General features: G+C 44.2%; 1 protein-coding gene across 1 annotated transcript; it reads left to right on the top strand.

The window, feature by feature from the left end:
* Window positions 1-16,806: 16,806 nt before the first annotated feature.
* Window positions 16,807-63,804, top strand: FNDC1 (fibronectin type III domain containing 1). Its single transcript, XM_050894860.1, has 20 exons — window positions 16,807-17,008; window positions 18,727-18,825; window positions 20,685-20,799; window positions 22,610-22,797; window positions 23,455-23,562; window positions 26,820-27,008; window positions 27,811-30,186; window positions 31,588-31,703; window positions 33,348-33,459; window positions 34,430-34,810; window positions 35,819-35,821; window positions 39,533-39,598; window positions 41,559-41,720; window positions 43,737-43,967; window positions 45,388-45,496; window positions 54,030-54,109; window positions 56,843-56,872; window positions 59,132-59,293; window positions 60,363-60,485; window positions 61,988-63,804. Exons 1-20 carry the CDS (start codon window positions 16,807-16,809, stop codon window positions 62,101-62,103), a joined length of 4,968 nt encoding a protein of 1,655 aa, XP_050750817.1. The 3' UTR covers window positions 62,104-63,804.
* Window positions 63,805-71,608: the final 7,804 nt, after the last annotated feature.

Below are 71,608 nucleotides of genomic sequence, written 5' to 3'. Positions count from 1 at the left end.
AAGTGAATAATATGAACTAAGCATATAAAGCTTTGTGATTTATGGATGTGGGTAACCACTGCTTGATGAGGCTGGAGTGAAAGCTGGTGCAGAAAGAGAACCGTGCTGCCTGCTGTGACTTTCCATAAGCCTAGTCCATATCTCCCATCAGGATAATTACACATAATGTTTTCTTCAGCCTTTGAAGGAGCAGGGCCTCGTTCTTCACTTGACTGCCTCTGTAACGTGCCACTGATTTTAATGAGATTGCACTAACGTGAAAGCAGAGCAATGGAGTGAAGATTTAGGTTCATAAGAAGTAATCCAGGTGCACAGGATAAAGATGCTGCCACGGTTTAGTTAGCCTCCTAATGAGCAGTGCAATTTTAGTAGGTGTGTTTTCCTCCCTGGAGATCTATGGCCATACCTGCAGGAAGCAGGACAGAGGTTGGCTCACAGGAGCGCATGCTCTGGCTCTGACTTGTGTCCCCTGCCAACCCACTTCAAAGCTAGCTCAGGCCACTGGGACGCGGGGAGGGGAGCAGTGGTGGAGGGGATGCATGGCAGCCTAGAAACAATACTTTCTCTTTTTTTACTACCTCGCCTACGGGCATCGTTTGAGGCCCACCTAGAGGGGAATAGGCTGGCTCACCTGCAAGCCATCCATATGGGGGTGAGAATAAATGTGGGTAGGCTGCAATGCAGTGACTCCCAGACCCAGGTCCCATGTCCAGACTGGGCAAAGCGGCATCATGCAAGCACCATGCTGGTGTCAGTGCTGGAGAGAAGGGCATCCGTGGGCTTGTGATCCTGCACAGCTGGGTCACCCCTCCTGTCTAGCCATATCTGTGTGGGCATCAGCTGTGGGTGGAGAAATACCAGTTTCATCTTCACCTTAAAGAAAGCTCTGCATATGTTCCCTCATGTGGAAGTCTCTAAAGAAAGCTTTCCCTTGGTGGCAGCTTCACAGAATATGAGAAAGCCACTGAGATTAAGTCAGTCTGAGCAATTTTTTTGTCTTATTCCATGTTTTCATGAAACCATCAGAAATTTCAGATAAATGGAGCAGTGCTAGCAGATGATGTAATTTCTTCCTACTGCCATGGTGGATTTTACCATGTGCATTTGTACCAGGGGTCAATTCTTTCTCAAAGAAACACATGTACAGATTATGGCTCAGAAGTGGCAGCTCTCCATGTGGTAGTCAGTGTATTTTACAAGAGGGCTAATATCCATCCTGGTGCAAGCTTTGTGTTATCTTCATGCCGCCTTCTGCTGTTGTCATGGACAAAATTGCCAGGTTGTTAGAGGAGAATGAGAGTGTTGCTGCTCATCGTGGGTTGTGCAGCCAAAATCCTGCCTGGGCTCCAAGGGGCACTTCCAGTAGCCCCACGCCCCTGACAACTTTTGAACTGTTTGGGGGACAAGCAGCAGACTGGGGCAGCAGAGAGCAAAGGGGAGCCCTGCTTTCCAGGAGCTTGCAGTGGAAGGGCCCATTGAAACCCATGGGTTTGGCCTGGGCACCAGTGACAGATGGATCCTGTCCATGCAGGCAGATACGCTCATGCATGTGTGCCCTTGGGTCTGCCCAGAGGAGCCGTGGAGTCACTCAGGGGGATCCTGCTGCCTCGGGAATCTCTCGGGGGATTGTTTCTTCTCCTGCCTTCCTCTCCTGCACTCCGAGAGAGCAATGTGAAGTGGGCTTAAAGCCACTTTCTCTCCACTGAGGAAAGTGTTACCTCTTGTGATACCAACAAGCTGCTTTAACATCGATTAAACTGTGCATCCAGGGCCAATGCAGTTAAAGGCCCCAGGCTTTGTAGAGGTGGCTGTGAGAAGTCTGTAAGGATGGTGCACGCATGCAGGTGGAAGTCAGGGATGTCCCAGGAGAGACGTGGCTTCCAAGTATTCACCACTGTGTGGTGGATTTCTCTTCTGTGGTGTCTACCTCTTCTCTTCAATGGACAGTGTATTTTCAATGCCTGATTTGACAGCAAAATATGCATAAAAAAGCATATCAGTCAGGTGACTCTGATTTTAAAGAGGAGACTGACCAAAATTGTAGATTTGTTAGCTTTGTGACAATGTTATGTTTGCTCTTGACTTTCCTGACATGGTTTTGAGGTACTGTGTGCTTCATTTTAGACTGTCAGAAACACAGAAATTACCTCACTTTTAGTAAATAAAGAATGCAAATCTGAAAACAAGAACAAATTGGAGGTGAAAATAATGTGGAGACTACAGTCATGAACACAGCATGGAAAGACACAAGCTTTGAAGGGATGTGTTTTGTTACAGACAATGTCTTGCCATGGCATGAGTTGCTTGCTGTGGGTTCACATTCTGATTTTCTCAGGTAGGTTTCCTTCCCCTCACTGAACTTCTGACTAGGACTAGAGAACAGCCTATACAAGGATAATCTAGAGGAAAACAAACTCAGTTAACTTTATCCTGTGCTTTTGTCATGTTTGTGGTTGTAGTCAGGTTAAATTCAGACCATACCACTTAAAGCACCCTTAGGCTCTGATTTATCTCAGAAACAGGGCTTAAGATGTTGTAAGTTGATATTTGTGCTATTTCTGCAATTGAACATCCACTGAAGCCAAGGAATGTGAGTTTCTTGCCCACTGGGAAGGGTCTGAGCGTCACGGGAGCCGCCAGCTGAGACAGCCAGGAGTCCTGCAGGGCAGTGCAGTGTCAGCACTGGGAAACCTCAGGTGCATCTCGAGGGAGAAGCACTAATATTCCCTCCTTCCTGAGGACAAGGGACTGAAGGGATGTGTGTGGAGGAATCGGCTGGGATCAATGGCTTTGTCAGGCCCGTTGACAGCTCATGCTATTCCTCTTTGTTGTATGGATAGTGTAAAAGAAATAGGTTAGGTTTGCTATAAACTTGTTATTCTGTTAAATTAGTGAGTCCCTCTTCTTCCAAACCAGATTTCCAGTGACAGGCATGATAAAGGAGAGGTTCCCACTGAAGCCAGAGAGCTTTGGGTCAGACCTGGAGTACCACAGAGGTACAGTCCCTCCTTACCCTCTGCCATTTTTAAGCCCAGAAAAGGTTAGACTTAAAGTCAGTAAACAAAGATTAAAAGGATACCTGCATATACATTTGAAACTCACTCAAATATTATAGATTTGACATTTATTTGTTATCAAAAGCTTAAAGACTGTAATCCTAATTCTGCTGATGGTGCCACCTAATCCAGCTGCGCTCTCATCCTGTGACGGTTTGCTGGACTGTTGAGGAATAGCCGGAGTCAGAGTTGTGGCTCTGTCCTGCATGGGAAGAAAAATCCTTATGTGGTCAGTTGTTTTGGCAGTACCTCAGGCTGATACAGTTGAGCCATGTCAAAGAGAACAATACACCAGAAGTAAAATTATTTTCACCAGATGAAGAACTTCAAATACTTCAAATGTAAGCAAGCTAATAATATCAGGACCTTGAAAGAGGCATTGAAGAGAATCCCAAAAGAAAATTAGAAAAAGCAGTTCTAGCAAGAAAAACAGAGTAATACCAACGTGAGTTAGTATTAGACAGCCAGGTGGAGGAGATGTATCTAGACAAAGGGATAGTTCGAGTGGCAGGTTTAAAAGCCACTTTCCAATGCTGCTTTTGAAGTAGCTGGTTTTAAAAACACTTCTGAAATGGGTCTGCCAAATGTTCGGCTTTTTCCATTTTTTGCTTATTAGGGAGTGGAGAATAATTAAAGTTTTTATGACATACAAAGTACATTCTTCGCTAAATGTCACTCCATTTTCTCTTAGCAATTGAAGATTTTATTGTAGAAGGGTTACAGCTCTACATACCGTACCTGATTTTAAAGTCTATGCTATATCCATCCATCTCCATCTCACTGCCTTATGCTTGGAAGTTTTCAGGAGGCCTGGTGCTGGAATGGGTTTCATGTTTTATTCTCCCAGAAGTGGCTGCTGAGTCGAACAGTGGGCTGTAGTGTTCCAGGAACTGAAACAGTGGCCTGATGTAAACCATGTGTTTTGGAGCCTGGGCTGTGCACTTTGTGTGGGTGGCAGCAGGGAGCCCCGGGGGCCGGAGCCGTGCAGCCAGGAGAGGTCGCAACCCTCCTGCTCAATTCTTCTGGACTGTTGAGGTGGGTTTTTTGTCATCTCGATGGATCTGAAGGAGCAATAACTTGATGCCTCTCCCCCTCCCTCCAGAGTGGGAGTAGGTTTCAAAATAAGCTGGAGAAAGAAGGTGCTACCAAGGTTTCAGCTGGGAGTGCACCAAAGAGCTTTGGATGAAGTCTTGAATCAAAGAACTCAAATGCATGCGGTGAGGGATATTTTTAAGTCCTCGTGAGACAAATGTCAGTCTCCAAGTGATGGTCATAAGTGAAAAATACATGCTGTAGTGACACAGTTACGTAAAATAAAGCAAAGGGGCTTTTCTTAAAGCATAGCTCTCCACAGCATCTCTTGAGAAGAGTGTGGAAAGGGAAAGATGGAAAATACAAGCTTTCCTTTTTTTACAGTTATAACAGTGGTGAATCTGGAAGCTCTATGACTCAGAACGGATGGCTTTTGCTGTTACTGCTCTGGGCCTAGTTGGAGGAACTGTTTCCACGATTTTTTTGCTGCTTGGTTTATGCATGCAGCAAAGCACAACTTCATAAGTCTCATCTCTCCCCTGCCGACTGTCATGTTTTTACCCCCTTGTCACGCTGACTGTTTGTGGGACATTATCAATGCCTTTTGTAGTTGTCGTTCTGCAGGTAACTGGAGGTGGGCTTTAATCCATCCCTGTGTTTCTGTGCTTGGTACATCGTTGTTTTTGTCTGGGAGTCTTGGCTGGCAAGCCCTTCCCAAGGGATATGCTCCGGATGGCCACACTGATACAAATGAAGCTTTTCCATCTCCTGCGATGACAGTTCAAGCCAACCCGTCAGACCTACAAGGCAGCAGGTTTAGAGGGCAGCTCTGTCCTCATGGCGACTGACAAGAGGAGGACGTCCTACCAAGGAATGTGCAAACCAGATACCTGTCGTCTCTGCCTCGTGTGTGGTTGCAGTGACTGTGCACTTCATTGTTTTGATGCCGGTGTTCTTTGAAGTGCCCGTACCTGCCTGATGAGCAACGTGGTCACTGATTTCTTCTTGCAGTTTAAAGTTTTTGGCTGCATAAATACACTAGCAGAGTTAGATGAGCAGCATCATGATTGGGAGCAAGATACCAAGGGCACAGTCTTCAGGGAGAACAGACAGACAATTAAAACCCAATAAATCAATGGCAAGCAGTGACTTCTCTGTCACTGCCTATAAGTCAGTTTCAGGTCCCTGTAGGGCATAGTATGGAAAAGCAATCTGACACCTTCTGTGCTTGTCCCTTGGGGTCCAGCTTGGTTCTGCTAGCTCAGAGAGGTGCTAGTTGTTAATCATGAGATAATCATGTTCAGCTTGAGATACAGGCCATCTTAGGTAAGCCTGGAAAGCTATAATCTTTAAGCAGGGAATTTCCAGAGGAAAAAGGGCAAATCTCCCAAAAAATTACCAAGGAAAGAAATGAAGAGGCTTAGAGTCACCAATAACAGATATGGTAAAGGGCGTAGCTAAATAATTTGTATTTAACTACCCCTGTACAACACAAAGGAGAGGACCAACTTTGTAAGTGGAAAACTGTATTTTTGGAACCCATAAGAAGACTTAGGATTTTATACAACACATAGGGTATCTGTGGAACTTATTGTCGGTAGATAATATGGAATCAAAACATGAGCAGTTGAAAAGGAAAGGTATTTTTGTAACTTCCTGAATACATTGCATTGCCTAGGGGAGGAATAGGGTGTGTTGTATAGACTAGAAGACTGCTGGTAACTCCTCAGAAAATACGTGGATTCAATAGGAAATGCTCTTTGCAAAGATTTTGCCAGTGCTCCTCGTGGGAACTCCAGCATCTATTTGGTGTTATGTTTTCAGAGACAGCCCATAGTGCCTCAGTCCCTGGGTGCTGTGATGTTTCTCCTTTCTTCTAGCTCTGAGGTCATGTTTTCTAGATCTCTTACTGTGTTTATAACTCTTCTCTTGACTTTCCTCAGTGGGCCTGTATCTTTCTTAAAACGTAGTGACTGGTTATGGGACACAGTTCTTATAGCAGTGTGTTTTCACTGCACAATAGAGTAGAATAATCTCTAACTGATCCAGCCAGAATTATATTGATTTTTTTCGACAACATCACACTGTTATTTTGGTTAATCTGTGAGCAACTACAACCACCAGATCCTTGTCTTTGCATGATATTCTCCATTTGATGCATGATATCCATGCTTTGCATGATATTCTCCATTTGATGTTTACTTCTTTGTGGTGTCTTTTTTTGATTTTTCCAATGTGTGTTGTCTGTTTAAATTTCATCTGTGAGTCATATATCTCTGTTTTATATCCATGTATATATAACTGTAGGGAAATGTTAAGCCTGCAAGCACATGCATATTACTAGAATGTCTTTATTATTATATGTATATCTTATTTTTCACAAATGTTAGTGTTAAAAAGCCTTAAACAATAGAAATTCAGGGAACTCCAAGTTAAAGTTGCAGTCTTGTCCCCACGACGGTGCTGAAGTCTGTCCCAGAGGAGCTGGGAATGTCGAGTCCTCTGCCTGCATTAGAGGGAACAGCCCAGCACCGTTTCTGCAGCAGAGCTCGTGGAAGCCTGTTCATGTGGTCGGTTAGTTAAGTAAAAAGTCAGTTGAGGGTAAATGTTAAATTGTTATTATGATTTATGGACCAGCTACCAGGCTCTTTTTCATGGTCTGGAATAGTATTTGGAATGATTTTTGCTGGTAGATACTATCATAGTAAAAGTACGTACATTTATCAGTTTTGATGTGTCAGGAAAGGCAGGGATGAAGCTGTTGTCTGTACAGACGCTGTGGCATCCCACAGAGCTGTACCGCTCACAGGTCTTCTGCCTTGTCCTCGAAGCTTACTGATGTTGAGCCATTAGGAGAACATCTCGTTTTAGGGCATGTGTTTGACAATGTAGACGTGAAGCTTGCAGAGGAGGACACAGACTAGTTTTGACTTTGAACATGATTGCTCTGCCATGCATGGGATGAATGGAGGTAATGACCAGGGTCAGGGTGTGAGAAGGGGATCTGCGATGGAAAGTATTTTGAACTAAACTGGTTGCGGCCCCTTTGCCCTCCTGCCCCTATAGCAGAAGTGCTTCTTAATCCTCCCCCAGCTCAGCCCAGTGGTGAGGTCAGCCATGGTCAGGGCATCCTTGCACCTTTGCCAGCTGGTTTCGCCTGCTCTGTCCCCACAAGGAGCCCCCAAAGGTGATGTCACTCCAGTACCACCTTTCCTCCAACTCAGTGAAGAGGCAGGTGTTGGACAACACCCCAGATGGACGCTTGCGGACCAGGGCCACAGCTGTGGTGTGCTCTCACAGCCCCTTCGGGGTTGCTGGGGGTTTTTAGCACCATGGTGGTTTGGTCACTGGAGAAGCCCGGATGGGAGGCGTCCAAAGGCAGCGGGTGTGAGAGAGGAGGGTAGCCCAGGCTCAGTGGGCTCCCTTCAAAGGGCTCTGATGCAGAAGGAAACCTGTGCGTGGACGTCAGCGGGACAACGTGAAGCCTTCAATAACTCACTGTCAGTTGTTCTTAAGTCATAATACATGTATTAACTGTGTAGAAATACGTTGTTGAGTTTGGAAAATGCCCTAGTCCTACTGTGCTTAGCATTCAGAGGGCTCTTCAAAGGGAGCACTGGAAACTTCTGTTGATGCTGTCAATTTAAAGAATGTCCTCTGGATGCCAGGTAACTCCTCTACTGATGTATAATGAATCGCTTTGCTTAAATCAGATATTACCGTTGGATACTGGTCCTCTGCCCAAAGCTCCTGGCCAGAGCCCGGTGAATTATGGCACACTTTCCATTGTGCTTTGCAGGAACTAAAGTGTTCCAGTCCCTGCTTTCTGCGCCAAGCAGAAGTGTGTGGAAATGTGCTGAGCGATTATTTTTTTTTCTACGAGAAACAAAGGATTTATGTGTCACTTGCCTCCACTGCTTTGACTGATTGGCTTATTTCCAGGAGGAGATCTGATGCTGAGTGTATAAATCAGTGGCATTAAAAAAGCCGATCAGTCCACAGAGGGACAAGGTTGACAGTGCATTTTAAAATGCAAGGGGACCTACCAACCTGGTAAGCCTGAGGCTGGATTTGTTCTCCCATTTCAGTCCTACTTTCTCTGATCGTATACTTACACTTTTGCACGTGTTAACTGCTGCAATGCTACGAAGATTCCCACTTGACCTACTGCTATGCTCTGTGCCACGGCTGGTCTGAAGTAAATGATTGAGCCCAGAGTCTTCTGGAGTTAGAGCAGTCAGCACATCTCGGTTCAGAGGGCCACATCAGCACTGTTTGAGCTGGCTCACCGACTGCAGGAAATATCTTTGCAGAGTGAACTCTTCTCAGGATGGCCCCAATCCAGCCCTCATTGAAGCTGGTGGAATTGCTCCCATTTTCTCAACGGAGCTTGGATCAAACCATCAACTTAAAAAAAAAAAAAAAAATCCAGTAATACTTTGCCAAAGTGACACAGTGCATTGATTTTTGGGTGGAAAACAAGTATCTTCCTGTGGTATTTTGTCTGTCCTCTTTCTTCTTTACTTTTCTGCTGATGTGGCTTTGGGATAGCTGTATGGAGATAGGTAACAGTGAGAGTATGTGAAGGCGAGGAGCAAAACAGCCACTCCTGTGTGGATTGCTGGATGAGAAAGGTGGGATGTTCTCTTTCCCTTGTGCCTCTCAGTTATGGTAAAATGCCATTTTTCTTTTCCTGTTCATGAATAACAACTGGATTGAAAGCCTTGAGTTGCACAAAGGACTACAGAGCTTTAGATGCCTGGCTCTGCTCGTAAAGCTCTGCTTTCTCCTTTTTCAAATACGCTCTATTTCATAATCTATTTCAAATCAGGTGAAAAAATAAAATGGTGTATTGGAATTGTTCCAACCCTTAAAACCAACGCACAAAGAAGTGATTTACCTGCTGGAAGATGGTAGAGCACCATGTGGAAAACAACGCCCATTGTGGGCATGAAGAAGGGATGGGTGATCATGTTGCAAAGTATTTTTGAAAACAATAAACTTTTTCCTGGCGAAGGGCTGGCCATGATACAGCCCTTGGTACATGAACACTGCCACCTGAGCGTGGGGCTTTCCCTCCCTGCCTTCCCTGATGCCTCCTGTGGGGCTGGCGTCCCTCAGTCTTTCTGCACCCCTGGGCATACCCTGTCTTGGTTTCAGAAATTGCCAAAGAAGGGCAATTGTAGAGATGCCCTAGGATGTGTTTGCCACATGTGCTACGAACTTGAGTGTCACCACTCAAGCAGTTGCATTTAGGAGAGGCCGACGCAATACGTTTTAGGAGTGTGGATGTTTTACAAAGGGTCTTACCTCACAAATGGAATTAATTTTATAGTTGCCAGCTGAAGAATCAAAATATAGTGCCTCTTTTTTTCTGTTCACTTACTCACTATCATTTTTTGCTTCAAGTGCAGCTGATATCTTCATGGTGGTAGGGCTTGGACACTTATGAGAGTGCCTGGTATACAGGAGTGTTGTATCTCAAAGAAATAACTCAGAGATCTAGGAACCACGGCTGAGGTACTTTTCTAGCCCTGGTGGTGATTTTGGGAGGGACGCTGCAGGGTGTTCGTAAACTGAGTTGCTCAGCTCTGAAACTGGATTGCTCTTGCAGATTGGCAGTGGCGCAAGGTTATTACCTCAGAGGACAAATGGTTGTGCTTAGGAAGCAGTTAAGGACTTCTTAAGACAGGGATCTACTCTTTGAGGAGGGTGAATGAACTGAGCAGTTTGACACATTTTATTTAATCTTCCATGCTGTTTTGTCTGGTAGAGCAGCAGTAGTCTCAAATCCAGGGTACAGAGTCAATCAGTCTCATTTGATGCTTAGAACTTAATTTTTAAAATAAAAATAATAATAAAAACCAAAACATCCCCACCCACCCCCCCAAAAAACAAAATAGGCAACAAATCCCACCAGTTTGCTGTTGCAGTGTAGACTGTGATGATTTTTGGTCAAGTTGCGCATGACAGGATTTCATTTGCCAGCTGGCATTTTTGGCCTTTTCTAATGAAGGCAGTTGATCACTTTTTGATGAGTTCGTTATCTCTTAAGCAGCTACAGCTTCTCTCTTCAAGCTGTTACTTTGCCCATGGCTGGATCACTGTGCTTAGACTCCCAAACTTCTGCCTGAAGTGAAAAGAGAGGTTGGTGGATGTTTATAGACTATATGAATGTTGTCTACTGACTGTGCCAAATACATGTCCTCTCTGCAGCAAAACACATTTTATAGGTCCAGTTTTCCAGTCCTGAAGTAATGGCATATAGAAGGAAAATGTAGAAAAGTTTTTGCTGACTAGGGAAGGCAAAAGCAAACATTTTCTACCTAGAGTTGTGGTGGTAAATTGAAGTGCCTGATTTTTTGTGACCTCATATTTCAACTACTTTTTTGCACTTGTATCTTAATAGGTTTGAGTTGCCTGGGATATTTTTCCCCACAGTTATAGATTGATTACTAGGGGTCAGTACTTCCCTTTTCTTCTGGAGCTGTTTTGTGTTTTCCTTTGCTAGATGATTGATGAGGCCCTCTGAAGAATCTGTGTGATTTGGCAAGTGCAAGCTGCCTGCTTGTGTGGTTGTTTAGAGGATGTTCTACCCTCAGCTTAGACCCATGCTCTGGGCTTACATAATTTGTAAAATGTTCTCCCACAGTCCTGACACGCACAGAAACTTTGGCAATACTAGTGGACGTTTCAACTGTGAAAAGTCAATGCTGAGGCTTTAATCAGCCCTGCATTTTTAGGGCCAAGATACTATACACAAATTCCTGCAGCTGTAGGTAATGTTGGATTTCTACACTGAAGAGAGCACAAGGAGTGACTTTTTCTCATTTTCCAGAACATAGAAAAGGATTTGATTTTATTTTAGTTGCAGGTAGCTCTTTAGATGAGGTCTGAAGATGTTTACCAGTTGATTTAGTTTGGCCAGAGCAGAGGTCCAGAAAACTGTTAAATCAGTTTTGGAACCAAAAGTAAAAAAAACCAGTGATATTTACAGGGGCAAATAGTGGGGAGATGGGGAAGAATCAACCTTCAGTTCAATCAAGCACTTGGTAGCTGCTCCCAAAATTTATTAGAAGAAGATAAGGGGTTGGGAGTGAATGCGTCTGAAGACAGCTTTTTCATTGCTACTGATTTGGGACCTCATCCAGAGTTTGCTGAAATCCAGTTGGATTTCAATCCTGGTGTGCCAGAGTAGGTGTTAAATGGGGAATAAACAGCTCCAGTCCTGTACGCTTTCATAAAGGTCATATGTAATGTCTCTGATCGGAGAAACCCCAGGCACTGTAGTAGCTGTCAGCTGTGCAGCTTTCATGCTGATCCAAAATCTTGTCTTGGGACCTGTTACGGCCGTCTTACGCTGAGGATTCATGCAACCTGCCCAAGTTTAGACCATTGTAAAAGGTAGGGAGAGATGCCTGGCAGCCCAGGGAAGCAGTGGAAATGTTCCCCACTGCTCAGGGGCCCTAAAAGTGACCAGTGTCCTGGGCCATTTCTGGATGCCCATTTATCTGGGTTGGACTCAGCTGGCCTGGATGGAGCTGTGGTATTGATGCTGGGAGTGAGCAGCAGTGCAATGTATCCATCCTGTGACGTGGGGATGTGTTATGCCAGGTAGGGAGCAAGATATTGGGGTTTCTGTTTGTGCTTGGTCCTCCTGTTGGTAAATCTACCACTTCCTGCATCACTGGGAGTGTAAACTCCCAGATATAGTCTGATGTGTCTTTTCTCCCTCTGGGAGGATAACGTTTTATTTACAGACTCCGTACCACTGTTGCTGAGATTGGTGTATTTGTATACCTAGTGGATATTTGTGCTTAAGTGAGGCAATTTTTATTGTCACATTAATCTGTTTGGAGGAGGCTGGAGGATTTGTGCAAGGTCCTGTTGAAGGTGGATGAAGCCCAGCATCCAGTGGCTACAGCTCTGTCTAGTCCTTCCCTCATTTCCACCCATGCTACTTCACTCTTAGCCTCTTCTCAGTTTCAGCACCACGTTTCATCCCTGCCTGCATCAGATTTCCACATGTGTTCCTATTTCCGTGTCACCTTTAATATTATTATAGTAGTTCTTTCACTGACCTTGATCTCCCCTGTTTCAACTCCTCCTCTCCACGTCCCTTTTCTTGGACCTATTCTTGTCTCCCTTGGTCTAGGATTGAAATGATGCCTTGATTTTTCAAGAGGTTTTGCTTTCTTTAGCCCAGCATGGCAAAGAAATCCACTGCGTACTCTCGTGAGCAGGTTCAGATCTTGCCATCTCCAGGTTCACATCCAGCACCTAGATGTGCAGTGAATGGGATCCTAGTGATGCAGGAGGGTGATGGGACATGTCCTCATAGTGCTTGACCTGTGGTGACAGCGTCATCTAATTCTTTTCTTGTTATCTGTGAGCTGTTCAAGACTGCTGTTACTGGGGAGTTCAGTGTCCCCACAGGAAGGGGCTACTTTGGGAATTGAATGACTTAAACGATGCATTGGATTTATTTCTTCCTCCTCCCACACCTTCCCTGATGAGTGTAGCTTGTTTAGGACAATGTCTTTGTTCTTTTTTTTTTTTTTTTGAAGATGAATGAGCCTGGCCAGCAGGACCAAACTCTGGTCCTTAGGACACAGCGAGCTTTTCTTGTTGCTCAACCTCCACAGTCCCAGGGCTATCCCCAATAGCCCCTTGGCTATTTCCTGGAGCCAAGATGAGAGGAGGAGACCAGGGCAGGAGAGTGCTCAGGTGCAGGGGCTGTGACAGCAGGAGGCAGTGACTTTCTGTCCCATGGGGGACTTAAGGAGTGGAAATGTCCTGACTGCGGAGCGCTGGCCCTGTGGCGCAGCTGAGCCCAGCGGGACAAGAGCCCTGTAGGTGCTCGTACGAGGTGGCGTGAGCCCCGCTTCACCTTCTTCCTCTGTGTGGCTGAGGTCAGGGCCTTCAGCCTTATCCCAGACCAGGCTGATGGCTCCTGGGCTGTGGGCTACAGTGGGGTGGGCAAGCTCCTTCTGCTGCTCTTTGTTTTTAATGAGAAATCCCTTTCTTGTCAAGCCTGGCACAGACTTCACACAAAAATGCTGGTTTTGGTGGATCAGCAGTTACCAGCAAAGCCATTTAAACCATTCTCTGATAGCTCCATCCTGGATGCCTTCAGATTCCTGCCAGTCAAACTGTGACAAGGAAAGATAAATAGAAACTGGAGCTAACTAGTGAAATGGGAACAGTGGGCAGTAAAGTGTGGTGCTACCATGAGGAAAGTAATCAGAGCCTTAGAAAGCCCTGGTTTTAAAATCTCAGCTGATCCCCTGCATTCAGCATTAGGGTCGATAAACTTCTCTTTGCCTAAAGCCACATTTGTTTCAGATTGAATACTTTCCGTATGGCTCTCTGGCTGTGCTGGTTCCTTTTGTATCCTTTGTCCCTTACAACTCTCTATTTTAATTCCAGTTGGAAGCTGTGGCTTTGACTGGGGGAGCAGAGCTGATGGGCTGCAGCATCCCTCCCGGCCACCCTGGGCCAGCGGGCTCTTGGTGCTCCATGGCATATGGGGCCACTGGGAGGAAACCCGAACGGTGTGCTTGCACTGCAGCCTGGCAAACCACAGGTGCCTGGGAGAGCATGGCTGGTCGAGGGGAGGTGTTACTCCCCTCTGGCCAGGGCTGGGCTGCTCAGGAGAGGTGTTGTGATCTGGGGAGGTGGTGGCTACCTATGGCACGTGGGCTACAAGGAGAGGCTGCGGGAGCAGGACTGGCCCAGCCTGACACACAGGAGGATAGGGCAACGTCCCACAGCAGCCAACTGCTACTTGATTGGGGGCTGCAAGGAAGCCACTTCTTGGTGGTGGCAGGCCACATGTAACGCTGGGCAGCAGCCACAAGTTGCTGTTTGGGAGGTTTGGGTTGGACATTAGGAAAATGTATCAGAAACAGCATGGCCAGCAGGACTAGGGAAGTGATCGTCCCCCTGTACTCAGCACTGGTGAGGCCGCACCTCAAATACTGTGCTCAGTTTTGGGCCCCTCACTACAAGAAAGACATTGAGGTGCTGGAGCGTGTCCAAGGAAGGGCAACGAAGCTGGTGAAGAGTCTAGAGCACAAGTCTTATGAGGAGCGGCTGAGGGAACTGGGGTTGTTTAGCCTGGAGAAAAGGAGGCTGAGGGGAGACCTCATCGCTCTCTACAACTACCTGAAAGGAGGTTGTAGTGAGGTGGGTGTCAGTCTCTTCTCCCAAGTAACAAGCAATAGGACAAGAAGAAACGGCCTCAAGTTGTGCCAGGGGAAGTTTAGATTGGATATTAGGAAAAATTTCTTCACCGAAAGGGTTATCAAGCATTGGAACAGGCTGCCCAGGGAAGTGGTTGAGTCGCCATCCCTGGAGGTATTTAAGACATGTAGATGTGGCACTTAGGGACATGGTTTAGTGGTGGACTTGGCAGTGTTAGGTTTATGATTGGAATCGATGATCTTAAAGATCTTTTCCAACCTAAATGATTCTATGATTCTATGATAAAAGCTTTCACCCTCGGCAGCCGGTGCAGCACTGGAGCAGGTCCACAGAGAGGCTGTGCCATCTCCATCCTGGGAGGTTTTGAAGACTGAGCTAGGGAAAACCAGGGCTGGCCTCATGCAGTGTTGGAGGTAGTTTGTCTTTGAGCAGGAGGTTGAGAAGAGACCTCCAGGGGTCCCTTCCAACTTGAATTTTGTACTCTTTCAGTTCTCCATGGTGGTGCTGTGAATGAAGGCTGCGTGCTACATGATCAGTGACTAACAGGCTTTTGAAATCTGTGTTGAGCAACTGCTCAGGAGAGCAAGAAAAAGAAACCGTGGGGGGGCAGGTTGTTTTTTTAATAGAGTGTGTGACTGAGAACGTTCCTTGAAAATTGGTCAGGGAGCCTCATGAAAGCAACCATATTTATTGTATAGAAAAAAGCATTTATTGTTCGTTAAACATGTAGGACCAGATCCCCTGCTGTGATCCGGCTAGTATACACTGCTCTGGCACACAGCGTGCCACAAAGTGTCTCTAAAACCAGCTTAATTGGCTGATTAATCTGAGTTTATAGCTGCTTCGTTTTGCTGGGGTGGTGAGGAGCAGCCAGAAGAGAGAAACTGCTGAAGTCCATGTGTTTAAACTGATGACCCATCTCTCTGTGGGCAAAATAAACAGGCAAGGTTTACCATGCTGACCTGCTGCCCAGTGTTTCAGTAGAAAAGCAGAGTTCCCTGGGAGTGTGCGGTTCTCTGCATATGTTATACACCCCTCATCTGCACTGACACTTTGCATTTCTCACAGGGATTTCAGGAGAAGCTCTGCAAACAGCTTTGAGAGTCACTATGATCCCTTCCAAAGGGTAACTTAATAGAAGACTCTTTGTTGGGGGTGTGTAAGAAGATGCAACCTTGTCAGCAGATCAGGACCAGTGAGCAGTTTGGTTATAGAAGGTGTCACTGAGCAGAAATATTGGAAAAGGACCTGCTTTTGGTGTATATAGGGACATGCAGACATCAATACATACTTAAAGTAACATGTTTAAGTGCTGTCATGAACAAATACGAGCTCCTGAACTGGTGCTGAAAAGAGGATCTCACTATTGCTCTGATAGGGGGTACTTTGGTGCATTGTCTTTCGTTGTCCGTCCAGGTCTCTGGCAGCTGTTGCTGTCCCAGTCTCTTGTTCTCTTGACATTGCTGTGATTGCAATGACTGGCTTAGCCAGTGAGTGAGAGGATTTGAATACAGCGTGTAACCTCTGTGCTGGCAGGTTCATGCAACCTTGTGCTTGGTGGAATGGCATTGCTAGAAGAGACTGAGAGAGACCTGCTTTGAGTGCAAAATGAAAAAAGATAAGAGGCAAAAAATCACTACAAGTGTGGGAGCTCTCAGTCCTGGCTGGTGCTTCCAGCACCTTTCTTCCTGCTGTCTGCTCTACTTGCAGCCTCTGCAGTAGCATGGTGCAGGTCATATGCAATGGAGAATGCCACAAGAACTGGAGATGCCATTCAGAGCAACCAAACTGGTTGCTTGAGTAATCCTTGCAATCAGTGTCACTTCTTAAAAGAACGCTGCCAACTTGCCAGCAAATGTCAAAATAAACTACTTGCATAAGGTACCTGTTACAGTGCAGGATGCTCAAGGGATTGTATAATGGGAGTTTGGAAAGTCAAGAGTTGAAGCATGTGCAGAACAAACCTGTTAAATACGAGGCTGTCAGAGAGCAGAACCATTAGTGATGGGTTTAGGAGAAGAGAACCTGCTTTTAATGTGGATTGCTTTCTAAAAGAAAGCTTTAAAAATAGTGAAACGGGTCTGTGCTTCATTTTACACTGACCTTTAGCACTTGCAGAAAAAATAATGTACTGGTGTGCCTGAACTAGGGAAAGGGGACTTTTAAAAAAAAAGGAAAAGATTAAACAGGAAAGCTACAAGACATCCCCAGTTTCTGGCAGGAGTCCTTGTATTACGATATGTTTTCACTTTCGGTGTCTTGCATCAGTCTGTCTGAAGAGCCTGGGAAAAGACGCTACTGAGTGTTGCACATCCCACTTGGAAAACTTGTTGTTACTGCAGTTGGGTTTTATAGCAAAATTAAAAAACTATAAAATTATGCCCTTTATTCTGATGTTATTTGATAGATGTGCTTGCAACAGACATATGTGGGCTGCTATACATGTCACGTGCTTCATAATAACTGTGATGGGTTTTGTGTGTGTGTTTGCTTATTTTTTGAAGAGAAGGACATGCCAAACAGACCTCTGAGAGTGCGTGCCCAGTCTCCAGATGGCAAGTTATCTTTTCGGTGGAAGTCACCTTATGGAACAGGCTTCAGGGGTCCACGCAGCAGATCCCAAGGTTACCTCCGTGGGTACGGAGAGAGCAGCCGAAGGATGAGCTATGCTCCACTGCTGCAAGAGCGACAAAACCAGGAAGCAAGAAAACTAGGTGAGTCAGATTTCTCTGATAGCATCTAGCTGAGCTAGCACACTTCTGTAATCCCCTGTGGCTGCTAGGTGATCACAGATCACATGTTGTTGTAGCCATCAAAATGACTTCTTCCTATAAATGAAAATGCTTGCTATAATTGCATTCTGTAACATGTTCTTAACAGAAACATACGATGACCAGGGTAGAAGGTGTAGCACAATTTGATGCTATGTTAAAGAGACACCATGTGCGAGTTACTCATTAATAGCAGAGGGAAGGGCTGGGGAGAAGAGCCACAGCTCAGATTCTCCTTGTGTGTGGTGGGACCGCTCTGAAATCCATTGTTTCTTGTCCTCTTCTTACACTCTGTGTCCCTACATTATTTCAGGCCAGTGGAGAAAAAATTAATGCTTTAATTAAATGTATCCACGCTTACCATTAAAACTGTTTCATGGGCTCTGTACTAGACGGTTACACTCGTGTGTCCATGTTCTCTCCAGTTCCTTCATGAAGTCCTGGTCACTAAGGGCTCCTGAGACAGTCAGGTTGGCCTCTTCTGTGCTCCCTGCCCTGCCGTGCTGTGATGGTTTGCACTCGTGCCCTAGATCACCTGCCCTTGATTTAAAGGATTTCCCATCTAACGGTATCAATGGGGTTTGCAACAGGTTTATTACCCCAGAGGCTGAGCATTTCCCTTTGCGCTGTTTATGTCACTTGCGTGTGTCGTGGCTGACCTGTCTCTGTCCTGCTGCCTGAGCTCCTCTCGCCCGAGAGGGCGCTGGCTCTGCACTCACGAGTCTTACTTTGCTCCTGTGCTGTTTGGGTGTGTTTGCTCGAGGTTAGGCTTCTTTCTCTCAAAATCTCTCCTGTAGGCTGGAAGCCCGTCCCACAAATAGTCTGATCTTGGGTTACAAAATGGGTCATGATTCCAATATCACACGTGGCTGCCAGAATTCCTGGCTTTGCAATGTAAATGTCTATTTTCCCTTCTGCTTTGTGGGTTTTGTATTAAATGCACATCTTTATCTCCGTTTCTCCAAAGAGAGGGAACTCCTCAGTCACCTTTATCAGTTATTCCCTCTTTTCCTAACAGGAATCTCGTACTTATTTCTCATCCCTTCTCTAGTATTCACTTTTTCATCTTTCTGTGCACTGCTCACGGAGGGAACACTCTGACGTCTGTGCCGAGGTGACAGGGTTGAGACACGTACGTGTGGGAGACACTCTCCTGTTTGGTGCCCAGCACGTACCACTGCTCTGCAGGTTCAGAGCCTGTCCAGGCAGTACAGAAGTCAATGGAAATCTTGTCACGGACTTAGTGGGTGTTCAGTAACGAGCTTAATGTTGATGAGAAATACTGTGTAACATGGTTTGAACATCTACTTCTTGTTTTCATTACTTTTATACTATGTTTTTTTAAAGACGGAGAACAAATGTTGTTTACATAATCAAATTATCAGGAGAAGAACTCAATCCTAGAATATAGGACTCTTGTAATGGTCTTTTCATGTTAATAATTTGCTTTCCTGCTTCTAAAATACCAACTTTACTGTTCTTACTGCATACATATTGAACTCTGACATAAATGCTGTGACTCTAAATAAATTAACTTTCAAGTAAGCTTCTCCTTTTGTATCTCAGAAAAGAATAAAACAGAGTTCTGCCTGAAAAGACTAAAATTTTTTTTCAATGAAAAAGGTTACAGAAAAGCCTCTGTTTTTTCCCTGCATGTACAGCCTCTGAGTCAGTTCATGTGGTTTCGCTGCCATCAAGGAGCTCCCAAGGACGGAGCCAACCTGTCTATAGGTCATCTTTAACTAAAAGAAAAGTCACAGGTATGTTTCTTTCACATCTGCTGTCAATTCGTGGAGACATTTGAACACAATGAGATAGCTTTGTGATTTTTAGACTGCAAGTCTTTTGGTACTGGAGCTGCTAGGTTTTTCTCTGTGCATTAAGCAGCTTGATGGATGTCTCCGATTGCTTCTCTAATTCAAGCAGGATTAATAAAATGATACAACTCTGCAACATGGTTGGTTGGATTTCTGTTGTAGGGTTTTTCGTTTTGTTTTTTTTAATCTCCTCCTCTCTAGCTATTGTCAAATGTTATGCACTGCAATAACCACATGAGAAGACTTCATTAAATCAAAGCCAGGACCTCCACAATGGTATGGCTTCTTGTCAGATCTCTGCCCCCTTTTCTGAAGGGTTGATTTCCAGAAGCCTAAACCTGGTCAGCAAAAGTTTTCACTTTCTTTTGGAAAGAAGGCATTACATACTGCTGCCAGGGTTAAAAAGGATGAGCGAGAGTCTGAGTCATCTCCATGCGCTGCTTTCTCACCCCCTCACATTGCAATGAGAATGCTGTGGGGGTGGCAGAGTGTTTTGTATATTTTGATGGTGATGGAGAACACCTTTGTCAGAACTGAGAACCATGGTGTATTGAAATCCCACCTCACACCTTTTCTGAGGAGGTGATGCCATCCACTTCTCATGCTCACTTTCTCTCTCCAGGTGTTCCCTTTGCAAAACTTTGTGAATAAGTCCCCTAAGCCACTTGTGAACAGTAGGTGGGTCCTCTCAGCCACTTTTGTGTAGTAGCTGTTTGGCTTGGAAAACCTGGAATTGTCTGAGAACCCTCTGCATTAAAAACCTGATTGGAAGAAGTGAAACATGCTTCCCTGCTGCCTGCCTTCTGTGCTGGCAGTGCGGGGTTTTGGGGTAATGTGCCACCAACTGAAGAGAAGGGCAATCTTTCCCTGGACTTCCGTCATACATGAGTAAGGTCCCTAGAGAATAAAATCGTACTCTAGAGTTTACTGGCTCCTTTCCTTTCCTTTCCTGAGACATCAATATTTTTCCAATGTTACTCTTTGTAAAACTTCCACTGGCAAGTTGTGCCTTGTGTATTCTGTGCCTCTGGGAGACTTGGGAATAGTCGCTGTGACACTAATAAGAGGAGTAATAAATCTTTCATTGGACAGTAGGTAGACTAGACTGGAAAAACTCTGATGGACAGATAGAAAAAGGAGCCTCATCAAAATTAAAAACCTCAAAAAAATCAAATTAGTTTCACTTAATTTTAAAGTTTTGTAAATTATTTGCAAAAAATATTCTTATATGTCAAAACAGCCCACTTCAATGATTTTATTTTTTTCTTTCAATGTTTTTTTTTATTTTTGCCTTATACACCATACAAAATGAAAAGCCGAATTCAAACAACCTGTTTGACGCACTCAAAAATGTAAAATACCCAGGAATTATCCCTTGTGAAGAATTTTTGACAGTCCCTGGTTTTATTGCCCTTCAAAATGAAACTAAATTTTAAAATCTCAAAATTTTTCATAAGGCAAAATTTCTGCTCTCCAGGTAGCTGTAGCAGTGAGTTTGCCAGAGATAATGGATGTCAGTATGTTAATAAGACACTTGCTGTAAGCAACAGTTTGGGGACTGATCAAATATTGAAGGGCTGTAGAATATATTAGTACTCTGGTCTTGTAAGCAGACAACTAACAGAAGAAATGATGTTTCCGTGGGGTGCCATCAGTAATCAATGTACTTGGTTTTCCACTACCACTGTATTTGTTATTCATCTGTGCTGTGTGCATATTATAATGTCAGTTGAAGACAGTTACTGTTTTTTATGAGAATTCTGATGTTGTTATTGATATGCTATTTTGTTTTGCCATTTCAGAGGAGGAAGAGGTGGAGGTGGCACAAGACATAACTGTTCGAGTTATGTCTTCTCAGTCTGTGCTGGTTGCTTGGACAGATCCACTGTATGAAAAACAGAAGGTTGCAGCCAATAGGTAGTTAGCCCTGTGTTTTCTTTTCTGAACGCGTACTTGTCGTGGTTTAACCCCAGCTGGCAGCTAAGCACCACGCAGCCGCTCGCTCACTGCCCCCCCACCCCTGGGATGGGGGAGAGAATCAGGAAAAAACCTCGTGAGTTGAGATAAAGACAGTTTAATAGGACAGAAAGGAATGAAAACCAATGATAATGATAATAATAATATGACAATAGTAATACTAAAAGAATTAAACTATACAAAGCAAGTGGTGCACAATGCAATTGCTCACCACTCGTTGACCAATGCCCAGTTAGTTCCCAAGCCGCGATCCCCCCTCCCAGCCAGCTCCCCCAGTTTATATACTGGGCATGATGTCATATGGTATGGAATAGCTCTTTGGCCAGTTTGGGTCAGCTGTCCTGGCGGTGTCCCCTCCCAGCTTCTTGTGCCCCTCCAGCCTTCTTGCTGGCTGGGCACGAGAAGCTGAAAAATCCTTGACTTAGTATAAACACTACTTAGCAACAACTAAAACCATCAGTGTGTTATCAACATTATTTTCCTACTAAATCCAAAACACAGCACTATACCAGCTACTAGGAAGAAAATTAACTCTGTCCTAGCTGAAACCAGGACAATACTGAAGATGAACTGCTGCCAACGCACTACTGATTGCTTTTGCATTTGTCTAATTACAGTTGCTTATGAGAATAATTTAGCTTAGGGCACAGGAATTTGCGTATCCCTACCTATGACAATAGCTGGTAGGGGATGACTCTGAGAAGCTGTTAGAAACCTGATGTGAGTGGATGTGGAGTGATGTACCCTCCTTGCCTCCCTGTGCCCTGGTCTCTAGTATTTAGAGGTCTGTGCAAGTGCTGCACTACAGGGGTTTAGATCCCTTGTGAAATGTCGTCAGCACCAACTGGGGATATTTTGCTATTCAAATGCTGGTATATCACCACGGTCAGCAAATCCCCATGTTTGCACGGGGAAAGAAGGGGTGGGGGACAGGGCACAGCCCACAGAGGTGAGGTGTTGAGTTAGATTGTCAGAACAGACTACAGCTTCGAGACGACCATACGGCGGGTGAAGGAAGCATCACTGCGATGGGGAATACACCCGTCAGTGCCCCCTGCATCTGCTGACCCTCCAGAGACCCCATGCAGCTGAGGCTGAGCAGGTCGGGGGCTCCCGTGAGTGGGAGAGCTTGGCTCGCAGCAGCATGCTGCAGCAATTGGAGACCAAAATAAACAGAGAAATGGGCTGGAAACTGCCAAAATTCTGAAAGTGCTGGATTGTGTTGCTCAGCCTGGGAACACTGAAGGGCTGTGCAACCCGGTGCTGAAACACCCCGAGGGGCACAGCAGGAGAAGTGATAATTTTAGATGTTGTCAGTTTCCTTGTGGAAGCAGTTATCTGGGCAGACACGTGGGAACCGAGCCGCTGGCGCTGCTCTGGGAGTGAGGGGCTCCCAGCCGTCCGGCATGGGGCAGCGAGATGGTGGCGTGGAGCCCGCCGGGACGCCTGGCTTGGTTCATAAAGCCCTGTGGCTTCCCCCCGGGGCAGGGGGTGTTTAGAGTAAGAGGCTGGAAAGAGCAGTCCATCCCTGGGGGTGAAAGCAATTAGACTCCGTTAGAGGAAGGCACAAATGTTTGCTTAAAAGATGCTGGCTTTTGGTGGTGGTGGTACTTCGTTGTCTGCATTTTGGTAGGTTCCCCAGTAAGCCCCAGCAGGCTAGCTGAGAGGAAAGCAGCCCCATCCCTCTCTGGTGCTGCTAATGCTAGGTTTCAACATGTGAATTTTTATTTTCGTGTGTTTCTGATCCCAGGCAATACAGTGTTCGCTATCGGGAGAAGGGGGAATCGGCAAGGTGGGATTACAAGCAGGTGTCCAACCGGCGGGCGCTGGTGGAGAATCTGGTGCCGGACACCATGTACGAGTTTGCCGTCCAAATCTTGGAGGGAGAAAAGGAAGGCAAATGGAGTGTGTCTGTTTACCAACGGACCCCAGAGGCGGGTATGTATTCAAAGGTCCTTGGGCTAACACAAGTCTTAGGGTTTGAGCTGTGAAATAGGGCTGACTTGAGGGAAAGCCAGAATAAGGGGTTACCTGGGGCAGCAGAGGGTTGGGAACATGGGAAGGGCCTCGGTGCTGCTGCCTGCGTCCCTGCAGCAGTGCCCTGGAGAGCACACCAGGGCTGCTCTTGTGGTGCGATGAGAACAGGGGGAGATGGTTTGGGTATTTCTGGGGGACGGGTCAGCACCTTGGACCCCTGCAGCTGGGTGTGCCCCTTCCTTTGGGAGGAGCAGCCTGGCTGCTGTCCCTCTCTGTGGGCAGCAAATTTAAATCCTGCCTCCACTACGGAGAAGCTGTGGGGTGCCTTTGGTACAGGGAAGTTGTCCATAACAACTGAATTACCACGTCGTTCCAGCTAAGCCACAGTAGCAGTCTCGTGCAGACAGTCTGTTCCTGAAAGTATGGAATAAAATTTCACCACAGGAGTGTGATAGAGATGTAATACAGGCACGCGTGGACCTGAGCCATGTGTGCTCTTCACATTTATCTTTGAAATGGCCATACAGGAATTTCTGCTATGAGAAGAACGAGCAAAAGGTGTGTGCTGTGTAGGTCAACTTTTCTTACTTGCCTCTTCTGTGTATGGCTGTTTCACAGCTCCTGCCAGCGCACCTGAAAATTTGGATGTTTGGCCACTAAAGGGGAAACCAACCTCTGTAGCAGCATCCTGGGATGCTCTCCCAGAGAGTGAAGGAAAGGTGAAAGGTAAGTCATCACTGTTGGTTTTTAACCCCCTCAAGGAGCTGGTCTTCTCAAAGCCAGACTGCCGCTCCACAGCAAGCTGGAACCGCTGACCGTGCCAGGATTTTTTCACTTGTTAATGGCTTATACCAATCAAGATTTTCTTGTTTCCAGCCCAGCGTCTCTGCACCGCCGCTGGGAAGCCATCATCACCGTGTGCCTGGGATGTCACAGAGCTTCCCAGGGTGTCACGCGTGCATGCTTACCTCTTCTTCCGTTAATAAGCAGGTCAAAATGGAGCTCAAGAATGAAGTTTCCCAAAGGATTTGTAACAGTTAGGTGAAGAAGGAAAAGTTGGGTAGTTGCCAGGAAAGTGAGTGGGTTTATGTTATATTTCTAGTTTATCATCACGGAAGGAAAGCCTCAGCTTAAGAAGCAAGCACAGAAGTGATTTCAACAGATCATGCATAAGCCTTGTGTACTGTAGCGTTATTGTACATGGTCATAAAGCTAATTTGTCAGTGGCTATTTACTTGCATAGGATTTAAAAAAAAAAAAAGCTTTCTGGGATTTCTTTTTTCCTTTTTCCCTCTGAAAATGAACAGGCTGATTTTTTGGCCGCTCCCATTCTCCAGTGGTTGACAGGATTGTGTTCTCGAGTTACACAAGTTTCTGGAGGTGCCTTATCAGCGCTGTAGCATCTCAGGATTTAAAAAACCTTTGGCCTGGAGGGAAGTGTACCGTGTCTGCATACAAGATCTACTTTATGTGTTCTTCAGGGCAGTGGTGGAATTCCTTCCTCTTTGAAGTCAGTAGGAGTCTTGCCAATTGCTTCAATGGAGCTGCAATTGTGTCCAAGAATTATTATTTCTTAAAGTAGGGTCATGCAGGGACATTATCTGAAATTTCAAGTCTGCTCCTAATTTTGAGCAGTCTGTAGCCCTTTGTCCATTTTTGTCTGCTGATCTTTAGATGATTCATCCAAGGCAATCATTTTAAAGATACCTGATATTCAAGGGCTGAACGCTTATATGTAAATAATATATATTTGTTTTTCTTGAGTATGAAGTCTTACAGGAGAGGTCTTATTTTTAAACTAAATAAATGACAAAAATGATGTTTATACTGGCTAAATGAAATCACTGAATTAGCACTTCATAGTCATTTTGATAGCACGTGATAATCAGGATTTTTTGTCTCTTGGTCCTTTTGTTTTTCAACCCTGTCCTTTTATATATTTATACCACATATTAAAGTAATGGGAGAAAATGCCCTGCAGTAGCCATTTGAGAGTTACCAGAAGTTACACCAAAGCTTACCATGCCTTCTAATACATTGATTTTTTTTCAACTGAGCATTAAATGCATTTGCATATAAAATATTGATGATTTGTTTTTCTTGATTTTGATGCATGGCTTATTTCTTAACACAATGAGTATGGTCTTGTTTTCAGAAAAAAATAAGTTTCCTGTTTTTAAAGGTCTTACTATGTTCTAGAGTTTTCCCATCACGGCACTGTGACTCCTCAAGTATTATTGTGTTTCTTTGTGTAGAGAGAGAAAACTGGCAGCCCTTGGAATTTATTTTCAAAACCCTGTTTTGGTCTGATACCCGTGCCTCTTACAGAGGATTGAAAAGAAAAGGAAGCCTGCACACGGCAGAGATCTTACCTGCACTCCTTGGGAGTATAATGGGAAGAGTCCTCTTCACGCCTACAATTATTCCTATGGGGTGAAATTTCTCTCAATACAGAAAGCTAATACAGAGCACAGGTACCACAGTAATCCTAAACTGAAAGGTGAGAGCAGGGTGAGTTTCTTAAGTGGCAACAAGACCTTGCTTTGCTCTCTCTGCAGTGGTGTTTGGCCCTGGCTATAGTTAAGCACAGTGTGTCAGATTTTGATTTTGTTGGACAGGCATGCTATTCCTACCATTTGGCAATGTGCAGTGCTGTTACTTCCTGGTAGAAGTATCTTCTGAATAAGAACTTCAGTCATCCAGGCATTAATTTTACCTACTGGCCTGTAGATTACAGCTAAAAACCCTCTAAGCAAAGACTCAGCTGGAAACACTTATATTTGACTGCAGTAATATTGTTTCCAAGGTTAAAGTAAGTGCTTTGATGTTTTCATGGGGATGCCCTTCAGGCTCCAGCACTGCTGAGGAATGAGTATATGGCCTTTGGAGCTGGTAGAGTTTCACCACAGTGGACTGGCAGAGCTGCTTTTGCATGACTAGGGTCTTAAAGTACCATGCAATTATAGCTGTGTCAAGGCTCTGTTGGGAATGTAGGATAAGAAAGTAATTAATAGTAATGAATAATGTCACCTGATTTTAATACTGATGTCTTGAACGATAATTATGTGAATACACCATTTTGTTCTTCTTCCAAATAATTTCTGTGGGAAAGAAAATTTTTTAACATTCTTGTTTGCTGTGGACATAGCTACAGTCAGCAATGCAGTTGTGTTTTGTCCACCATTGTGAGCAAGTTATGTTTTGGAAGAATATTCTCTGGATCATGTGTTGTTGATTGCAAATATCTTGGTAGCTAATCAGTAAGTCCAAAATTTCTCTTTCTCTTGGGAAGTCTAAAATCTGCTCATGGTTCGTCAGCCATAATACCACGGGTATTCTGATTGTAGCGATCTGTGCTACCTAACATTTGCACAGTCTTTCAGACTAGATTTCCAGAAATAGTAGGACAGTGCATATTTTCCTGGCAGTGTTCATACATGTTTTGTGTCTCCAGTGCATTTTCTCTTTGTAGGTTTCCTCTGTTATTTCTGATTTAGGGCAGTTGATTTTTTCAGAGGACTCATTTTTTTCCCTTTATTAGTTGGTGTCCAGAAACAAAAAAATATCTCCTGGTGCAGCACACCAAACCACGCAGTAGTTGGTGCTGTAACTTTCTCATGTCCCCCACACCTTCTTTGGAGGCGCGCATGGCTGTCGTCCGGCTCCTCTTGGTGACTACTCTGATGGCCATTGTTGCTTATGTATTTTTACAAAGGTATAGCTAACATGTTCTGTCTCAGTCATTAGGTCATTGATGTGATTTGATTTTGTCTGTTGAGATGAACAAACATTCAACTTACCTACATAGATATGTATATATATATTTCTCATGTCTTTATACTCCAGCTGTTGACTCGGCGTGCATTGCTAGTGTATTAATTTTAGTAATGCACGTTCTAATTCATCCTACCCATACAGTCTGTCCGCTGGAAACAGGACTGTTTTCAGTTTCCTCCTTCCAACCGTCTGCCAAATCATTTCAGAATACATTCTTTCATACGCCCCGGCTCTCAAGCCATTTGGAGCAAAGTCCATCACCTACTCTGGAGCTACAACATCAGCCATAATAGATGGTCTGCAGGCCGGGGAGCGCTATATTTTCAAAATTCGGGCAGCAAACAGGAAGGGACCAGGTCCTCAGTCTAAAGCCTTCAGTGTCGCCATCCCATCAGGTGAGCACCAAGCCATGTACCGATTGTGTAGTCTGCCCGTTCTTGCCTTGCTCCCAGTTATGTTAATTCTTACTGACTTACCTTCCTCTGCACTCCATCTAACCCGTGGGATTTTACTTCCTCAATACTGTTTCTGTTAGTTCTTTTCATCACTATGTTGTCCAAAGAGATGCTTGTAGATAAGCGTTTGTCACTCTGCAGCATGTAAAAGGACATTTTATGGACATTTTAACATCTTAAAAAAATGCATACCATACTCTATTATTTCCTGCATGAAAACACTATGTGCTTTTGTTTTCCAAAGGCCAAAGAATACAATGCTTTGGGTCTTTGGTTGCACTATTCCTGACAAATCCTGCTCTTAAAAGTCACTTAAGAGTGGCTTACTCAGATACTACTCCTTGCGTTTGCTTCTGGCCAAAAAGATGCTGTTTCGGGGACAGAAGATTTGCTGAGTTAAGTAAAAATGTGGGCCTCAGATGGGATAATGCAGCACCATGCCATCAACATGACTAAGCTCTGCTGAAGATTTGGTTTCACTGATAGGATGTCGCAGTCCCTGCTTTTAGATATTTGGTTTTAATTGCTCTAAGTTTTACCCAAGGTACAATAATTCCACATAGGTACCTTCCTATAAACCAAAACTTACTCAGCCAGACTCCACAGGCTGGTTAATACAGAAATAATTATTGTCTCATATTCTCATAAGTTGTTTTGTTCTTGCTACCTGGCTGGTTTCTTCTCTTGGTCAGTTTTTTGTGCTTCTTCTATTGTTGTGAATAAACACTTTTTTTCCCCCCAGCTGCTCATGAGGATTCAGTTCCTCAGCAACAAACAAATATTCAAGATAATTCAGAGGCTAAAAAAACTGGGAATGCTGGCTCATCTCCTTCTCAAACATCTTCTGTTTCTTCAAAAGTCCAGCCATCACTTTCCTCTAAGCAGTCGTCTGTTCGTTCACCTAATGTTAGTGATAAAAAGAGTCTTCTTTCTGAATATAAGAATAAAATCTTGACTCGAGGGGTCCTAAGTAAATCTCAGTTACCTTCTAGAAAGACAGGAGAGCTGGAACCTGATCTCCAGTCCACTGAGGTGACAGATGATCGCGATTCCTCCCAAGAAGCTGCAACGACACCACCAAAAGCCCAGGATCAGAGGAGGAATGTTAGACCCTTGTCCCCTAGTCGGCCAGTCCACCCTGTCCTTGCCTCAGGGAGGGCCTCTGTTCGAACCCACGCATCAGAGGTGTCACGGCAGACGAGCACAGAGAAACGTGAGCCACCAGCACTGTTACCATCGTCAGCACAACACTCTTCTGCCTCGTCTGTTCCTAAATACACAGATAATGAAACAAAGCAACTGAAGCAAAGTAACACTAATGTGCCTTCTAAAACCTCTTCCCATCCTCTGCCTGCCAAAAATAATGATCTTGTGGGTAATGTGGAAGGAAAGCCAGACCCCATGCTGGTGAAAGTGCCTTCTGAAACTTCAGAGCCTAGTCGCCTGGCTTTGCCATCAAATCGGCAGTCTGCTATCTCTCATGAGGTTGTCCCAAGCCATCCCAGTAGGTCTGGCTCTCTAGGTCATTCACATCAACCCTCTTCCAAATCAGCAGATTCCCATGCTCGTGATGATAGCCATAATGAGTTTGACAGTGAAGAAGCAGAGGACAGAGCAGGACAGCCCAGTTCTAGGTCACAGCAAACAAGGCTTCCCTCAGGCTCCAGTTCTCACACATGGAAGGATTCGAAATTAGCTGCGGTGGCAGTCTCATCAAGGTCTGCTGTTTCTGCTCACACTTCACCTCACTCTCGCTCCTCCACCAGCGCCAAATCCGATGGAAGGGATGTTGATAAGAATTATAGGGAGGACTCACAAGATGCAAACCCCTTATTTCCTTCTCTACCCTCTTCCAGGCAGTCTTCTTCAGCAATCTATTCCAAGAGAAGAAATCCTCAGGTCGATTCTGATTCTCACCTCAGAGAGACACATGGTGAAAAGTTGCCCCGCTCTGACTCAGAAGAACAACGAAGTCGAGCAGCTGCTCCAGAAAAGCATTCTCTTTTGCAGTCTTCTCTTTCCAAACATAAGCCTGAAGAGCAGGACAGTCGAGAGGTAAAAGAAGTGCTTGCTCGATCAAAACCAAGTGTATCTTTGCCTAAAAAGACATTCCCCTCTCATCTTCCATTGGAGAAGACCTCCCACTCAGAGCCTCCACAGAGGGCACAAACCAGTCCTTCCTTACTGCATTCAAGGGGCCGGCGCCTCCCGTCTCATGTCTCATCCCAGAGTAACGAAGAATTGCAGGAGAATGATGATGAGGATGTAACAGGAGGCAGTGACAGAGCAAGCAGCCGCTCTGTGTTTCCTAAAGAGGTGTCTTCTTCTAGGGGATTACCTGCATCTTTCTCTCAGGGAAGCTCAAGTTCATCTCTATCAAAGCAACAGCAGCCAAGTTCTCAGGTACCTTCCTACAAACCAAAACTTACTCGGCCAGACTCCAGCTCTGCCAGTGATACAGCAAAAGACAACCAGTATAATGCAAGGTTGTCATCCACTTCTTCGAGACAAGCTCGTCCTTCATTACCTACTCGCTCAAGGGTCGCTACAAGAACAGTGTCCCAAACAGAGAAAAAATACGGCCTGTTGCCCTCAAAAATGTCCAAAGCTGAACTTCCTCGAAAAGTTCCTTCGTCCTCTTCATCTATATCTCGTCAGTCAGTTTCTAATGAAGAGGACGATTATTACAGTGAATATGATCAGAAAGAAGTGGAACAGAAGCCCACAGCTTTGGCAGCAGAATGGTCCCCTTCTATTTCTAGAGGTAACAAAAACACATATGAAGACACTACTAGCAATAAAAGGAAATCTATGGACACTCTTCTACCTCACAAAGTAAGCTCTGAAGAGGAAGAGAAGGAAAAAACTCCAACATTAAAAATATCTTCTCCCGAATCACCAGGAAGCTCTGCCATAGCATCACGGATTACTCAGTCCTCTAACAAGCATACCCCATCTAAACCAAGCTTCGTCTGGCCACGTTCTTCTGCATCTACCACCACACACACTGTTTCTCCAACAGTTTCTTCTTCCACTTTGTCCCCTCGCCAGCGGCTATCGAACTCCAGGCTACGGAGCCCTTCCCAACGGCAATTTGTTAGACCTCCTTATAGACAAGGTATCTTGTCTTTGTCGTAGTAATCTCACTGAATTGTGTTTTTCCTAAGATCAGCAGTTAGATGGAAAGTCCTCCATCAGAATGCAGGTTCAGTTACTTAGTATAAGGTATTACTTTTTATTTTGCTGGTTCTCAGTGAGCCCAGTTCTTGAGGATGTTGCCTAATTGGTGTAATGTGGTGCCCCAGACCTTTGGTCCTGTGGTCTGATCTGCACAGGATCCAGTGATCCACAGGGAAGATGACAGAGTTAGGTATTAAATTGGAAAAAGGGCTATGTTCCTTATTGAGCAATGACTTCACTGAATGCTCACTGAAAGCACATTTGTACTCAGAATATGACAACCTCTCAGGTATATTGCTCTTCGTCATATGGATTACTAAAAGGCTTTTGTAGGTTATATAGTGCTACCCTTGCCCATGCCTAGGCAGTAAGGTGTTGCCTCATGCTGTCCTGGCATTCTGTTTTCTTTTATTAATTTTTAAGCCACTTTCCTCTTTTTTCTAAGTGACAGCTCAGGGTTGCACATTCCTGTTGAGCACTGCTCACATCACAGTCAGGCCCTCTAATACCTTTATGGCTGTGATTTACGCCAAATGTTAGAGGCTTGCTTTCTGGCAGAGTATCTGCTGACCCTGGGTAGTGGAACAGAAGGTCCACTACACGTCAAGGTGTGTGACCTATGGATTCCCCGTGTCACCTATGGAGAATCCCAGACAGTCTCAGTGACTTTGCTAGGTAGAAATATTTTTTCTCCCTCCAATGCATGGACTCAGAATAGTATTGAGTGACCTGAGTGTTTTAGTACATACCTCCTATGCTATATGTAGATAACAATATTTTGTTCAATGTGGCCTCACTGTTATACAGTGAGGACCATGCAGCTGGGCTATTGTATTTGCTATGCTTTAGTCAGACTCGGTATTGTGTAGAGGTCCACTAGCTTGCAGAGCTTTAAGATGGGAGTGGACCTTAAATAGTACCATGGAGGATGAGATATATGGCCTGAAAGAATAACGGATTTCTCTGCGGAGGTTGTATACCAGCTTACTGCTAGCCATGCAAGTGGGAAGTTAATAGCCGAGGAGCGTTCAGTTAATATTTTCTTAAAAAAAAACAGGGAATAAAGAGGCCAAATAAACATGGTAGAAACAAACCATGAGTGTTTCACCTCTTCAGAAGAAACCATTTCAGATGCTTGTGTCAGCTGCGGGGATCTGACAGTGTCACACCAGTTGCTCCAAGCAGAAATGAAATGCCTGGTTTGGCAAGCGTGGTGAGGGCTCTTTCTGCTCTCATTTATGTCCAGATCGGTCAGAAAATGCATTTCTTTGCATTTTAGAATGTGGTTTGTAGGTTGCAGAGCTCTCTTCAGGATAGTGTGTTTTCTTCTCTGTTTCAGGTTACAATGGCAGACCTAATCTTACAACGAAAAATGGAAATGGAAAAATAATACCTGGTAATAATGGAAAACCAAGTGGACAGAGAGTAATCAATGGCCCTCAAGGAACAAAGTGGGTAGGGTGACCTTCTTTCCAAATTCAAGATGCTTTGGCCTTTTATGGTACTTAGATTTTCATTAAGAAAAGAAAGGAGAACAGTGCCCTCAGTCAATGAAGCTGTAAAGTGAGGTTATACTTAGCGATCTAGTTTCCACTGTTCCATTGAAATCTAATGACAAATTCTGCATTTCATTACTTGAACATTTTAAATGTCTGATTTAAAGCCTGATGGCTTCAATTTTCAACTATAGCATTACTCCCATAAATTTAGTGAAACATTTTTTCCTCAAAGTCAGTGGGACTTACGCTCCCCAGTGACTCAGGGCTTGTCTGCTGTGCAACGTGAGTGGGAACTGCCTGGGATAGCTGCTGTGAAAGATGTGTTCAGCAATGCTTCTCCCAGACTCACGCTCCAGGGAGAAGCTCATGAGCAAGAGTATCGAAATGTAAAGTTACTCCATAAGTGTCACAATGCTTTAAATGCACATACGTAGGTATCTTTAAGCATTTTGCCATTTGTACAGACATGTTTCCAGTGGTATTTTCAGAAGAGCTCAGATGCCATTGATAGGAGAGCCCCGCTAGGTGCCTGCGTGCCCAGACTTTGTCTTTTAAAGACATTTATTTTATGGCCACTTCAATCTTGCCATTTGCATCAGAGGAATATAAAAAGGTGCATCAGGTATGTCACATTCAAGGGAGGCATTTTGAAAAGCATGCCCAAACCCCTTTAAATAGACTCCAGAAAGTGGGCTAGAAAGGTCCTCGGGAGGCTGTGGGGCCTCTCTCTCTACTCCACGAGAGGAGGGCATGCTGCAAGCAGGACGAACACCTTGTAAAGCAAGAGGATCTATGTCAACATCTGAGGCCTGGAGGGCTTCAGAGACTGCGCTCATGATCTACTGTCCCTCCTGCTACAGTCTTTTCCCCAGCACCAAATGTAAGTCTGTCTTGCTGACCTGGAACTGCTGCTCATATCCTTTTCCCAGTTTCCTCTCAGCACTTAACACCTTTTGCATTTTTGTGTTCTGTGGCTCAGTGTCTGTTACCTCAGGTTAAAACAGCATACAGTTCAGCTATTTTGGGTTGAAATAATAGCAACGAGGACTGGATTTTAACTGCAGTTACCTCTTGAATTCAATCCAAGCTTTCAGACAGATTTGTTTTATGAGACAGAGGCTTTTCTTCAGTCTCCTACCGCAATTAAAATCTTAGCTACTTTGTTTTCACTGCTGTTTCAATCTAAATTAACTAGTTTAATTTTTCCTTTTTTTTTGATTAGTAGACATACTTTTAAATCCCATCTTCAAAAGGACTCAGGGTTATACTGAAATCAGTATTACAGGAATCCACCTTAGGAGTTGCACAGCCCAAGAAAATCAAGGGAGTTGCTCCTTTGCACGTGAGAGCTATAGTAGGTGATATGAATATGGTTGTTGTGCAACTCTGGAGCCCAGCTCCTGGGGATTTGCTTTCTTCAGTAGTGATTTTTCAGGGATTACTATACAATTAGTGACTCACTTTTAAAAGTCTGTGCGTGTTGTAGCTATTCCTGAACATCACACTTAGCATCTTAATTTCCCCAGGATTTCTGTTGCTGTGAAATTTCATTTCACCCCCTCTTGTATTAGCTAAACTTGAGTCCATCTATTGCTTTTAGATTGTAGATCTTGACCGAGGGCTAGTGTTAAATGTTGAAGGAAAATACCTCCAAGATTCCCAAGGCAACCCTCTCCGAGTGAAATTAGGAGGGGATGGACGTACAATTGTTGGTAAGTGACAGCTTCCTTCCTACAGAAACAAATCTACAGTTTTTGTGCACATGGTACAAGTCTTTGAGCTGTTGAATGCTTCAGGCATCCCCAGGTCCCATGCAAGCCATTTGGAGTTGCTTGTACCTCAGGTCTCCATCAGGCAGTCAGCACATTGCAGGACCTGGGGAGACTTTGAGGCATCCTGTGGGGCTCCAGAGTATGAGGCAGCAAGAATCACCCAAGTCCATCTCACTTGTATCAGCATTAGAAAGGACTGCAGAACTGAGACAGAATAAGGATTGATGCTTGTTTCTATCTTTGTAGACATAGAAATAATTATTTCCCACCACTAGCACTGTATCAGCCATATGTATGTGATTATTTTATTTTTTCTTCTGAAACTGACTACAAATAGTAAAAAACCCCTGTGTGTGATCTGTGAAAACACTGCTGTTTGCATATCAGTCCACCTGTACAGATCTCTTGAATGCAAATTCAGTGCCTGCTGTTAAACTGGTTCCCATGAATATTTGCAGTATCCAGAATTTGGCACAAAAGTTTATCTGCAGTGACAGCATCTCACCAGCTCATCCCAGTTTTTCCTTGCACATGTTTGACAGTAGGGAGCAGAATATGGATTTATCATACCTTTCATCAACAATTACGAGACTGACTTAGATTAAACGCAGGCACTGTCTGCACATTGTGATTCTGAAGTGAAACCTCCCTGCAGTCTTCCCAAGAAGTGTTTATCAAACAGCTGATAAAAGTGAATACCACTGTGGTTTATCTGAGGTTCTTCTGAACCATTTTCCAGCTTCCTTCGCCATGGCTCTTTCCTAGACAACAACCTTCTTTGTCAGCTTCATTACAGGAGGCTGTAGTCACACTCTCAGTGCTCTTGTGGTATCTACTGTTGATAAATACCATGCTATAAGCCTGAAATGGATTAGTGGTGAGATTTTTTGGTTTTGTTCTTCTCTCCTAGATGAAAAGGGTGCCCCAATGGTGAGTCCTGATGGATTACCTTTGTTTGGACATGGCAGGTTTAGTAAACCTGTAGCAAGTGCACAAGATAAACCAATCATAAGCCTTGGAGGGAAACCTCTCATTGGTCTTGAAATGATTAAGAAAACAACCACTCCCTCAACTACTACTACAACAATACCCCCAACAACTACCACAACAACTACTACAACCACTACAACAACTGTTGCTACAACTACCACCACCACTCCTGAACCAACCACCACTGAGCCACCCACTGAGAAACCACCCCCAACCTGTCCTCCAGGCACCTATGGACAGTATGATGATGAGGGCAACTTGCTGTTGGGGTTCGATGGCCTGCCAGAGTGCAATGCAGAAGGTAACTTCCTTTTGTGCTGTTTGAACTTCTTTGGTTGTGCTCTTTGTACAGTGCAGTTACACAAATGTAAAGCAGGAAAGAATCTGCCTCTGAAGATTTTGGTCCATGTGATAAGGTAGGAGCTGAGATTAGAGCAGCTGAAGAAGGGTTTGGGTGTTAAATGGTTTTTCATTGGAAAATGTCAACTTTCCCCAAAGCTGAAGTTTTTCGTGGAAATACGTTGATTTCAGCAACATTCTTACCTTATCTTGTCACATATATTCACGCACATGAGCACAAGTATAGGCAGTAATTTTGTGGTCAAAGCACTCACGTATAAGGAAGTCCTCACTCCAGTTCAGGCCAGGGAAGGACCTGAAGGCACTATACATTTTGTCTATTTTGTGTTCATTTCTCACAATAAATTCTGAAAAGCCTCTCTTTTGAGCCATGATGGAACCAGCTTTTGCAAAATGAGATTCCTGTTCTCTTGCCAGCCCTCAGAGATAGAGATTGTCTAGCAGGAATGTAGCACAGCACGGATTAATCTGGGGAAAGACAACCCTGGCTCTGCACAATAAGGCAGGGAGTTGTACACTAATTTCTTTCTTATCTGAAAATATAAAACAGTGTCAGTGCATGTCATTATTTCCCTGTTGCAGTTATATAAGCTTAGGAGATGGTGCCAAACTGAAATCCAAAGTAAACAAATATAAATGCACTAGAGTCTTTGGGCATTGAGCCTGTTCCTACCACGTTTTACCCTTTCATCACCTGAATGTTGCATTGCAAACCAGTTAGCTGCTTATTTTGCAAGACCAGATCAGGGAGCACCATGGTAGTCCTTATCCTTTCCCTTTGTAGGTAATCCCCAACTCAGTCTACAAAAGTAGCAGCATGGCCATAACCTAAACAACAGGTTGGCAGTCAGACATCTGCCAACTGCAGCAGCCAGTTGTAATGAGTAATGAACCCCCCTTACCTTTCCCCCATACACCTGTATCTCTGAAGCCAAAGTAGATTTACAAGTAGGTCGTGTAACCATGGCCTAGGAAGCTGAACTATCACTTTGAAGAGTGCAGAGCGATGAAAAGATGTGGCTTCAGCAACTCACAGTGAGTCTAAGGATGGCATCTTTGGAAAGGATCTCAGAAGCAGAAGACTGAAAATTCCCTTACGAGCTACCTTGGGTAAGTAATGAGTCAGAGATGTTAGTGCCTTGTGCAGGTGGAATTACAATGTTTTGTAGTATTAATATTTATCTAACAATTAGCCCCATGTTTGACAGTGTGTATTTATAGAAGTGTGCTTGCATATGTACATATGCATGGATGTGTACACACACAAATATATGTATATAAAAATGACCATCATCGTTAAATATTTATTTGAAGATTTTTGGTTTTCCCTTCGGCACTTTCATTGTTCTTAACTGTATTTACAAAAGTGTTACAAATATTGTTGTATATGGTCACCCTGGTATTTTCAAAGTTGCCTAAAGGGGACCATGATTTTTGGTAGAGTTAGAGTCCCTCCCACTCCCACCAGCTCCTTTTGCTTACCTTAAATGTTGCTTATGTCCTGTAATGTTTCCTCTCTTTGGCCTGTGCTATTTGATACCTGAAGGACCTCTTCTGAGAATACATATTATAAGAACAGTAAGACTTCATGAAATATGGCTGGGGTTAATCTGAGCATAGGCTCCAGAAGCTGAACAACAAAAAGCTTTGCAGTATTATTTTTAGCAGAGTTGTGGGCTGGGGAATTTTCATGTGATTTTATGAACGTTTAAAAACATTCTGCTGGGTTTTTTTGCCTACTACCAGATGGGCTTGCTGAATCCTTGAACTTTGTTAGAGGCATGAATGAAAACTAGTTTTTTACACAGGCTGCGTGTTCAATGAGAATGGCCCTTAAGTCACTCCTAAACTGTCTGGCATTTTGACAGTATGTCTGCAAACATATCACAGTGGAAGACTGAAAGGACAAGACGGTGCTGGATTTCTACTTCTTACCTGCCGTATAGCTTGAGCAATATTAGTCCCTACCTGGCAATTATGAAAGTTTCTCTGAAGAGTAATTTTAGTATTTTCTTGATCTTCTCCCCCCCCTTTTTTTTTTTTGGCATCCTGGTGACCTGCCTCAACATTTGACAAATGCAGCAAAACAACCTGCCTGTTCCACAGAGGAACTTACTTGAAAAGAAAGCATCTTTGTAGTATTTATTTAATGATGGCTGTTTTTGTTTAACAAGTGCAGTGTCTATTTCAAGAGAGATAAACAACTGCTACTTGAACTATCAAAACATTTAATGCAGTTTTCCCTTGACCATTTCCAAATCATATTTTTATGTTGTCTTTCCCTTTAATCCGAGTCTGGAAAATCCTCCAGATCATTTAATGAAATACTTTTTCTGCCAAAGTTTGATATTTGTTGCTAAGTGCTTTACTCACAAACAGCTGGGGGCTGCAAGCGCCAAAACCCACCGCCAAACGTTCTACTTAAGCTTTGGCAAATTCGCGTACTCTCTGGCAGGATTTTTGCTCGGCCCAGCAGAATTTATTGTCAACATTTCACTAGATTCAGCAGTCTTTAACTTTCAAGAAGGAGTTTGGCCACACAAGCGTGATTTGTCAGTGAAATCAGCTAAACTTTTTTCATGAACTCACAAGGAGAAAAAAGGTGGAGTCTTAACCACGTTATATGTGATAAAATCAAGTGATGGTTGCACAGTCCACTGTCCTTACAGATGCCAAAAGACTACGGCAAGCGGTCATAGCAAGACTTAGCCTCATTTGGTACAGGCAGGGTTCACTAAAGAGCTGCAGCAAAGGGTGATGAAGCAAGCTGGAGAACTGCTGGTGTACGTACAGAAAATTGTAAAGTGAGAGGTCTTTTGGGAAGTACCCTTATTGTCGCCGTGCCACAGCTAATGCTAAAGAAGCACAGACAGTGAAGTAGAAGAGACTGAACAAGTGAAAAATAGAAAATAAAATTTGTTTTTGCTGGATTGTACGTAGGCCAAAGGCTGACTAGCTAATAGGTGTGAATGAGTTGAAATCTGCCCATGAAGGACCAAATTTCTGCATATCTGAGCCTCTTGTTTACTTGGATGTAGTCAAAGGTAGGTGCATACATTATAGATGTTGGTTGATGCTGGCCAACTGTGGTGAGAAGATCTGCAGAATTCAGCAAAGGATCTACTTTGTCACTGACTACCCTCAGAGAATTCAAATGGCTTCCAAGTGGATGATCTCCTGAAGAGTGGCTGCAGAAGTCTACCATGAGAAAATGTCAGATTTTGCTATATGAAAGTCTGACGAGAATTAACCCATTTCCTGTGTTTTCAAAGCTTATTTGGCATTAAAATCACTACTGTCTATTTAAAAGAAACTTACTGTAGTAGTCTTGTACAATAATTGTTGGTTCTAAATAAAAAAACCCTGCAAAATGAAAATGTATCATTCAGATTATATTTGTGAACTATTCGACATTGGCAGTTGAAATTTTGCATTGTTTGTATTACTGGCTTAGTAAAAATAACGTTGTTGCTTTCATATCAAGTGTAACAAGAACATTACCAGTTTCTGTGTAGTATCCTGAGCTGTCTTTCTCTTGTCTTTGTTCACACACGGGCCTCCCCAGCCCCAGCATTTCATTGAAGACTTCTCACTGTACCTGCAGTGGGTTCCAGCACAATGCTTTTGCTTTGTTTGCATTGCTTTTCATGGCTAATCTGAGCTTCGTGTACTCTTTGGCTTCCCTGAATAACATGTGGAGAAATGCATTTCTCAGAGCGTGTAGGGAAGCCTCCAGGATTCGCAAGATGAGGTACTTGATGGTTGATGTACCTTGTGCTAGATACATGACCTGCAGAGATATTGAGATAATATGCAGGGATAGGCATCTGGGAAGTCTGTGGGTGCATTTGCATTGGGTTTTGGGGTGGATCGGGAGAGTGTTTTTGATGTGCACCTCACAATCATCTCTTCTTACTATACTTTTGTTTGCATCATGGAGCAATCCCGGTGTGCACAAACTGAATTCCTGTTGGATGAAACAAAAGCAGAAGCAGTGCTTCAGGATGGCACGTGTGTGCCGCAACCTGTAATTGGCATTCAGTCCACAGGATCAGACTAGAGCTAGTGCAAAGTAAAACCCCAGAAAATCCAGCACCAATTACTTCATTCTACAAATCTATTCCTTTTGGGCTGCATTACTTGCTAGCATAGACACAGTCTGTAAATGTCATGGCTCTGTGGGTGGTTTGATTTTTATTCCCACGCAAAACTATTTGAATAGAAATTTTCAGTTTATTTGAATTGCTTGGTTGTTTTTTTGCATATAAATTTCTCACATTTGCTGCTCCTGAGACTACAAAACGTTGTCAAATCCTGACCTGAGTGTTACGTGGTTGCTGGCAGCCTGCCTTTGCTCCAGAGCTGCTGAGGCCCGGGGCAGAGCTCCTGGAACGTGCATTACTCTCAATTTTGAGTAGCAGCCCTGAACCCATTTTCCCCCAGCAAAACTCCTGGCTACTGCAGTTAGCTACTCATCTGCTATTCTAAATATGCAGAGCAGACTGTCACTGTGTTATCTGCAAACTAGGCAGTTATCTCATTTCTTTACAAATCAACCAGCTAAAGATTTTTATTTTAAACTTTATTCCAGAAGTATTTTACTAGGAGGGTGGGGATGAGACCGTTGAATTCTTACAGCATTTTTTTCTTTCTCTTTCAACAGATACGTTCTCAGGACTGGATTCAGATGTGACAGCAACTCCAGAGGCATATGTGATATATGATGATGGTACTGTTTAACTGTAAAAGTCTATTGCAGGTGGCATGTTTGGGGTTGTTTTTTTCCCTGTCTGCTTTCTTTGGAATTGGGTTCGAGGGGGCAGGTTGGTGAATGGGAGCTTAAGTAAGCAGTGGTGAGCTGGAAAAGCTTTCCAGAGTCCTGCGTCACATGTGAAGAGCAAGGGTGCAAAGGCAACTGTTTCTGGACATGAAAGTCCCTTTCTATCAGTCCTGCAATCTAACAGGAACCTGTTGTGGAAATAGATTATGTTCAGAGCTGGGTCATACAGTTACTGCTTCAATCCTAGATTTACTTTCTCTGGTACAACTTCTAACTCCAGCCCAGTCAAAGTCAATGAACTCTTTTAAAATAGAAAATCCAAATAACATCTGAGCCCTGGAAACTTGAAATACCCTAGTGAGTTTTTAGCACTCTACAGCACTGTGAATATATTTTTTTGGTCTTTTTTTTTTGATGTGTAGTCTGCATTGAGACTATAAAACATGCTCATACTGAATGAGATCACCTACATATAAAATAATTAATCTGCTGAATTCATGTGGAATTCAAATCAAAGAGATTTGAAATCAGATAAAAGGAGAAGAGGGAAAGATTTTTGCAGTTATATTCATGCCATCTTGATATTATAATCCAGGACACACAAAACTTAGCTGAAGAGGAAGCCTCAAGTCCCAGCATTTAATTGTAAGTTTGCACAGGGAATGCAAATTTTCAATTACTGGAACTAGCATTCTCTTTCTGCCATCAGTGACTTCTGATGTTCTGCTCCTTTTAATCCTCAGATTCCTGCTCCTACCCCCACATATTAAAGCGGATAAGTACAGACCTCTGTTAAACTCAAAGCTTTGTAGTAGAATTTATGGCTCTAGAATAATAAAAGTTTTTTTCTTTGTGGATGTAGTGCTGGGATATTAAGTCAAACCAACAACAACAGAAAAGCATTTAGAAAGAGAGTGCAGCAGCTGAGAGGAAGATATCATAGACTTTTGTGCTTTTTATTCTGATCACTTCATATTGAGGCCAAGATTTAGAATGTGGGGAGGGGAGGATGAACTAAAAACTGCACAAGTCCTGCATCCCATGTTCCTTCCATCCCCATGAAAGCAGAATATCCTCAGTGCACAGGTCTTTTGCCAGGCCTCCCCTTAGGTGCAGGTCACTTGCAGAAAACAAATGCTTTAGCAGTTTAAGCAGAAGACATTCAAAGCCATGAGCCGAGTCCCACAGCCTGTATGAGGACACAGCAGGGATGCCAAATGCTTCTTTGCCTTCATTTTGTGTGTCAATCTGGTAGCGCAGTAGCTTTTCAAAGAGCACTGGATTTAATAGGACTGAATATCAAGGAGGACTGAATATCAGGAGATTCATGTGGGCCAGTTTGCTTTCCCTCATGGCCCTAATGGGACCACAAACGGCAGGTACAAGACTCCACACCTCTTAAGTTGCAGGAATGTTTAAAAGCAGTATGAACCAGCTCTAGCATTTTAGAATAATAACACAGTTTTCTTAAAAAGCCATTTTTTCACTCCCTTATCTCCTTCCTTTGGCATCTGAGGGCTGTGGCCAGGGATTCAATTACTGTGCTGTCTTCTTTTGGGGGTTGTGAGGGGAGGTGGCAAATGAAGCACGTTCAGGATATTGCTGTATGAATACATTTGTTTATTGTCATCCTTTTTACCTGTGTGAGCGAGGTCTAAATCAGCAACGACACTAGTATTCTAAGGCAAAGACTTTGTGCTTGCTGTCCATCAGTTTGGTAGAAACCCTTGCAAGGCTGAAGTGTGACCAACGCTGACTTAGAGGCCCGTAAGGAGTGTGCAGCAGCTAGGGCAAGGGTGTGTGGCACTCCTTTGGGACAGTGGCTGGTGACAGAAATGTTTCCCTTCTTGTAGTTAAGCCAAAATAACATGAAGCAAGCTAACATTTTCATCTTATGTTTCCTCTGAAGACTATGAGTTTTTTGAGAGCACTTTGCCACCAACCACCACCACTGTCACCACCACCACGGCTTCTACAACAACAGAATTGGAAGTTGTCTATCCTGAGACTAGTGTTGTTGGCACCGGCCCTGTGTCAGAATATGATATTGCTGGGAAGAAACGGTTTACTGGTAAGGATGTCCTTTGGTTTATGTAGCTTACTACTTGTGCTGCAAAGAACTCTTGTTCTAGCAAGGTCAGCTCTTAAGCTGAGACCATTGCACAAATACGTCCAACAGACTAGTGTGTGGTCCTTGTAAGGACCGCCACCTGGGAAACCCAAACAGCAGTACTTTGCTCATAGCTTCGAAGCTTGCATGTCTATGTGTGGACCCACACCGATTTTGTTGAAGCAATGCAAACCTCTTTGTACTCTTGCAGTGTAAGTAAGTGCTCTGCTTTGTATTCTGCATTGTGTTCGGTTTAGCTGAAGTCAGTAAGAAAGCAAGAGCATCTACTCTGGTGCTCAGTTCAGCTCAACTGCATTATTTTAAGTTCACACCAGTAGTTCAATCAGTGCAAGTCTCCATGTAGGTGTGAGTCTTCCTCTGAGGGACCTAATTCTTTTCCACTGACCCCAGTGATTTCACCCACCTTGCACAAGCTTGTGTGTCAAAGGTGTGCTTCAAAGTCAAGGAGTGAATGTTATTTTGGATATGAACTTTCCAAAAAGTAAAACCAATAGAGATAAATTTGACTTTGCTATTCGTATCTTTGCTCTGTATAAGGAACTTGGTGAAGGAACCCCCAATACATTGACATGAGCCATGAGGCTGGCTCCTGTGTACGTGAGCCATTCAAGTGTGTAGGTAGGTGTTGCAGCTCTGACTTCAGAGCTGCTCTGCTCCTTTGTCAGAGAAGCAGCTGGGGGCCAGACCAGAGGGATTTGGAGGTGGTAGGGCACTGCATTACAGCCTCCACCCCAGACTGGTGACCCCCCCGCAGCCCTTTACACACCTCTGGCATTTGAACTGAGGTCAGGTCAGCTGCTGGCTCACCTGGCATTTCAGATGGGAGTTCAGGGGATGGAGAGTCAGCTTTGACTCATGTCTTGTCTTCCCTTTCAATATCCACAAGCTTCACGTGGGTTAGAGTAGAGCTCTGCTGCTGGAGTAAAAGATTTGGTTTTATATATGCCAAGACTTTTTCCAGTGCATCTTCAGTTTCCCTGTCCAAACAATTTCATGATGTTTCTATTCAGCTCTCTCACTGACAGTGCTTCTTGATTCATTTAGCTGGAGAGGCTAAAATTAACTTCATTGCAAGATCTGGAAAAAATCCCCTTAGGGCATGAAATCCAATAAGATAAACCAAGAAATGTTGGTTTATGAACATTTCAAGGCACTAGGGAAATAATATTACCATTTCAATGAATTGTATTATTGCAACTGAATAAACATTTCCAAAGCAAGTTTTATAGTCCTTACTTTGAACGTTACAGTGACTTTTAAGGCAATAAAAAGATGGTTTAATCTTTTCCTGAACTGAAGTGCAATTCCAGTCAGTATAAAGCTTTTAAAAATAGAAGTTACAGGTTGGGAGTGCATGCCTGGAAGGTAGGGACTCATGACTCCTGGTCCCTTAGTACCCAGGGGACCACAGCAATAATCCCTTCATTTAACCTGGTCAGACTTCACCTTGGAATTACTCTTCTTGTTCCCTCTGTTGTTTCACTCCAGCTTCAGGATGTTTGTGTAAGAACCAACCACTTAGACCTGTAAAGTCTTAGACGATCTAAGGCCCTGCAGGGATCTGTTCCCATGTGTGGAAAGGCAGAGAGTTTGGGTGACATTTTCACCCCACCTTCCAGAGCAGCTGGAGCTAGTGTGCGGAGGGTCCTGCAGTCAGACTGCTCTCTTCTGCGTCTCGTAGCAAAGACGATCCTTCTGTCTTTGCATAGTTGGGTACAGTTGTGAGTGTGGGGTAGACCTGAATATTGGCATCCCATTCCCCCTGCTCATCAGTCAAATTGAGTGTGAGCCATGCTTTGTTGGCAGCAGCGAACCATCTCTGGGCTGGAAGGGGAGGAATTCTAAAATGCATCACAAAACTTGACTCTCTTCTTTTCAGGAAATTGCCAGCCTGTGTGCTACTCTGTGGTACCTACAAACTGCTAACTAAATGCCACCCTTCCCTGTCTCTTCCAGCTCCTTATGTGACCTATCTCAATAAAGATCCAGCAGCCCCCTGCTCCTTGACAGAGGCCCTGGAGCACTTCCAAGTGGAGAGCCTTGATGAAATCATCCCTAATGACCTCAGAGGGAAAGATCTGCATCCCCTGAAAGCCCCTCACAACATCACTGTCGTGGCAGTCGAAGGCTGTCACTCCTTTGTCATCGTGGACTGGGCCAAACCTGCTCGAGGAGACATGGTAACAGGTACTCTCCTGAGGGTTGCTCTCCTGATGGGGTAGTGGGGAAGGGGAAGGTTTTCTTAAATGACCATTTTTACCTGAAACTGAGCCAACAGCTCATGAAGTTCTCACTCCTCTGCAATTTTCTGAGGGAGGTGAGCTACTTTATGAGGAGCAAGAAAGGTCCCTCTGTTGTCCCTCAGTGCCAGACCGACCAGCCCATGTTGGTCCAGATATCTCAAGATTTTGGCACTGATTTTATGCCAGTGGTTCTGAAGGCACTGCTTCTTGCCTGGATGGTAGCTGTGATAGCGCTTTGCTCGACTGAGCACTTCTGCCCCCAGGTAGTGCCCTCAGCTCCACCGCAGGCACCTCCCAAGCCTGCCTTTGGAGCATCTTTCACACTCGACTTCAGTCTGCTCTGAGCAAAGGTGACTTCATGACTGGAGCTGGTCTGGGTCCTGCCTAGCTGTGAGCATGGCTGCAGGAGCAGTCTGCCTGTAGAGGTGCTTCTGGCTTGGTGGTCTTCTAGTCCACTTTTTTTGTAGGAAAAGAATGTATCACAGTCAATTATCTCCAGTGGAGTCTGTGGCCCAGGCTATGCTTACCTTGTTTTACTGAAATTTTGCTCAAATATCAGTCTGACAAGCGAGGTTCAGGGATGGGGAATATGTTAAACAGATGTATTAAATTAGATCTCCTTTAATGTCTGTAGACCTTTGGAGAGCCAGACAGAAGCCCAACTGACTTCAAGAATGAATCTCAAAAGTTGCTGGAAAAACACTAGAGTAAATAACCAAAATATTTTAGAAGTTATTCAATCCCTGTTTGTCAGTGGACCCAACAGATCTGAAGTAAGCATTGGAAAAGGCCACTGCTTCGGTGCTAACGTCCAGTTTTCGAGGAGCCTCGCCCAGCTCTGCAGCTGACAGCCACGGCAGAGGGGTGGGAGCTGGCGGAGCCAAAGCAGCGATAATGGTTAGGAAGGGAGAAGGTGGCACTTGAACAGGCTATGTGGTGTCTGTCCCACAGCATTTCATTCTTCAAGGCTGTTGATCCAGTACCTTACCGAGCGCAGTTTCCATAACTTCCCCCCCCCCCCCTTTCAAAAAGCCTCTGGTATTTCTAACTATATTCATTTCTGCACAGTATATCACTTAAAACAGTGAATGAGTTGCCTCTGTCATCTTTTTGCCTTCACTGTGTTTTAAATCAGAATTCGTACCTGGGTACCATCCTCTGATGTAATGCTCCATCATTATTAGCTAATGACAGAAATTTCTTCTGGCCTGGGATTTTCCAGGAGAGTTAGGCATCGAATCACTTTCGTATTCAAAGACGCTTCCACTCCTTTTAACCCATAAAATCTACCATGAAACCTAGGGATATCATTTATTTAAAATTTGTTTAGAATCCTCAAAACTATTTGTCTTTCCTGTTTACAGGCTATCTGGTTTACAGTGCATCCTATGATGACTTTTTAAAGAATAAGTGGTCAACCAGGACTGCAGGGACTACTCATTTGCCAATTGAGAACCTGAAGCCCAACACACGGTAAGGATTTGATCCACTCTTTCTCAGTTCTGTTAGGGAAGTAAAACAAATTTTGCGAATTGTCAATCGTTTTTCTTGGCCTTAGTATAAATGTTTACATCTGATCTAGATTTTACTCATTTTGTTTGACAGCAAATTATTTTATAAACTGCACAGCTACCCACATGATATCTTTACCATATTAACCCTGGAGCAGATGACTGTGTGTACATGCATATATGTTTGTGTACATAAAAACACATATCAGTAACAGAGAAAATCTTATTTTAAAAATGCATTTTCTAGTCTTATGCACAACTGAATCAAATTTTGGGGGGAAGAGTATACTAAAGTATACCCTTGGTGTGATGTGATGTGGCCATTCCCACATACTGGTGTGGCCAGGATTTGATACCTAAGGGCTGGTGGGGAGAGGTGCCGCTCTCTGGTCTGTTTTTGCTGTCTGTTCACATGAGTTGTGCTGGAAGAGAAGGCTTGGTGGTATATAATAAGGCCATGGCAGTTGCTCAGAAGTCAGTTTGGCAGGAGCTTTAGGTCTTTATCTTGCAAAAAATCTCACTGAAATGGCAGAACAAGAATGCATGCTTTGCGTGATATTGGAATAATTCATGGCAATTGGGTGGGAAGTAAACGGCCACAAAGGGACTACATTAAAATTACTTCTTTTGACAGATGCTTGGTGTCTCTCATACTTTTCTCTCAAATTCTGAGTCTGAAATACTTTTGGTGCTGCCTTGGGCTAGGTGATTGCTCTTCACATGCTGATGACTACAGTCTCTTAGACACTGGTGGCAGGTGTTGCTCATGTATTTGGTAACGATGCACTGGGATTGTGGGCTGGGACTAGCACGCCTCACTTGATGACGAGCTACAGATCAGAGCATCCACTCCTAGGACAGGCACATAGGTTTTGTGCCAGGGCAACACAGGAGAGGAATGGTGTCACCTAAAGTATCTTTTCTTTCCAAGATGATTTATAGATGAAGGGAAGGAAGGTTCTGTAGGTTAAAAGCAGTTGATTGAGAACCTCAACCTAGAAAACAGAGAATTGTTTGAGCATGACCTTCATCTAAAATCTTAATAGATTAAATAACAAAATAAGATAAAATAAATAAATAATGACAAGTCAGTGCAGTGTAGCATTTGGGTCTCAAATATGACCAGGCATATTTTTTCTGACCACATTACAGTGCTTCTCCGCACAGCCCTGACTTTAGCATAGACTCACACGCACCTGGCCCCTGCAGCTGCTCCTGCTGGCCCTGAAACATCCAAGCACCAAGAAATCACAGTATGTGTTAAGAAGGGGGTGCTGCTCCCCTGTCTCCTCCCCAGAGATTTCCCTCCAACCAAAGAGTTCTGAGGACGTGGCATCTCTTTGGGAGACCCAGCACTGGAGCAACTTCAGCAGCAGTTCCTTAGGCAGGTGCACCAGGGACACATCCACCAGAGGACACCTGCAGCGTCAAAGACCCGGGAAATTAGCAAGCAAAAGGTGTATGGAGAGGCAGGATAAGCACACACAGGACACCCAAAGAGTTAAAAAAACCAGAAATAAGATGTTACAGGAAAAACTTTGTGCCATCTTATCCTCTCCCGTTCTGTCTACAGTGCTGTCAGTCACGCACTTCATGAGGCTTTTTCTTACATACCCAAGAGAGAAAAAAAGGCAACCTATTCTGAAGATTAATAATCTAGACCGCAGTGCAAGTCCTTTAGAGTGGTTCATGGTGCGTTAAAGCAATATTACTTGCACAGTAGAGAGCTGCAATTGTATGCTCTGCATCTGCTAGTGCCCTTGTTAGAAAACATCATTGTTACAAATGTATGGAGGGAGGTACGGGGCACAGTGTATCTGTTGGTTTCACCTGTTATAACAAGATGGAAGAGGTCTGAGATCTCCTAAACTCTGTTCCTAGATAGTGAGGGAAGCGCGTGCAGACCCTCCTACCTTTGTACATCCATGTCCTTGTGACTTGAGGACACCCTTACCCTAAACCTCTCTCCTCCTGCCACTAGTTCCAGTTCCTGCCTCCACATCTCAGACTCCTGTACATCCCCAGCCCTTTTCCCCTTCACCAGTTTTTGCTCTTCCACTGTCACCCTGTCTTTCAAGCGGGCCAGGGAGGCATTGCCTGTATGCCCCAGCTTCCCCCAGCCAGGCTCCTCCATCTCTTGCTTCTCTGCCATTTCCACCTTCCAGCCGCAGCTCCTCACCTCTTCACTGTCTTTCAGTCAAGTCTCCCTCTCCTGCTGCCCCAAGGACAGTGTTCAATGCCAGCAATAGCTCTCTGCTTCTCGTGCCCAACATCTCAAGGGCTCCAGGTCACCAGAAAGAGTGGTTGCAGTGAAAGCCCCCAGGAGCCCTGCAGCCACTGTCCCGGCCACGCTCGGTGCAGAGGAATTGGTGGGAATTGAGCTGCCAACCTGTGAGACATCTGCTGAGATGTATGTTAACTCCAGGCTTCAGAAGGTCACAATTTGGCTGTATTTGAATGGAGTTTTATAGGAACAGCACGGTTATAGGTTCATGCATCTCCATGAACCTAGTAACTCCCATGTCAAATATTAAGGTTCTGTTTCAAAGTAGGGAGGTTCAAGCAAGTGCTATTTGTTTTAAGGATATTATTTCCTCAGCATCTTAATGAAGAGTGGTATAATCCATTGGCCTCTGTTGTATGCTCTGTGGAGGCAATAAAGGCTTCATGTGGGGTCTGTGGTGGAGAAGGAGTGTTCTTTACAACAGAGAAATTGTGTGTATCGGCCAATCTCATTTACATTCTCCAAATCCACAGACTGAATTGATTGCATATTTGTTGTCTTAAAAATAACTCCCTAACCACTGGGAAAAGACCCCATGCCTAACTAAGAAAATATGGCATGAAATCTGAAGTTAGTCTAAAAATTTTGTGTTTGCATTGTTAGCGCATTTTGTGAGAAATCTCTGATTAAGTCGGATTCACTGTATGCAGATGCTATTGACTGCTGGGCGTCCCATGAGGGGCTGTTGGTGGTGCAATCTTGTGGCTTGCGCAGCATATCAGAAGCGGGTTGGCATCTTGGCAGAAGTCAGCCCCAGAGAAGATTTGAAGCTGTCAGCATATCCTGGAAAACATCTGCCTGGTGTTTACGTTTTACAAACAAAACAGAAGTCTATGTTTAACCCATGTCATAAGTTTTCTTCCAAGGCCTAGTTAACCTTCATTTGAGAAGTGGAAGTTTTCCATTAGCAAAACTCTGGTCAGCTTCAGTGGGCAGAGGAGTTGCTTCCTTGTGACATGTGAATGTAAACGCTAAAATTACTTTAAACCTTATTAAATCTTAAAAACAGCAGTCTTGACAACGTCTCTTCCCTAACCTTAATTCTCAGCCGTCACAGAAGACTGATGCAAAGGGCTGGCAGCATCTGCTCAGCCACTAAATCCAGTCTCCTGCAGTCACAAACATTACAATCCTCGTCATAAACATTTCGATCTCCCTCTTGAGTATGGTTAGGCCTTTTCCTGCCTTTTTGCAGGAAAGCTGTGTCAGTGCCTGATGGGAGTAGCTAGCTAGTCTCATGATTTCAAACACCGTCCTTTACCACTGTAGCTCCATGTCTCATCAAATCTTATTCCCTGTCCACGTGGTTTTTGTTCTGTCCAGGGACATTTTGATCCCACAGTGCCTGCTACCAATTCCAGTGTTGTACAGAGCATTTCATAGGAGGCTCTCAAACATTTGCTCAGGGCTTACAACCGCAAACAGAGCCTGGATCTTCTGACTCTGGGGGCCAGATGCACTGAAAATTTCTGTTTCCTTTCTGTATCTCCATTAAAGCAAAGCCGCTGTATGTCCAACAAGCAGCATCAGCCACAGCTGGCTGCTGTGTATCACCAGAGCAGCACAAAAGAGGTACAATGTCAATGAAACCCTTGTCCTGTGCAAGCGGCAGACCTACGTGTCACATACCTACCTCACACCAGCTGTGCAGGAAGCTCCGTTTCCAGCTCTGCTTTAGCATCTTTTTATAATATTTGTTGTAAATACTCATGACAGATGTAGTGCTAGGCCATTTTTGATGGAGGGAGACACTTTGCACTAGCCTGTGAACCTGCAGGCAGCTGATTTAACGTGTTTTTCTTCTGGAGGGTTACTGCAGTTGTAGGAGGAGGGTTTCAGCCCCTGCTGCCCTCTCCATGTGCTCGTGGGAGGAAATCTGCCTCTCCTTCCCGACACCCTCCCAGCCTCTTTTCCCCCTCATCCACCAATCCTGCTGGGCGGTGGGTCTGTGGGGTGCTGTCACCTCGGCTCGTCCACTCCCCTTCCTGGGCAGCGTGTGTCTCTCCCACCCAGACACCGGGCCAGGCACACCGGTTCCCCTCCCACGGGTAGCAGCCGTGTGCTTTACCTGTACCCTCTGCGCATCCACCCTGGCTGTCAGCCAGTGCTGACGGAGGTCCAGCAGCAGCCATCCCACCATCCCTGTGGCTGGCACGCGGTCACGGTGCTATGGCTCCTGGCCTGCCACCTGCAGCACGTGCGGACGGTGCCGCTGTGCGTCCCATGGGTGGCTGGCATCCCACCATGTCAGCCTGCCACTGGACGGGGCGCGGGGCTGGGGGTCCATGCAGGCATGCCTTTGGAGAGGCTGGAAAAAGGATTTTACAGCTAACTAATTTTCTTAAAAACAGCTGCTTCCCTAATTAGCATGCTGAGTGATTATCTCACTTTGTGGCTGCGAGTGCCAGCTATTTAATTCCAACAGAAGGGAGACACCTTGAATTAAGTCATAAAATCATTTTGCTCCAAATGACAGGTATGGTGATGCGATTAGTCATATAGTCTAAATGGATAAAAATATTACATATTCATTGCCCCATTACAGTTTACTATGTTATTTCTTGACGTGTCAGTAGGAGTGGTATATAAAATCTCAAAGGAGGTTTATTCTTTGGAGGAATGTCTGTATTGAAATGCTTCTTGTCTGTATTGAAAATGAACAATGAACGGTATTGCATCTGTTGCAGTTGTGATTCTTCTGTGCCTATTGGTAACAATTCATTGCAATTCTGCCTAAGCAAAGTGTAATCAAAGCACAATCAACTTACATATTACAGATTTTGTTCATGTATTTATGTGATGAAGAACAGTTGAGTAATAGTGATTTCAGATTTCCTGGCAAATTCATTAGCTGAAGGATTCTGACTAATGAAAATGTCAGATGCCTGGACCTAGAAAGGCTTTGGCAATTTCTTTTTTATTTGTCATGTCTGAGAAAGAAATATATCCTGACTGCATTATTTTATTGACATTCTTAATACAGCAATCATAGCATCGTCTATGTTTAAAACACAGGTCAGCAAGTCATGAGACCTGGCTCTCTTTCTGGCACGACTAGAGGCTTCTTGTGTATATAAAGGCTTAGGAACTAATTTTCCAATTTAGCAAAGAAAAATGTACTCATAACTTCATTGCTGTTTTTTCCAGACAGTCAGGCAGGCAACTTGAACAATCATGTGTCCCAGACAGGCTTCTATGTACGTAACAGGACACCTGAATGCACAGTTGCCCTGATTGCGTAGGTAATCAGTTCCTGTGTTGCACATTAGATACAAAACTGCATTTTTTCCCCCACTTAAATAGGTGCACGAGGTTCTTGGGCTGCTCTCTCCTATTTCAGATGTGGATCATCGCACTTATATATCTCATGGGAATGTTTTGAAGCTAGCATTAATACACATGTATTAAATGCTATGAAAGGGTTGCTCAGAAGGTGCCACTGTGTTGCAAAGGTGGTGTCTAATTATACCTCTTTGGAAGCCGTGGGAAGTCAGGCATCCATACAGATGTTTTCACTATGCTTTGAAGCATTATGGAAAAGATGTGGGAGGGAAAACATTTTTCTCCTGCTCTTCTGAAGTAATTACACCAGGCGCTGGGCTAAATCAGTACAGCTTGGTGCTGTGTTGCAGCCATTTCGGGAGCCAGCGTGAGGAATTGCTGCCCTGTGTCCCATCCCTGTGGTCAACCTTGTGCTGCCAGCCCCTGCCCCGATCCAGGTGGAGAAGGTGTGAGCGGGTGAAGGAGGTGTTGTTGATGGATGCAGGTATGCCGTGAGAGCATTAGCAGCTCAGGGGATTAAAGCAGTGCTCAGGCTGCCATGCTCTGCTTGGGTGGCCAGAAGTAGAGGAGCACATGGGAGGCTTTTTGCCTGCCCTATCCTCCTTCTCCAGCCATGCTAAACACTCAGAAGCTGTGGTCAAGAAATCAAGGTCAATAGTTAAAACCACGGGCAAATATTTCTGCCAGCAAGAGGATTGTGCTAGGTGAATTTCACTATTTAATGTGGTTTCTTTTTGCCACAGTGTGTGTGTCTTTTAAAAGAAAGCCGTGAGTCGTTTGTGAGCATCGTATAGTCATTAATTACAGGCAGAACTGGCTGCAGAAAGCACGAATGGAGCCAGTTTCTGGTGTCAGCTGTGGGTCATAGCAGGGACAGGGGGCACGTCCCCTGTGCAGGGGTGGGAACGTGTCCCACAGAGGGTCTGACCATGCATGTGCTCCTGGTCTGGCACAGATATGAGGTAAAGCTCGTGCCACAGATGAAGCCCGGAATATTTCAATTCCTGTAGCTTCTACATTGATCTCACCTAGAGGACCCACCTGTAATTTTTACAGAGTGGACAAGAAGATGCTCTGGCATGTACCCTGGAGATAACCGACTTGCTTCAGAGCAAAACCTACTGTTCACATGACTGCCACCCTTCTGCTGAAGAAGGGGATGTTATTTGCACATCTTTTGAGCCTTTTCATAGAGATCAGTTTGATTTTGAGGCGAAGCAGTTCACTTTGCATGAAAAAAGGCATTCCTTTTAATGAAAAAAGATATTCACCTTTGCTAAAGGGCTGGTTCAACCAGGTCCCCTCTGGTTTATCATTGTGAATAGTTTCATATGTGCTTAGCTGGTGCTTAGGCCAGAGAGGGTCCTTTCAGAAGTGACCTCCAGGCCCTGCTCTGTGGCTAAGTCCTTGAGGAACAGATACATCTGATGGTACAGGAAAGCGCACACGGTAAAAATTGAGTGGCAGACTAAAACCAGCAAAGTTCCTGCAACAGGATTGTGTTGATTTTTCCTGCTGCCTGGCAGGCTGTAAAGTGTGAGCATCTTACATGGCATTAAACCATGTCACACTCTTATGTTGCAAGGGCTGCTGTCATCTCTTGTGGACGGAAGGGGAGAAAGGGGAGCGAAGATTTTAATGTGGATGGTGTCGACGCTTAGTACCTAAACTGCGCCAGGTGGCAATAGCTTCCAGGGATGTCAGACCACCTTTGCTATGAACCATGCTGTCTCAGCCCAGCATGGTCTATGCAAGTGGAGCAGCACTGGCAGGTTTCTGTGTAGGATGGGGAGCTTTGCCACCAAGAGCAGCCTGATGTTTTTAATGGGGCAGGCTCACTTTCACCAGCTGAGGAGCATCAGGCCTGCCGCTTGGATGGGACGTTGCCATGGGAGGTAATCCAGCACTCGGTGGCAACCATCCCCGCAAGTAAGCACTTGCCCTATTACGTGGGTCATGTATGGAGTTTTTGGAGATGTCTGCTTTTGGATGAGAGGCTAAATCAAGATCCAAATGCTATGTGGATATTACAGAGGCACAGTAATTTTTTTTTTTTTATTAATTTCTTTACAACAACGAAATTGAGCAAGCAGGCAAAAAAGGAAGACCTAAATTCAGGCACTTTAAAAATGCTGTGCTGGAAATTTTTACAGTAATCTTCCATTCTAATTGGTTTCTGCTGGACTGGATACAAAGATAAAAGAGAAAGAAGAAAACATTAATCTGGGGAAAAAATTGTCACGGTAGGCATCAACTAAAAATCATTGTATTTGGAAATGAACTAAAAATGTGCTTACACATAATCTTCTCTAAGGGTGAGGATAATTTTGCTTCTGTCGACCAAAGAATGGAGTTCTAGTGGCGAGTCATGTCCTTCCAGTTAAGCATGTGATTTAAATACTTTGGGTGAATCAATAAGGCAACATGTGAAGCTTTCTCGTATTACTCAAGTATTGTGATCTTAATGCTGCTAGAGTTTTTACAGAAAGGTCAAAAGCTTAGCTTCTGATCTCATATAAATCTGATGCAGTTTTAGTTTGCAATTTACACCACTGCTTTTGTAGGAGTTAATCTGGTTTAAAACTGTTCCTGAGATCAGAATTTAATTTCATTGCAACTTTTTCTTTTAGTCTATTGCTATTGGTTGTTTCATATAAAGTGGATGTAGTTGTGTGTGGTTTTTGCAAGGGGGATGATATAAATAAATGATCCAAAAATATGCATGGGAGCAATTGCAAAAAGGAGAAATTTGTCTATAACAGCCAGCTCGTACCCTGGCTTAGTATCCAACTCCATTTAATGCAAAGGACACCTCAACTCAGTGGAATTCTGCTGGTTTGATTCTCACCCTGTTTTAGTATTATTTATAATTTAGCCATTGCAGTGGAATCGATGTTTTAATCTTATTTTCCCTCTCTTTTTGTTTCAGGTATTATTTTAAAGTCCAAGCAAAGAATCCCTTTGGTTATGGACCTGTTAGCTCTTCAGTCTCATTTATCACAGAATCTGGTACGCTTTGCTTTTTATTTTCATCTCAAAACTGAATTCCTAATACCACATGTGGCAGGGCAAAGACTGAAGTCAGCACAGTAATAATGGTGATTATCCTGAACTTGCTGCTTTGAGATTTTTTTTTTTTAGGTTAATTATTTGTTTTCAGTAAAGCTAGGAAAATAATATGCACTCCTAATGCCACTATGAGAATATAAGTGACATTAAAGTGAGCTTCAGGGGAACAAGAAGTTGAATTTAAAATACGAAAGACTACTAATATTCAACAATACAGAAGCAATGGGAAGTTTAATGTCTTCGATAGATTGACCAAACATTTAGTAAATTAGCTCCCTAATTGTGAACAGCTGAACAGTTGGAAGCGGTCGTCTCTGGAAGAAATATAGGAAACAATTGTTCCATCAGACGGGCAAAGTTCTCCGTTCTTTTTTTGACAAGGCATGCTGCTCTTTCACAGGGCTAATAGTGCATTCAAGAGCAACACCCCCTTCTAAAAATAGTATGTTACATGAGCTATTTTTACCCATTTCTTCTTCTTCTTCTTCTTCTCCTCCCATTGAGCCAGAGGCCAATGACTCCACTGAATAATAAAGGACAAATTTTTCAGTCTTTACTTGAGCGAAAGGTCTGTTGTCTCTTGCAAATTTTGCCCTTTTGATGACACGGGGTTTACGCAGTCTCTGCCTGTGCTCATTTGACTTCACCCTGTAGTGCTCGCTTCAGAAGCTCCATTAAGAACTATGGAAGTAAGTCTTCACGGAAGGGAGACAAAAATGCAAGATAAGTAAATGGTCCTGCATAACATATTCAGATTTTTTTTGAAGGAGTAAGAAGCTCAGGTATAAATCCAAGCATAATATTTAACATTGGACAATTACGGCAGTGTGCCCAGGTGGCCAAGAAGGCCTATAGCATCCTGGCTTGTATCAGAAATAGCATGGCCAGCAGCACTAGGGAAGTGATCGTCCCCCTGTACTCGACACTGGTGAGGCCGCACCTCAAATACTGTGCTCAGTTTTGGGCCCCTCACTACAAGAAAGACATTGAGGAGCTGGAGCGTGTCCAAGGAAGGGCAACGAAGCTGGTGAAGGGTCTAGAGCACAAGTCTTATGAGGAGCGGCTGAGGGAACTGGGATTGTTTAGCCTGGAGAAAAGGAGGCTGAGGGGAGACCTCATCGCTGTCTACAACTACCTGAAAGGAGGTTGTAGCGAGGTGGGCGTCGGTTTCTTCTCCCAAGTAACAAGCAATAGGACAAGAAGAAATGGCCTCAAGTTGTGCCAGGGGAGGTTTAGATTGGATATTAGGAAAAATTATTCACCGAAAGGGTTATCAAGCATTGGAACAGGCTGCCCAGGGAAGTGGTTGAGTCACCATCCCTGGAGGTATTTAAAAGACGTGTAGATGTGGTGCTTAGGGACGTGGTTTAGTGATGGACTTGGCAGTGTTAGGTTTACGGTTGGACTCGATGATCTTAAAGATCTTTTCCAACCTAAATGATTCTATGATTCTATGATTCTGTGCTGTATCTTGCAGGGACTTTTGCTGATTAGCTGGCTGCCAGTATATGGGCCTAGTTTTCCCATCCAAAATCAGCTAGCTTGTGAGCTTTATTTAACAGGTTAAATCCACCAAATTTAAAGTTTTATTTGCAGCACTGATCTTTCATTTGTCATGGCCAAAGGTGGCTTTCCAGCTGCCACAAGTACAAAAGCGGTTGCTAAATCTAAAGCCAGATGGTATAGTTACAGTGATAGAATAGGTCAGAGGAGATAGAAATTGCTAGTTCGAAGTGCTCTTCTAGTGCAACTGAAAGGTTTGAGCTGATAGAAATAGTCAATAAAGAATGCCACCATAGGATCAAGCAGCTTGTGGAAAATGTTCAATCCTATCACTGGTAACACACTGAAGAGAACAGAAAACGGTTGTTCTGTTTCATCAAACTGTAAAAATTCCGTGGAGTTTCTCTTCCCCATCGGCAGACAAGCACCGTGCTTTTTCTTCAGGTATTTTGTGTTCAATAAGGGCTAGTTAAGAGATGACAGAAGCTGCGATGTAATGAATACAGACAAGCTAATGCATTAGATCATGTTGTTTTGTTATCCTTACTCCACACCTATTCCATCTTTCTTTATTTAAAAAAGAGAGTATTTCAAGCGAGCAGAAGCTCCTGAGATAGTGGACAGTGCTCCTTGCACTGCTGAGGGGGCTCCTGCAAAAATTCTGCCACTATGACAAAAAGAGTTAAAATGATAAATTTCACATATTTATGAATAGCACTAAACAACTGTGCTAAACATGATAGATGTCTGAGACCAAGATTTGCATACAAGAGGTAAGTTATGTTTCCCTTTGGAAGGTAGGCCTGGAGGTGTAACTTATGCTATATATTCAGAAGCGTACAGTGAAACTGTCTTCCTGCTCTGAGGACCTTCTGAGAACAGGAAATCTGTTTCAAAGCTGACTTCGAACTTTGCTACTAATCTCAGTAGTTTTTACAGTATCAGAATAAATATACAATCTGTGGCAAGTTTCATCAACTGAGAAAAACAGTGGAATAACAAACACTCATTAGCTCTGCAAACTGACGAGGCATGTAAATCCCACATTCATAAGGTAGCTGAAGGCAGTTACTCTGCAACTGACATTCTCTTGAGTGACACTGTATGTTTCGTATTATAAACATTAACATTAACAAAATGTTAAATGTTTTATTTGTTTCATTCTTCTAGACAATCCCCTCCTCATTGTCAGACCACCTGGTAAGTCTTATCCTGCTGTTTCTTTCATGAAGTGCATAAAACCTGTGCAAAACAGTTACAGTATAGGTGTTAGAAGCATATTAACACGCAGATGGAGTTACAGTTTTAAGCCGGAATGGGTGGTAATTCATTGTGCAAATTCACAAAACATTTCTGTCTTAGGACCCCTTATTCTGGTCTTTGAAAAGAAATCTTGTAAAGATATGTTAGAATAAGCACTTGATTTTGGCCCATCTTTTGCCTGCTTCAACAGCTTTAATTGCTTAGTAATAAGCACTAAACTATATTGCTTCTCTATCTGTGTCCTTCAGTTGCCTGAGCATAGCTTGAACAGCGGGATCAGGTTTTCCTATCTCTAGCTGTTATGCTCATCTACACTGATCATCATGCCCTTATAAATACTAAAAAATTCAAGGATTTGTTACTGAGCTGAATGATATGCCATGAAGCTGTTGAGCTTGCTCTGCATTTCCAAATTTGCAATAAGCCAGTTCAGCCCCTAATCAGAAGAGCTGATTTCCTGGTGCTGGGACCAACCTTGCTCACACATACATTGCTAGCGTAACCCCAGGCAGCACGTGCTCTCAGAAGAGATGCAGGAAAAAAGACCTCATGGTTATTACACTCTGTCAGCTTTCCTACGCAGTTCAAATGGTTGGTTCTGGGGCTTTTTGACTACATTGTTCACGAAAACAATGTCCAGTGTCTCCCTCCTTTCTATGTTTTATTACGCTTGTTAGTCTGTTTTTTCCGTGTCCTCTCAGATGTCTCTGATGGTGCACGGATATTGCAGAGCACACTATGTCTCTGGCAGTCAGTGTGGGAGGCCTGTGAGAGCAGTGGCCTTCCCGTGTCCCCAGTCACCTTCAGGTTTTTTGCTGTCAGTTATTTTGTGGGCCTGTTCATGGAAAGGAGGTGTTGGAAGGTGATGACTTTTGCATGTGTAGTTTCTGCTTCAGCTGGACAAAGAGAAAATATTTTTGTGTGGCTGCAGTAGTAGAGATGAGATAGACCAAAAAGAGGTGGCAGAGTTCTGGGAACCTGTGGAAATGAAGACCTTCTGAACATCGAGCACAGCTCTTACAGGACATGCTAAGTTTATCCTTCAGGATTTTTGGAGGTGGGCAAAAGTGATGGACAAAAGCAGACTATTCACAGCAATAAAACTGCATTCAAGAAATAGTTTATTGTTTTATTCTAAAGAGAAAGCTATGGCCAAAATCCTGCAATCCTTTCACTGTGTGACTAATTGTGTAAAGTCAGTCCAGTTAGGTTTGTGTCCATACCGGTGGAGTTTTGAGGATTGCTGATCAGTGATTGCTTCTCAGATGCAAGTGTTTGCAGAATTTGGTCCGTATGCCTAGTGAGAGGGAGGAAGAATGACTAACAGAAAAAACTTTCAATCATCTCATTGTAAACCACCTCAAAATAGCACGGTAAAAACAGGGCTTGGTGCTGTAGCTACAGAGAAAAATACCAGTTATCACATTGGAAGCTTTTTGTGTAATTCTATATACATTACTACAACAGCAATTTCAAAAGAAATTTTATTGGCTTGGTTAGTATAAAGCAAACATTTAGGTAAGCCAGTAGGAATATTTAGTCTTTTGCCATACAATTAAGCAGTCTCCTCTGCAGCAGTGCTCTGGACAGAGTTCCCCAGGAAAGGTCTAGCTTGTCTGTTATTGGAAACTCATCTGTTTTGATGTAATGTGGGAAAACAAAACAGAAAAGTACGTTTCCGATTTGATCTTTTTAACCAAATAGCAAGAATAGACTTCACTTCACATCACAGGCTGTTACTCACTGCAGAATTCTTAACATCTGTTATTTAGCAAAAGGGTTAAGTTTTCTACTTAGTGTTAAAATGCAAGTGACTGTATTTAGACAGTGTCACTGTCAGACCTAAGATCAGGCTCTGCTGAGAAAAGAAACTGAGTATCACTAGGTAGAGAAGATGTCTTACTGAAAACAGTGAGACTGTTTACTTAAAACTGTGGTTCAGTACATGAAATCATATTTTTTTAATCATTTTAACAGTTATTATGGTCTACTGCCTAGAAGGGATTTAATCAAGTCCCTTCCTTTTAATTTTTTTTATAATATTTGTTCTTGAAGTAGTATTTCTGGATATAGAAAAGTCATGCATTAATCTGCTGCAGCATCTCTTGTAAAACATATTATCAGATGTTAACCTCAGCAAAACTCAGACTGAAATGCCAAAGTCTGTCCTTAATGTTGAATTTTTTCTTCTGCAAGGTGGTGAGCCTATCTGGATCCCATTCACTTTTAAATACGACCCCACCTATTCAGACTGCAGTGGCAAGCAGTACGTCAAACGAACTTGGTACCGCAAGTTTGTAGGAGTGGTTCTTTGCAACTCCTTAAGGTACAAGATTTACCTCAGTGATGATCTGAAAGGTAGGCACCAAGATTAATTTCCTGATATATGATTACTTGTCATCTCCATCTTCTCACTTTCTTCACCTCATCTGTGAAAGAATTGTGTGACGGCTGTTTGGGAGTCCTTCTCTTGAGAAGGTCCAATGTGATAGCTGAGCTGCCCTGCTTTTGTGTTACGCTCACTCCCTGGGCATTAGCTTTCAAGCAGAGCTCTTTAGACAGAGGACAGGAGGAAGTTTCCCTTGAAAAACCTCTGTGTGTTTGTATCCTGAGAAAGCAATGTGCTTTGTACTGTGAAAACAAAGTGCTGCTCCCCACACATCTCCCTGGGAAGTCCCGTGCTTGCTGCATGGATGGGTGAGCCCAGCTGCGCCGTGGTCAGACAGAGCAGTAAACCCTAGAGATCCCCAGGGCAGATCGAATTGGGAAGAAGTGAAGGAAAGACTGGTATTACAGTGACTGGGTGAGCAGTACTGCTAAGAGTTAACAGTAGCTCTTATACGGGTGTATTTGCTGAGCGATAATGAAGAAAACTTTCCATAGTGTAGATCTGGGGTACTGGGATTATCTCAGTGGCTTTTCAGATTATGCTAATGTGTTATTCTTATTGCAGTGCATTGGTATAGTTTAAAGACAGTGTTCGAATATGCAATAAGAAACGAAGAGGGTGGCAGGACCCACACCATCTGTTAGAGAAAGAGAGCTCCACAGTTTTTATTTTTCATTTGAGACTGCAGTCAAACTAATGGTATTGACATATGGAGCGTTTTTTAGTTTCTCATGATATATTGAAATGACTGATCCAGTTGAAATTCCCTCCACCTGTCACCTGTGGTGCAGTGTCCATGGACTTGCAAAATGGGACTGTTCCTTACTGAGCTGTAACCCATTTCTCTTTTCCATACTTTCTCCTTCCATACTGTGAAGGTAGCATTCTCCCTCTTTCCAGCCACTGTTTGTTCATTGGTAATATTATGTTTGTCACTGTAATACTTCTGCTTTCTCCCACATCTATTTTCCTGGTCGTAAAGAGCATCCCAAACAAAAGTAATGCTGAGTCAAATAATCTGTCTGTATCACCCTTCAGACACCTTCTACAGTATCGGGGATAGCTGGGGAAGGGGCGAGGACCACTGCCAGTTTGTGGATTCACACCTGGATGGAAGAACAGGACCTCAGTCCTATGTTGAAGCCCTGCCCACCATCCGAGGTACAGCAATGGCAGAGTGGGATGCTGGCCGGGTGCCTGTCATCCCATCCGTAGGACTAAGGGGTAGGGAGCGGAGCACAGAGTGGGGCTCTTTGTCCACGGCTGCTTGCAGCTCTCTGAGGAGTCCAGCAGATGCAGTAGGCGATGAGGTGATGTTGTACTCGGGCCTAAGCTGAACAGGTTATGAAAGTCCCAGAAGGACTTGTGGGTTTTGAGAGAGAGAGACAGAAAGAAAGAAAGAGAGGGGCATATAATGCAAATAATTTACAGGAACAAAATGCAAAAACAGAAAGAAAAAAATTGTATAGGTCTATGAAACCTTTCTCCTAATTGTAAGACCTGCCTCATTGAATCGAGGTGCAAAAACTTTTCCACATGCCACAAAGGACCAGCTACATCTTTGCAAATACAGCTTTTGCAAATGGTTTCTGACCAGTTAATTCAATGCAAAACACATAGGACATTCAATGCAAAACACATAGGAGTATGTCTAGTGACTTAAGGTTGGACTGCAGGACTTTTATTCTGGCCTGGTAGATATCTCCTTCCGAGTGAAAATTCTCACCTTGAAGGAGTTCCTCTGAGTAAACTGCTCAGCTCACATAGCCAAGAGGGTGGCGGCTTGCTTCACAAAATTAACCCAATCATGAAAGTCAGTCAATCTTTTCAATAAGTCTATTGATTTAAATTATTCAGTTGGCTTTAATGGTTTCTGTGTTAAATTATTTGTTGATATTCTTTTCATGGTGGCGGTACCAGGAAGAAACTGAAATAGTCACTGATATTTATATATCACTGGGAAGTACTGCATTTCTCAGTTCAAAAGAGGGGTGATTAATCCAGATGTGTATTACTAGGTCTAGGAGATAGTGATAGAAAGCACACAGAAATTATGTTGTTGGCACAAGACATGAGTGTTTCAGATGTTCCAGCACACGAGCTATGCGGAGAAGAATGCTGCACCTCTCCTAATGCTTTAAGCAGTCACATTCTTTCTGCAGATGAAGAAAAAGGGGGAGAAGGGGCTTAACTCCGTATTTACTGCATGAAATGATACCTTTTTGTTTTGTGAAAAGCTGATGTTTGTTGATAGTCTCTTGAGCCCTATGAGATAATATGATTTGATGGTATTTTTTGCCCCAGAGTTCTTCGTATATTTAAAGTGACTTACAAACTTCATAAACAAAACTGAAATATAGCCACCTTTTGGAGTGTAATGCAGAAGCTCTTTGGCAGACCACAGCATTACACAATAGTTCAAGAGATTTTGAACAGTAAAACCAATCAAAACTACAAGAAATATAAAGGACCAGAGTTAAATCATTCAAGAAAGATCTAGGCCAAATACCAGGACTAGCAAATACCCTTTTGACAAAACTCCCTACCAGACAGCTTCTAAGTTTTCATTTGGGCTGTGGGATTGACTCTCGCTGTGTCTGTTACTTTTGTTAAATTACTGTGTCTTTGTTTTGAAATGCAAATGGGCGTTTTTCTCCCGACAGGGTATTACCGCCAGTACCGCCAGGAGCCTGTATCATTTGGACGCATTGGACACACAACACCCTACTACTATGTGGGCTGGTATGAGTGCGGCGTGCCCATCCCAGGGAAATGGTAGCAGTCTGCTTTCCTGTCTTAGGCAGACCATGCTTTTCAAATGATTTCTACCAGAGGACTGTGAGCAACTGATTCGGAAAAGAAAAAATAAAAAGAGAAATGAGGCAAACCAGTGAAGACCAGCTGCTCAAGACACCCTCATGAAGCCAAACATGGTCCCCCCTTTACCAGCCTAAATCTGTGGTGCTGCTTGATTTCTGCTTGGAAGCAGGGACAGGATAGAAGTTTGGTGTCCTACCTTCCTCCTCTGGGTCTTTAAGGCACAGAGAGGCGGTTGCAATGTGTGCGACCTGTGAAAACTAGAACTGTATTAGCCATGAAAATTTGGAATTTTCTTATATCTTGCAGGAACGACCTAAGCATGCTGTGCTTGCTTAATGGGATGCTAAACTGTCCTTTGCTGCGTGCCGGGGCTCCCCTATGCAATTGTGCCATGTAACTGGCCACCCACCAAAGGCAATATATTCTCCTCAAGACTTACCCTGTGAGTTCACCCACTGCTGGACTAATCACCAGGTCACAGTGTAAATTCACTTTGAGATATATGTATATCTATATCTATATAAATACAGTACTGTACATCTGCAGAAGTACTGCTTAGAGATGCTGAGATTTTCTTGTTCACTAGATAAATATGTTTGGAATTTTTATGTAAAAGGTGCTGTTAATTCTCTGAGATATTGCTATGCACAATATATTAACCAAGGAAAGAGCTGTATTCTTCTTGTGAGTACTGTTGATGTAACATTTGAATTATTGATCAAAGACCTGTGTCCTACTTCCTTGGCAGCCTTTGGACTGGACATTCAATGGGAATCTACCCCTGTATCCATGTTAGAATGGCACTGTATAGTCCAGCAAAAACACATGTTCAGCAGTTTATCAGCATCAGTTAAACTTTCTATCCTTTACTATTCAAAAGTTTTAGTGCAACTTTTCTTCAACCCATTTTCATCTTATTTGGTATGTTATTTATTCCTTGTCAGTATGTTTCACTTCACTGTGCAGAGGCATGGGATGAATAACTTGCAAATTAGAAACTGCTTTTAACTTATTTGCCCTCCAAAAAGAAGCCCAAGCCACCAACACAAGAGTCAACTAGCAGGAAACTCATTTGACTTTCATCCGTCCTGGGGACAAATTGGGATACGCTTCCTTTAAAATACTACCAAAATCTCTTTCATCCAGACCAGAAAGCAAAAGCTGACATGGATGAAAGGTATAATGATGATTTTTTTAGCAGACATTTGGAAGCTTGCAATAACGTAGGATTTTAGTAGTCCTTCTGGGCAATCTAGCATTAATGGTTTACTCAGTAACTTTCATGGTCTTACTGTTTCATGGTAACATCTCAACAGCCTTTGCTCATGTTAGTAAGACTCCCCCATTCTGGCAGCCTGGGAGAGTAGCAGCGTACCTGGGGGACGGATCTGGTCTCTGGTCCATCTCTCACTCTCATTCCAGCTTACATGTAGTGTAGGTTTAATACCTTTTCAGTTGCTTCCTGTAGTTATTGTAAATTGTATGGGGACAAAAAAGGAACTAAAGTGATTAAAAGAGCATTTTTTTTCGTGGTGATTTGGGTTTTAACATTTTAATTGTTCTCACATACTTTTGCTTCAGTACAGTGCCAAATATATGGTCTTGAAGTATAACTTTTTTCCCTAATAAACCTATGATACATGGTTCCATTTCTATTTCATCCTTTCTGGTCATCTGTGTCAAGTAATCTGACAAAGTGACAAATTGTTAGCTTTCAAAAAGTCTTCCTTGGGAGAGGAGTAGGTGTCAACTTTTACTAGGGGACTGGAAGCATGTGAGAGTGTTGTTCCCTTTCGAAGGTGGTTAGCAGCTAGCATAGAGTTAGCAAGGGCAAATCATGCCTGACCAGCCTGCTCTTATTCTTTGTTAAGATGACTGGCTCTGTGGACAAGGGGAGAAAAGTGGATGTCATTGATTTCGGCTTTTGTAAGGTGCTTGGCATGGTCTCCCACTGTGTGTTTGTAGCCAAACTGGTGGGATATGGCTTGAATAGTTGGACTTCAAGGTGGACATAAAATTAGCTGTGTCGTGAGGCCCAAAGGGTTGCGATCAAAAATAGTGTGAAGTCAAAATGACAACTGGTTGCAGGTGCCACCCCCAGGGGCCAGTACTGAGGCCAATACTGTCCAATGACCTGGACGATGGGATGGAGTGCATGGATGGAGTGCACGGATGGAGTGCACCATCAGCCAGCTCGCAGCTAATACTAAACTGGAGAGTGGTTGATGTGCTGGAGGGCGGAGCTGCTCATCAGAGGGACTTCTACAGGCGGGAGAAATGAGCTGTCAGGACCTCCTGCAGTTCAGCAAAGGGAAGTGAGAAGTCCCACACGTGGGATGGAATAGCCCCGTGCAGCCATACAGGCTGGGGTGACTGTCCAGAGAGCAGCTTTGCAGAAGAGGACTTGGGAGTCCTTGTGAACAACAGATTGAATGTGAGCACTCCAGAGATCTATTCCAACCTAAATTATTCAGTGACTTCTTATGATTCTAGAGGAGGCATCCAATAATAAAATGTATCTTTTTCTTTTATTGAATCAAAGTCATGCCTTGGTCCAGAGCCCAGTCTTCAGCACGTGTGAGTGGGACTTGTGCCACTGACTCTAAAGAGCAGGGCCTGGTTTCACCAGTCATGGCTTGGCCTACTGCTTAAAGATGGATGTTCCCTCCCCACAGCCAATGCATTCTGCATTTTCACCTTCAGAGACCACAGGTGGGTTTTGATTTGTTCATCTGCAGAGATGTGGTTCCTTCATTCCCTGCTGGAAATACCCTTGGTGTGGGACAGTCCCATTCAGGGATGTCATCATGGGTGAAAAGCTGAGGCCATGTTTTTTTCTGCAGCCTCAGCTGGGAAGGAACTGTGGGGTGCTGGGGGCAGGGGTGGAGGGCACTGCACACTGTTCCCCTCCAGTGTAAATCTTCTCTGAGGCTAAACCAGCCAGGGCAGAGTCAGCAGTAGGACACAACAGGGAAACACATGAAATGCAATGGTATGCAGTCTGTTCCCTTCACTTTGAGGTCTGGGTAAGTCCTCTGTGCTGTATGAGGTGATCTGATTGATACATTTGCATCCTTTGCCCCATGCGCAGGGTAACACATCATCATGATAGTAGGTAGTTTCTTGAAGAGACGATACTATTTTTGCTCTTTGTTTATCTAAGAGGTGGTGGGATTAAAGAGGCAACTAAAGCTGTGTGGGTCAAGAAAGCCACTTCCCATCCAGATCATCTCTCCAAGGCCCTGGCAGTGCCCTGACTAATGGGCCACCCTCCCCTTTCCTTCCCCCCTTCCCTGCTGTCCCCATGACACACTAGTCCTGCTGTGCCACCATAGCAGAAGCAGCATGCCCGTTTGGAGGTAAACCCTGTCTCCATTGAAGCAGCTGTACAGCTTTGTGATTGTGCTGCGTACCAGGGGACATCGTACAGCTCTGGATGGTGCTAATGGGAGAGGGATGGATCTTTCCCTCCGTCAGCTCTCCTCCCATGCCCCCCTTGCTGGCAAAGCCACATCTGCATCTGGTCTCCAAGCCCTTGGCGCCAGCTTGGAGAATGCCATGTCCCTTCAGAGGCTCTGAGGGGTGTTGCACCAACTCTGCCTTCTTGTCAGAGCGGTCCTTGAGGGAACGGGATGGAGGAGAGGGAGGATCCCCACAGAGAGAAAATCCACACAGCTTGTGCCTGCATCGCCTCTGGTCCAAGTCTCTCCAGGGCGGAGGGATGCCAGGGCCCTGCCTGGTGGGGAATTGTACAGAGCTGGAAAAGAAAGGGAGAAGAACACAACAGGGCAAGGGGTGGGGAGGAAAAGACAGGCGAAGAAGTCGCTTGAAGCATTGTCTGGCCCTGGTCAGTTCCAGATGCTAATCTCTGATCACTGTACCATATTTTTGTGAGAATTGGGATTTCTGCCTCAAAGGCAGCAGGAACAATTGCCAGCATGTGAGAAATGCCAAGGGCTCTTGAGGGCAGCCAAAGCCCAGCATGTGGACCCAGGATGCAAACAGAAGAGCTCTTTGGTGATGAAGGAAGCATTGGGCGTTGCTTGGAAAGATAATTGAAGGGCTTCGCGGGAGGTAACCCAACCCACTGAACAATGTGAAATGCTCCTTGTGGTTCCTCCCTACAAGAAACTATATGGTTTTCTGTCCCCAAAACCCATGTCCTTTTTTCTCACCAGGCAGATAGATGTTATTCATGTGAACAGCTGCCTTCCTCCAGCAGAAGAGAATGAGGTAAATGCAGAAGGGAATGAGGTCAATGCTGCAGCAGCCTGGCTCTGCTTCCCAAGGCGAAGCTGGCATCCATGGATGTCTGAAAAATCCCACCCCTGGAGAGCTGCCAGACTGCCTGAGGGCCCTTAGCTGGTAACATTTGAAAACAAAGCCATGCCTTGTACTGCTGCTCCCTTTCTCATCGTGCTTCTGTGTCGCATAAAGCAGAAAGCACTCCCGCAGGACTTGTGCCACATCGCTGTGCCAGCTGCACCACAGCAGTCAGTGAAAAGTATGGCCCTGGTGGGAATGAGCACCCAGAGCAGAGTAATGCCAGAATCGTAGCTGAGTGCGATAATCATGGTGTCAACATTGGGAAGCCAAGTGTCAAAGGCAACAGCCTGGGGGCCAGGTCCTCGGGTGCTAACAGTTGCCATAACTCCTCAGTGCCAGTTGTGTCACCCAGGTCCAAACACAACCTGACCAGCAGAAGAAGCGCTGGGGGAACCTCCACATGGCACACGCTGAGGAAGCACATACTCACGGCAATGAAGGTCAGCCACAGACCGAGCTGCGTTAGCAAGGACACAGTCAGTGGGCTCAGTGATGTACTTCTCTCTTCAGCACAGGTGAGCTTGCACTTGGAGTACCATTGGCCCTCCAGTACAAGGCAAACTGGAGTGGATCAAGGAGAGGGTGACCACAATGGTTAGGGGACTGGTGCACAGGACGTACAAGGAGAGGCCAAGCGCAGTGTTTGTTCAGCCTCAGGGAGGGAAGGCTTGGCTGGTGGTGGTAGATCTAGTTGATACCTTCAACAGCCTAATGGGATTGTAAAGAAGATGGAACCACAATTTGCTGAGAGACACGCAGTGAAAGGATGAAGGGCAATGGACACAAGCTGCAACATAGTAAATTCCAATTAAGTATTAGGAAAATGTTTTTATCATGGGGGTGATCAAGCACAGGGATAGCAGCACAGAAAGGTGGGGAAAACTCCATCCCTAAAGGCGCTCATAACTGGCCTGGAGAGGGCCATGAGTAACCTGATCTAGTTCTGATGTTGGCCTTGCTTTGAACGGTGTGTTGGACCTGACTTCCAAAGGTTCCTTCCAACCTGAAGAAGTGTACAAGTCTATGAATAATATCAACCGCTGCATCATGCAGCCAGACAAAAACAGAAACAAAATTTCACAGAAGCAAAGCGCAAACTCCAGGAAATTTTCACAGTGGATTTATTTATTGGACAAAAATGATCATAGACTCACAGAATGGCTGAGGTAGGAAGGGACCTCTGAGGATCATCTAGTCCAATCCCTCTGCTGAAAGCAGGTTCAGCTACAGCAGGTTACTCAGGACCATCTCCTCTCGCGTTTTAAATACCTCTGAGGATGGAAACTCCACAGTTGCTCTCAGCAACCTGGGCCAGTGTTTAACCACCATCCCACAATAAAAAATATTTTTCTTTTGTTTAAATGGGATTTCCTGTATTTCAGTTTGTGCCCATCATTGACTTCTGTCCTATTACTGGACACCACTGAGAAGAGCCTGGCTCCATCTTCTTTACTCCCAGCATCAAGGACAAGATCCCACTGAGCCTTCTTTTTTTCCAGGCTGAAAAGTCCCAGCTCTCTCAGCCTTTCCTCATATCAGAGATGCTCCAGTCCCTTCATCATCTTTGTGGCCCTTCGTTGGACTCTCTCCATCATGTCCATATCTCTTTTGTACTGGAGAGCCCAGAACTGAACACAGAGTACTCCAGGTGTGGCCTCACCTGCTCTGAATAAAGGAGAAGGATCACCTTTTTGGAAATAAACACCTTCATTTAAAAAAAATGCCTTTTTTTTTTTTTCCTAAATGGAAGTTGCAAGCTGGCTCCCAGATGAAAGCGTGACAATTTGTGAGGAAGTGAGGGAGGCTGTGAGGGCAAGAGAGGGAAGGAGTGTAGTCTCCTAGACTCCCATGAAGAATTTCTGACCTTAGTTTCTTGCTGTGAGTAGTTCCTGCACATGCTGTCCAAAGGTGACTTGTGCAAGCTCACAGCTGCATCTGGGGACCAGGTCACACGTAAGCGTTGGCAATACCCTCATGTTTATGCAAAAAGCCTCTAGATGGCAGGAGATGCTATTTGGCCAGGCCTTGCAGCGGGCCCCTACAACAGGGGATGAGTGGCAGGAGTGCAGATGGCATGTACATTCAGCATTGCACACACATAGTAAGAAAATTGTTTTAATGAGAGCACAGTTCTGGTTCAGGAGCAGCAAAGTCCATTCCCAGGTCTTAGAGAGAATCTCTAAGAAGGAGTCCGTCCCTCACAAGGCAAAACTTGCAATCTGTTATGTCTAAAGCTTTGGAAGGTTGTAAGTAGAAACAGACAAAATGCAAATACACAATGTGCTCCTGCTGTGCTTTCTCAGGAGATACTTTTCCTAAAATTGCAGGCACTGTGATTTTCCCCGGAGTACTGTGGGCAGCAAGAGCCTGTTTATCTTGCAGTAGGAGTAAAAGCATTACAGTGTTTCCATGAGGCTTTCAAACTCTTCTTGAATGTAATCGCAATAGTGTTTCTGCCCACCTAATTGCTTTCCACACTTCATCTTTCTGAAGGTCTTTGTTCTGTGAGGTGCAGGTCCTCTTCATCCATTAAAAATACAGGCTGTGTTTATTTAAACTGTTAATAAAATCCCCATAAGCTTTTGCTGATTCTCCATCATTAACCTCTATTTTTTTCCCTTCATTGGCCTTCTCCCTTCCATAACTCCTTTCTTGGAGCTGAGTGAAGCACTGACTGTGTCCTGAAAGTATGGTCTAAAATATGTCAAAAAATGCTTCACAATGGAGCACTCAGAGCTTGGTGTTCCTCCCTGGCATCTGTGGGTATGATCTGTCTTATCCCACTCAATGTCTTCTAGCAGATGTTTAGCCTGCCTTGCCCACACATTTCTCTCCTGCATAAACAGAGGAGATGTTAATGCCACAACTCTGTAAATCCCCCCAAAACACCCAGTAGCAGCATTTCCCCTTTCCCTATTGTGGTGGGTTGACCCTGGCTGGATGCCAGGTGCCCACCAAAGCTGCTCTATCACTCCCCCTCCTCAGCTGGACAGGGGAGAGAAAATATAACGAAAGGCTCGTAGGTCGAGGTAAGGGCAGTTTAATAAAGCAAAAGGAAAGGTCGCGCGAAAGCAAAGGAAAACAAAAGATTTTATTCTCTACTTTCCATCAGCAGGCGATGTCTGGCCACTTCCCAGGAAGCAGGGCTTCAGTATGTGTAGTAGTTGCTCCGGAAGACAAATGTAAATAACGAATGCCCCCCTTCCTCCTGCTTTTCCTAGCTTTTATTGCTGAGCAGACATCATATGGTATGGAATATCCCTTTGGTCAGTTTGGGTCAGCTGTCCTGGCTATGTCCTCTCCCGAGATCTTGCCCACCCCCCAGCCTACTGGTGAGGGGGGGCAATGTTGGAGAGACGGCCTTGATGCTGTGCGAGCACCGCTCAGCAGTAGCCGAAACACTGGCATGTTATCGACACCTTTCTAGCTACCAATACAGAGCACAGCACTATGAGGGCTGCTATGGGGAAAATTAACTCCATCTCAGCCAGACCCAATACACCTATGGTCAGTAGCATCATGAGGGAATGAAATGGAGGCAATAAAAGACAGGAGAGGACCTGGGACTGAATCTTCTCCACTCCTCCAGCTCACCCAGCATCTCTGTCTTCATGCTGGCCCCTGTCCTGCCTGGTCCAGGCTGCAAAACTTCTCCTGTACAAGCCCTTCTTATGCTGCCCATGGGTGTCCCTACCGAGCAGGAGTGCTGGCATTGCATCTCTTGCTTCTGGCAAGCTCATGGGCAGGACTCGGGCACTAGTGAGTCACCTCCTTCCCCCAGGCTACACGTGCCATCTCACTGGCCGGTGAGGATCATTTTGGCCAGCCTTGGAAGGTCGGTATTCATAGATCAGCTGCAGAGAGGAGGGAAGGGGCTGCTCCAAATGGCTCCTCAGAGTGTCCTGGCTGTCTGGCTTTTTGGTTGGGACAACCTTGAGAAAGGCAGAGGCCATCTGCAGAGCTGCACCCCTCATCCCGCCAGACCTCCTTGGGGAGATGCTGGGAAACCCGCCCCTCGGGGAAGGGCAGAGTGAGAGCCCAAACCTGTGTGACATGGTGACCCATACAGGCAGAGCTGCCTAAAGGCACGAGCATACAGATGAGAGGCTGCAAAGAGCAGATACACTATGTATTTTTGTGTTCTCTACCGAAACAGCAGAGTATGTAAATACAAGTCAGCTGAGGTCGTGTTTAGTTTATGCTGCTAATCAGCAGTGAACAAACAAGAGAAAAGGTTCCAAGCTGTGAATATGTTACCATTTCCTCTCCCTGAATGTGAGAATGAATATTATTGTCAACACCGGCTTCAGGCAGTGTAACCTAAACAAAACAGAGAAGTAACTAACCAGAATGAGGACTCGTCCATTAATTTCAAGTAGCTCTATGGGTTATTATTACCTCTACTGTTCATTTTTTGGTACTATCCTGCTCTGAATGTTTACCTTTCAAAACTGCACACTGATAAGCTTGTCCACTGTACTGCATCAGCCTGGGCTCCTGCACAGAGCGTCTATGGTCATGCTGCAGCCCATCGGCTCTCCTGCCACTCTACTAGTCCTCAGTCTGCAAAGGCTCAAAACTGATCTTTCTAACAAATGTGGCATGACTATCAAGGTGATGGGGAATCTTCCTCTGGTGGCAAAGCGGGTGATTCCCAGCTTTCCCACTTGCTTTTTGCACAGACAAGGTCTAGGTTAGGTCAGAGCTTCTTATAACTGACCAGCCATTTCCCAGTTGCCTTTACTGCCGCTGCAGCTCTCATTTTACATTTTAAGGTTTACTACTTTTCTGGATTTTCAGCTCTCCTGCTAGAAATATGCTTTAAGATCTTTTGTTCCAAAGAAAAATCTGCTTTGGTTTCTTCCTTTTGAAATTGTCTTTTGAAAATTATTCTGGAGTCATGTGTGCTGATAAATCTGCTTGGACTGTTTTTCTTTAAAAGTCCAAAGGTTCAGAAAAAAAACATGTAGCTCAGAGTAACTGAAATGCCATTTATTCATACAGTTAGTGAATTCTTGTGTATATCTGGAGTGTATTATAATATTGTATACATCAATCAATATATCACATCACATTTGATTAACCTGTACTGAAAACAGGATTGCTTCAAAGAGCCATCATATAAGATATAGAGACAA

The sequence above is a fragment of the Gymnogyps californianus genome, chromosome 3, assembly GCF_018139145.2.
Source record: "Gymnogyps californianus isolate 813 chromosome 3, ASM1813914v2, whole genome shotgun sequence".
Lineage (NCBI taxonomy): Eukaryota > Metazoa > Chordata > Aves > Accipitriformes > Cathartidae > Gymnogyps > Gymnogyps californianus.
This window is presented reverse-complemented; position numbering and strand designations above follow the sequence as displayed.

Bases quoted from the DNA above. Each gene is read 5' to 3' on its own strand.
- FNDC1 (XM_050894860.1), top strand. From the start codon at position 16,807: ATGCCAAACAGACCTCTGAGAGTGCGTGCCCAGTCTCCAGATGGCAAG. The intron at 18,826-20,684 runs GTATGTTTCTTT...TTGCCATTTCAG, and splicing joins AACTAAAAGAAAAGTCACAG to AGGAGGAAGAGGTGGAGGTG. The intron at 59,294-60,362 runs GTAGGCACCAAG...ATCACCCTTCAG, and splicing joins CCTCAGTGATGATCTGAAAG to ACACCTTCTACAGTATCGGG.